The 55,846-nt window shown below is 34.4% G+C and overlaps 2 protein-coding genes across 2 annotated transcripts; both read left to right on the forward strand.

The window, feature by feature from the left end:
• Positions 1-44,503: 44,503 nt before the first annotated feature.
• Positions 44,504-50,619, forward strand: LOC116114897 (RNA-binding KH domain-containing protein RCF3). The gene is made up of 8 exons (XM_031401029.1): positions 44,504-45,543; positions 46,796-47,260; positions 47,641-47,889; positions 48,623-48,883; positions 49,289-49,362; positions 49,516-49,624; positions 49,718-49,844; positions 49,933-50,619. Exons 1-8 carry the CDS (start codon positions 44,845-44,847, stop codon positions 49,950-49,952), a joined length of 2,004 nt encoding a protein of 667 aa, XP_031256889.1. The 5' UTR covers positions 44,504-44,844; the 3' UTR covers positions 49,953-50,619.
• A 1,747-nt stretch (positions 50,620-52,366) lies between these two features.
• Positions 52,367-55,504, forward strand: LOC116114898 (putative F-box/LRR-repeat protein At3g18150). The gene is made up of 4 exons (XM_031401030.1): positions 52,367-52,606; positions 52,734-53,899; positions 54,033-54,233; positions 55,110-55,504. The coding sequence occupies exons 2-4, from the start codon at positions 52,742-52,744 to the stop codon at positions 55,320-55,322; spliced, it is 1,572 nt and encodes a 523-aa protein (XP_031256890.1). The 5' UTR covers positions 52,367-52,606; positions 52,734-52,741; the 3' UTR covers positions 55,323-55,504.
• The last annotated feature ends 342 nt before the right edge of the window (positions 55,505-55,846 follow it).

Raw genomic sequence — 55,846 nt, forward strand, 5'->3', positions numbered from 1 at the left:
TGTCCTTTGTTTCGTAGCATTAGAATATAAAAAAGTATTAAAAAAAAAAAAAAAAAGCACAACAGGACGTGCGGTCAAGTAATAGAGATTACAAATAGAGAAAATTGTTCGAGATTTTATCCTTGTTTTGCTAAAATAAGGGTTAACTTATGTTGACGTCAACAAATGCTAATCAAAATTTAGGAAAAAATTCTACTATTCAGAGCATGACATGTCACCACAAGTAAAAGGAGTATAATTATCAACAACCTAGCTGACTTAAGAATTTGTGCTTGAATGAATTTGGTTTATACATCTATGCAAACCCTATTTAATTTAAGGATATTCTTTGAGTTTTTAACGAATGGGAAGACAAGAGGAATCCACACGGCATAAAACCACTTACAAAAGCGCAAGCATTACCTTGAGCTAAAAGGGTATAAATAGACAACTTCCCCTCACAAAATCAGGATCAAACATTCAGATATCCAACAAAAAAAAAAAATAGCAAAAACACACTATTAGAAAGAAACTAGCTTGACATTCTCTAAGAACACCTAGAAAACCAAACACTTGTAATACCAAATCGCAATTCGCAACCTCTTCTATGTCTGTCTAATGATCAGAAAACAATTTATATAAATGAACACAGTGGATGTATGATTCGCTTTGAGCATCTGAACCATTATAAAATTATCTTGTTAACTTTACTTTTACGTCTTTGCAAGATACTGTGCTCGCAGTATATCTCACCCACTCACTATAATTAATTAACTTACGTGTGATTTCTTAGCATTTTACACATGCGAAATCGTTGGTGTCAAAATAAAAAATCAACAAACCTAAAAACAAAGTTCTTTTAGAAAAGCCCTAATGATCCATGCATAATCTAAACAATTTAGACAGCTAACTTCACGAAATTGATTTCAAAACAAATAAATTGTTCTATGTTGGGCTCGAATTATTCACGCAACAACCCTTATTACATAAAATAATGCTACATGCACATTACAAATGTTACCCAAAATTTTAAAGTTTTCTCATTCTATTAAGAAATTTCCCAAAGTTAATAATTTAGATAATTTTTAGAGATCATGTTAAATACTCGTTATATGTACGTATGAAACTTTTAGCTTTTCTAATTTTGTTGTTAATTTTAACTACATCTTTAAACATGCTCCCTCTGATTTATTGTCTTGGTTTTGTCCCTGGACGGTACCACATTGCTTTTCAGTCGTTCGAAAAAGAGAATATTTTGTTAATATTTAAAAAAGAAAAAAGAAACGGAGATCAAGATTGTCATTTCCCACATATTCTTACCAAGTATGTCACCTCTAAAATGATTGATAAAATCAAATGGTAAAAAGAGACATCTTTTATTTTCATTTTAATCCCTTTCTGCGAAGAAATATTGCATTTGAAACTAAAGCCAAAGACGACGATTAATGGAGAGTAAATTCATAACTCAAGAGGGATTAACAGAGAACTTTAATATTAGGGATGGCTACCACAAGCATAGAGATAGAGAACTTTACTAGCAAAAGAGACTTTTTTCTTTGGAAGAAAAATATGAAGATGATTCTATAACAACTAAAGATTTCGAAGGTCTTAGATGATGAGTTCCTAGCTAATATATATGTTAAAAAGCCAAAAAGCTTACCTGGATAAGGTAACGTACAACTCAATAATTCTTCATCTACCTAACAACGTGCAAAGGGAGATAAACAATGCGAAGGCTACCTCAAATATTTGGAAAAGGTTGGGAGCCCTTGTATTCTATTAAATAATTGTTTGATAAAATATTCTTGTTCGAGAAGTTTCTAAGTTTCAAGATGGATACCTAAAAGGATCTTGATTTTAACTTATATGAGTTCAATAGGCTAACGCTGGAACTTGCAAATGCTATTAAGAAGTTCACCTATAAGCATCTTGTTATTTGACAAAAAAAAAAAAAAAAAATCTTGTTATTTTTGTTGAATTCCTATAAAGAAGTGAAGAATGTCATTAAATATAAATATTGTTGAGAGACACTAACTTCCGATGTTGTGATTAATGTGTTAAGGTCTAAGGAATTGGAGATTAAGACTAAGCAATAAAAAAAAAATGGTCTCATGGTTAAGGGAGGCCTATCAGCAAGAATGGGAACAACAAAAGTAAGAGCAAGTTTAAAGGTAAAATTAAGGTCAAAGTCAAAAGACAGATTTTATTTAACATAAAAAGGCATTTAATTCAAGATTGCTACACGAAAAAGGTTGACAAAAAGCTCACATTGTGGTGATGTCTTAGAGGCAATAAGAGTAATTTAAAGGTGTTAGCAGTAGCGATGAACAACAATATCCAAGAAAGGACCTTAGACTCAAGATGCTCCCACCATATGAGTTATGAAAGGGATTGTTTATCAACTTTAGGGAGATAGACCGTGGCAATGTTTTAATAAGGACTAAAAAGAGCTTTTAATTAGTTAGCGATATTGGGAGCATAGTCATAAAAATATTCGATGGCATGACAAGAATCTATAGGATATGAGGCACGTGTCTGGCTTGAATAGAAACTTGATTTCTCTTGATGTTTTAGATGACACTAAGGGTGTGTTTGGTTGGGGATAATAGTAGATTACTAAGATAATGTTATCTTATATTACTTTATTATCATGTTTGGTTGTCAAGTAATATAAAATTCTGATAATTTTTAAAACCAATAGTAATTACTGTTGATAATATAGGAGGTAATCTAATTATTTTCATTTTCTTATGTATTTTAAGATTACTTGATATTTTATTTTTGTTACAATTTTACCCTTTATTAACAAAATTTTGGGACAATAGTGCCCTTGTTTTTAAAAAAGTTGCAAAAATACTAATTGACTATTTTATCCTTGTATACAAAGTTTTCAGGACATAAATACCCCTTAAATTTAAAAAAATTACCCAAGGGTCGTGCTTGCATCTAGCCACCATCGGCAGTCGATGACGATGACCGAATGGCGCATGATTGGCCGGATTTGGCCCACCGTGCCCCTCTAAGGCCGTTTTTGGCCATGGATATGTGGCTGTAAACAACTAGATCTGTGTTAGAGTCATGAAAGTGACTCTATTTTGGTGATAAAAAGACCCTATGTGTGATTAAAATAAAATCATATTGAGATAATTAAAGAATTTATGAATTTATTCACGAAAATCGCATCCTAATATTTTTCTTATGAATTTAACATGTTTGGAATGATTTTGGAAAGGGTATGAGTTGATATTAGGTTGTGGTTTTTGGATTAGGGGTGATTTTGTCTCATTTATGTTGTTTAGGGGGTAAACTATCATCTTTGTAGGGGTTGATTTTGTCACTTTTCAATCATGTAGGGACCAAAACAATATTTTTCACTTTGTGTATTTAAAGAAAGCGAAGGGTCGCAAATCCGGAGCGCCATTCACCCATCCACAATATTTTCTGGCAACTCTTCATATCCCTTTTCGGCGATCGTCGACGACACTCTAACTTCCCCTTGCGCCGATCATCATCATCTCGCACTCCATCGCGATCACGCATTTTGCTGTCGCACCTCTTTGCATTCTAGCCGTCGTTGGGCCATTTTCTAGTGACCTCCGATGATCCTTCACTTCCCTAGTGACAGATCTACCTTCCCCACACTCAGATCTATCCATTCCAAGCTTCAGTTGCCACCAAAAACATTGGAATCTGCCATCGCCATCGCCATCGCCATCGCCGCCGCCACGCCTCTTCACCTTCCAGCCGCGATCTCTCCCATTTTTGGTGGCCTTTCATCTCCTCAGGACCTGATTTGAACTCCCCATCACCTGAACTTTCCATTGGTACCTTCGGATCCCATTTCCGCCACCATTTACTGGAAGACCTGCCAGAAAACTAACGTATTCTGGCGAGTGTGACTATTCGTATTCCTGGCTGTCCGTTGGTCGTTTTTGCTCCTTCACATCATCTCGCTGTCGGTTACTTCCTTTTTGCCATGACCAGCTTCGTTTCCACCACTCCAACCTCCGTCGACACCACCATGAGCGGCTGAGTTTCCGGTTGTCTGTTATGGCGTAGGCGAGATCGAGATTGACTCCACTGCTCTCCTCATCAGTTCTCGACTAGTTGGATGAGCCCGATTGTAGGACATTTGGTAGTATTGTGTTTCGAATTATATTTGTTTTCGTTTCATATTTGATTTTGATACTTTAATATGGTTTGAGCATAATTTGTGATGAATATAGTTGTCTATTGTGATTAAATGTTTTCATAGAACTTACTAAATGATAGACGTTGGTTTGAGATAATTAAATGATGAATATTGCTTTTCATTACTTCGCATCGATTGTAATTGAGTTGTGTTCGGATTTAATGTCATTTCTACTGGTGTTGCGTTTATTGTGAAGTGGGTTGATTTGATGATACGTGTTGACAAATTGTATTTTTTAATCACGTACCAACTAGTGGTATTGTCTTGTAGTGTTTGTGACCGTCAATGATAGTCTTTAACCAATCGAATTTGAGTGATCAGGTGAGACAGGATAGATTTTACCTAGAGTGTCGGAAAGCCATTTCATTGATTTACTTTGCCTTGTAGGCTTAGGGGATTGTAAAGGGAGGAGGAGAATTGTGTGAGTTGGTCTCGTGTCAAACCAAAACTGTAGCGGCAACGTTTTTATTATAAAGTCTTCATTAGTTTTAATTTCAAGCTTTTATTATTTGCATTTAGTTTGTTTAGTTTAATTAATCAAAATTGCCAATTTCATTTCTGCTACTCAAATATACATTAGGTTGTTAGTCTTGCTCTTTGTGGATTCGACTCTGCTTACCGCTAACTACGGTATTTAGGTTTAATTTAGTAGCTGTGATAACCGGTTCGACAAAATTTTGGCGCCGTTGTTGGGGAGCAACATGCTTTCAACTTTATGTGGTTGGGTAGTCATTAGTTTTTTATTCAAGGTTTATTTTAGTTTTAGTTTTTGTTTGTGTTATTTTCTTTGTAGTGATTATTTGTTTGGGTGAATTGTTTAATTTTTGTGTTTCTTTTAGTTTGTCTCTTTCCATTTTTGGTTAATTATTTTTTTTTTAGGTTGTTTGCGTACTTTCATTTTTACTTCGTTTTATTTAATTTTCATTGGAATAGTTTCATTTGTGTTTATTTTTGTTTTGCAGGAAAATTGCAATTGGGAAAACGCTGCAGCGTGTCGTGAGCATTAAATATCTAGCATGACCCGATTGTGAAATTCTCTTAACCTTTTATTTTTTTTGGTCCTTTTGATTAATTAGTAATAGCTTTTGCCTTATTTTGCATAATTTGTTTTTATTCCTAGGAGTTAATTTTTGTTCTTAGTATTAATTTCTTTTAGGTTGCGTTGATAGCTTTAGTTTTGATTAAGCGTATTTGTTGTGTGAAATTTTGTTAGGTAAAGTTTTATTAAATTTTAGATTTGTTTTAGTTTTGTTTCGTGTGCTTATTAAAATTTGTTTCTTAGGATTTGCATTTAGCTAATTTTCTTTGAGATTGTTGTTGCGATTGCTTGTTGAGCCTCTTGTGTGTTTGATTGATGAATGCAAACTAGGAGGTCTTGTAACGAAGAGTTATTACCTTTGAATCTTGAAATTGAATGCACTTATAAGAGGAATAAAAAACAAGCATGTAGGATGGCTGACCAGGATGCACCCGCACATGTGCCCCTTAGCCAACATTTCGCACCCACTACCTACACTTCAGCCTCATGTATCCGTATCCCCAATGTCCAGACACAACACTATGAGATCAAAACTAGTGTCATCCAATTGCTACCAATTTATTATGAGAATTTAAATGAAGAGCCATACAAACACTTAGATGAATTTTTAAAGCTTTGCTCCACAGTTAGACTTCAAAATGTGAAGGAAGATGTCATGCGCTTGATTTTATTCCCATTCTCACTTAAGGATCGAGCCAAACAGTGGCTCAATTCTTTGGCAGCAGGGTCCATTATCTCTTGGGTCCAAATGCAACAAGGATTCCTCAAAAAGTATTATCTCATTGGTAAAACCAACACCATAAGACGAGCCATCACTAGTTTCACTCAACTAGATGGCGAGGAATTTTATGAGAGTTGGGAACGTTTGAAGGAAATGCTTAGGAAGTGTCCCCATCACGCAGTCCCTAGGTGGTAATTAGTTCGTAGTTTTTATGACAGACTGACCGAGAGGCATAGGAATATGGTAGACGTCTCTTGTGGAGGAACATTTATGCACAAGGACGAGAATGAGTTATGACAACTCTTCAAGACCTTAAGTGAAAATTCAATGCACTACATTTTTGTGTCTAGAATGCCTATCTCAGGGTAGCCATCCAAGAAGGGTGGCATGTACGAGGTGTCACGGTTAGATGACATTAGTTCCAAGCTAGAGGTGTTGGCCCACCGATTTGACAAGTTTGTATCTATACAAGGGCAACCCTCTACACAATAATCTCAGAATAGGGCGAACCATGATGTTTTTGCCATGCACTCCACTCTTGACCATCCAATTGAGGAATCCGCCCCTGACCCTTTTGAGGAGCAAGTGCAGGTTGCACAAGGCTTCTAGAGACGGAACGATCCGTACTCGAACACGTACAATCTTGGGTGGCAAACCACCTTAAATTTTCATGGAAGCCACAAGCACCTCAGAATGTCCCCAATAATATGCCATACAGGAATAATCCTTCTAATCAGCAAGGCAATTATAAAGAGCAACCTTCAATCCAACCACCCATCCAACCTAGGATCCCAGCTCCCGTTCAGCAGCCCACTCTAGTGCCTAGTTCACTAGAATCAATGATGGCTCAAATGCTCCAAACCATATGTAATACCCAAGATGTCAAAGGTATGTTCTTAACTCAAAATAGTCATTTAGATGTTAATTAACGCATAAGCATGCCTCCCGATGATATGAGCTCTAGATGAATTTGAGGCTAGATGAGAGATAAGATAAATATATGCCTTAGATGTTAATTAACGCATAAGCATGCCTCCCGATGATATGAGCTCTAGATGAATTTGAGGCTAGATGATATGAAGTGCTTAAGATGCTAAGAAAAGTCCGATCGGCTGCACGTTAAATGCTTCATATGCATTTAGTTTCACTACATGAGTTATGATGTTATTTACATCATGAGATGATTTATACTCATGTTAGATGATATTTAGATGTTATATCATGACATGTAATGTGTGTGTACTATGTTTACATACTTATTTGTATGTGTATGCATTGATATTTATATAGTCATGGGATAAAATGATGAAAGACATATGAAATAGAAAAAAAAAAAAGGGAAGTATCCCTAGATGTAAAAGATAAGTGGTGTGTTAACAAATATGTTTAAATGAGGGTTAAATAGCACATTTAGAATGCAATGGATCATTCCTTACTGAGCGATTAGCTCTCACCCTTTCATTGTTGATTGCTTTACAGGTAGACCAAAAGCGAAGGATGCTAGAGACAGCGGGGCTACACGTGCTGGGAGATGATTTATTGTCATCTTGATGTAAATAATGTAAATGATAAATGTTTGTGAAATACCTTTGGAAGCTTCCACCCTATAAATATGTCTTGATTGTGTAATTTTCGGATAAATTCTTAAAGTTTCTGAATTATAAGTTTGGATCCTGCATGACATTTTATATGCATGTTTTGGATATTATTATTATTATCCTTACATAGGTTTTTTCTAAATACACACTCATTCTCCGGACATGTATCCTCGGGATTCTCATTGAGGGATATTCAGAGGATACCTGACTGGAGGGGGTGTTTTACATTTGGTATCAAAGCAAGTATTTTGTTACTTTAAAAAGGGGTGTTTTAAGCTGTTTTCTATTGCGGAGTCAAGCATTTATGAGAGTTGATGACAGTATCCCTCATGTAAAGTTCCACTGCTCTAGTTGTCCAATCGCTGTAAGTATGTCTCCCTGATTTTATGTAAGGATTGATTAGATGATTAATGTTATATGTGTGACTGTGATAGGGAATAAATATGAGGAAAACCAAGAGAACCGATCCAGGTCGCAGTGATGCTTCGAATGCACAAGATGTTCCTACTGCACCTGAAGCTCCTAACCTAGCAGCTGCGACTTCAAGCGCTCCGGGTTTAGATGTTGCAACATTGGAGTGTATGATCCATGAGGCTGTTAATAAAGCTTTAAGGAGAACCTCGTTGGAAAGTACAAGTACTTCGGTGATAATAGTGACAACCAATGTGGTACCAAGTCAAGCAATAGGGACGAGTACCCCAGAAGCAATGGTTCTTCCAAAGCAGATTGAACCGATTTACGGCCTCTAAAGTAAACATCAACCCCCAGAATTTAGCGGCACTAATGATTCAGTAGTAGCAGAACAATGGATCAAGTTGGTGGAGAAAGCTACTGCTCTATTTCCTATGACAGATCAAGAGAAGATCCGGTATGCTGCGTACCTATTGAGAGGAGATGCTATGACATGGTGGGAGCTTATGGAGCAGACTCAAGATACCACCACTCTCACTTCGTCAGGGTTCAAGGAATTGTTTGAGGAACAGTACTGGATGGTGGACATGATATCCTTTAAACTGCAAGAGTTTATTAGTCTGCAACAAGGAAATATGACGATCAAAGAGAATTCAATCAAGTTCAACTCCTTGGCTAAGTTTGCAGCCACACTGGTCAGTACACCACATACTCGATTGGAGAGATTTGTGGGTGGACTTCATCCCAGGCTAGAGAATAGAGATGTTATGTCGGGTCATCAGCCTTCCCAAATTTATAGTGAAGCACTCATTTGAGCTATTAGAGTAGAGGTGTACTTAAGGAAAGAGACCAGACTAGCTCTTCCCCCAACAGTGGCAAGTAGTCTTCTTTAGATTGGCCAGTCTAGTATTGCATAACAAGTTGTTAGCTAGGACGATAAGGGTAAAGGCAAGAAAGGAGTCCCACCTAAAGCCAATAGGAAGGATGTGAAGAAAAAAGGCTAGTAGAGGAAATGTGAGATCAGTAACTACAAGAAATGTCGGAAGAGACACAAGGGTGAATGTCTAGTGGGGACCAATGTTTGTTTCAGATGTCGCCAGCCAGGTCATATTGCTAGAGATTGTCCCATTGGTTTTGCAACTTCAGTACCCGTAGTTGGAGGCACGATAGCCAGGGTATATAATGTGGCTCAGATGCAGGCAGATGCCTATCCTTCAGCAGTCACTGGTCACTTATTATTCCATGATACTCACTTGTATGCCTTGATTGATTATGGTGCTACTCATTCCTTCATCTCCTATGGTATGATTAAGAGATTATGATTAATGCCTATTAGAGTAGAACAAGCCATTAGGATTGAATTGCCTGATGGTGAGGGTGTAGTGACCAATGAAGTCTTAATGGGGGAGTTAGTGACTATTAGAGGTTAAGATATGATGGTAGATTTGATTGTCTTCAATATGTCAGACTTTGACATCATTCTCAGGATGAACTTTCTTGGTAGATATGGAGCAGAGATAGGCTGTCGCAAGAAAAAAATCAAGTTTAATCTAGGCCATGGGGATAACTTCATTTTTGGAGAAGGGCACCCAACTAGCATGATGATTAGTGCAGCAAAAGCTAGGAAGATTTTGAAAAAGGGATGTTCGGGGTACATTGCACATGTAGTAAATAAGGGAGAGAGTTCGAGCCCAAGTGTACATGAGGTACCTGTGGTAAATGAATTCATTGATGTGTTTCCAAATGAATTGTCAGGTTTACCTCGAGAGAGAGACGTGGAGTTTAGTATAGAACTAGCCCTTGGTATAGACCCTATTTCAAAGGCTCCTTATCGCATGGCTCCAACTGAGCTCCAAGAATTGAAGAAGCAATTACAAGAGTTATTAGACAAGGGCTTTATCAGGCCCAGCCATTCCCGATGGGGTGCTCCAATTCTATTTGTGAAAAAGAAGAATGGGTCTATGAGGATGTGTATAGATTACCGTGAACTAAATAAAGTAACAGTAAAGAATAAGTACCCATTGCCTAGGATAGATGATTTGTTTGACCAATTAAAAAGTGCCTCAGTGTTTTTAAAAATTAATCTAAGGTCAGGATACCATCAGGTTAGAGTGGCTAAGGAAGATAAACCGAAAACAACTTTTCGAACAAGGTATGGGCATTATAAATTTGTTGTGATGCCATTCAGATTGACCAATGCACCTGCAATTTTTATGGACTTGATGAACATAGTTTTTCATGATGTCCTTGATAAGTTCATAGTGGTGTTTATTGATGATATCCTAGTTTATTCCAAGACTTTAGAAGAACATGCCGAGCACTTGAGATTTGTGTTACAAAGATTAAAAGAGAAACAACTGTATGCCAAATTTTCAAAGTGTGAGTTTTGGTTGGATCGGGTTACCTTTTTGGGTCATGTGATCTCTAAAGACGGTGTATCAGTAGATCCTATAAAGTAGAGGCGGTGCTCGAGTGGCAGAGGCCAAAGACAGTGAAAGAGGTTATAAGTTTTCTGGGCTTAACAGTGTACTATAAGAAGTTCGTGGAAGGCTTTGCAAAGATAGCCAGACCACTTACAGCTCTCACTAAAAAAGAAGTACCATTTGAATGGACAGAGGCATGCAAGCAAAGCTTTCAGGAGTTGAAGAAAAGATTAACTACAGCTTCAATTCTTACATTTCCAGAAGTAGGCATTGATTATGATATTTATGTTGATGCCTCCCATAATGGTTTAGGAGCAGTGTTGATGCAGCAAGGGAAAGTCATTGTTTATGCCTCCAAACAATTGAAAGATTATGAGAGCAGATATCCTACCCATGACTTGGAATTAGCAGCAGTGGTTTTTGCTTTGAAGATATGGCAACACTACTTGTATGGAGTGAAATGCAACATATACACTAACCATAAGAGTTTGAAGTATTTCTTCACTCAGAAAGAGTTGAATATGAGACAGAGAAGATGGTTAGAATTGGTGACAGACTATGACTGTGACATCAGATACCATCCAGGGAAAGCTAATGCAGTAGCAGATGCCCTTATTAGAAAAGTCTTTTTATCTTAGATTACTGTACAGGGACAATTACAGCAGGAGATCCTCTAAGAAGGAATTGAAATTGTGATCAAAGGAGGATTGGCCCAAATGGAGATCAAACCCACTTTGATGGAGGAGATCAAGATGAAACAGGGTAAAGATGATACCTGCAAGGTGATCTGCCACGGATAATAGAGGGTAAAGAGACAGACTTTAAAATAGTCAATAGGGCACTGATGTTTAGAGATATAATATATGTACCTCAAGATGAAGAACTAAGGAATAAAATCCTCAGTGAGGCACATAATACACTTTATACAGCCCATCTTATGAGTGTAAAGATGTATCAAGATGTAAAGAAAAGCTATTGGTGGTTAGGTATGAAAAAAGACATTGCCGATTCTGTTGCCAGATGTTTAATATGTCAACAAGTAAAGGCAGAGCATCAGAGACTATTAGGATTACTCTAACCCTTAGAGATTCCTAAATGGAAATAGGAGGATATCTCAATGGACTTCATTGTGGGACTTCCTAAAGTTCAGCAAGGATATAATGCAATCTGGGTGGTGGTTGATAGATTGACTAAGACAGCTCATTTTCTACCTATGACGGATAAGATAGATGCATTTCGATTGGGGCAATTATATGTCAGAGAGATTGTGAAATTACATGGAGTACCCAAGACGATAGTGTCAGACAGAGATACCACGTTCATATCAGCTTTTTGGGTTGGAATGCAGAGAGCATTGGGTACAAGGTTAGTCTTTAGTACGACTTATCCTCCTCAAACTAATGGCCAAACTGAAAGGACTAACCAAGTGATTGAAGACATGCTTAGAGCTTGTTGTATGGATCACAAGGCAAAATAGAGTGATATACTTTCACTAGTAGAATTTGCCTATAACAATAGCTACCAATCCACTATCCAGATGGCCCCATATGAAGCATTATATGGAAGAAGGTACAGATCCCCTTTGTATTGGGATGATATTGGAGAAAAAGACTCCTTGATTCAAGCAGTTGGACCAGAGATGACCCAGAAAATGATTGAAGATGTTAAGCTTATTAGAGAAAGAATGAAGCAAGCCCAAGATCGACAGAAGAGCTATGCCGACCTAAAAAGAAAAGAAGTGGAATTCCAAGTGGGCGACAAAGTTTTTGTAAAAGTCGCGCATTATAAACATATTATGAGATTTGGAAAGAAGGGTAAGCTCTCTCCACATTACATTGGACCATTTGAAGTATTGGAAAGGATAGGCAAAGTAGCTTATAGACTTGCGCTGCCAATGAGCATGGAAAGAGTCCATAATGTTTTCCATATCTCTTTGTTGCGTAAGTATGTTAATGATCCTTCACATGTGCTTCAGATGGAGGAAGTGGAATTATAGGATAATTTGGCTTATGAGGAACGCCCAGTTCAAATCCTTGACAGAAAGGTAAAAGAGCTCAGAAACAAGCAAATTCCACTAGTTAAAGTACTTTGGAGGAATCACAAGATAGAAGAAGCTACTTGGGAAATGGAGCAAGATATGAGAAGTCGATACCCGGAGCTGTTTCTATAATTTCGAGGACGAAATTATTGTAAGGGGGGAGGAAATGTAATACCCAAGATATCAAAGGTATGTTCCTAACTCAAAATAGTCCTTTAGATGTTAATTTTATGTTAAAAAGCATAAAATCTAACTAAGGGCAAAATAGTCAATTCATTTGGAACGGTATGAATCAATTATCCATAGAGAGGCTTAGGGGCAAAATGGTTATTTTGCCTATGGATAAGCATTGAAAAAGTCAAGGATGAGTAGGCTTCATTGCATTTAATGGCATTAATTAAGTAATAATTATGTCTAGTGTGAAATGACCAAAATGCCCTTATATGAAGAATTAAGGACTTATGAGTTATACAATTAAAATAATTGGGCCAATTGCATAATTTTGGAAAATAAATGAAATATTTTCCTATAAATGAGATGAAATTCGTTCAAGCCAAAGGAGAGAGCCTTTCTTCAACATTTCTTCCATTTTCTCTCAAATCTTCCATGAAACAAGCTTTCTTTCTCTAGGTTTTCAAGGAGTTTTGCATAATTTTTCAAGGAGAACAAGATAGGAGCCTTGGATCTTCAATTTGAAGGGTTTAAGGTAAGGATTAAAAACTTTAGTTTTGATGTGATTTGAAGATTTGAGGTAGATGTTGAGGTATAATGTTATATATGTAGGATTAAGGTGTAAAAGAAGTCAAAGGCAAAGGATTTGTTGGAGGAAGTCTTTAAAAAGGTAAGGAAGAACCTCCCATGACTTTAGGGTTTATGCTAGGGTTTGTAGATTTTTATGAAACCTTAAATTAAGGCTTTAAGGCATAGAATTAGTTGATGGCAAGTGTAGTTGAACTCATTTATTCTACTTATTGCCTTGAATTCATTATACATGAAGTTATTGCTCTTTATGTTTTATGAGTTGTTATGTTTGATTGAAGAAAATGAAGTGTGGATACTGATTGTGGCAAAAATTGTAGTATTGGAGGCCACATGGTGTTGAATGGTTGCTATTAGAAGTGTTGATGTGTTGTTTGCATTAGCTTACAATGTTATAGCAATAATGGATGATTATGGGAATGAGATTTTACACTTCCTTTAAGATGTTAAAGACTATTAAGGGGAGGTTTATTTGATCCACAAGTTAACCTATTGGTTAATGTCAATAGGAATTGATGTGGCATAGTTAATATGAAAATTCGGATTTAATGGGCTTAGGGGTTTTGTTAACCCTGCTTCTGTATTTCGACCATAACTTGAGTTATAAAAATCGAAATGAGATGATTCTTGAAGCATTAGAAAGCTAAGACACAGACCTATAACTTTTATGTTTATGCCAAGAGCCAATTCGTTTGAGAAAAGGATGGAAAATGGCCTGAAGCATAAACTGGTTATTAAAGTTTAAGATTTAACATAATCAATTCTTATGATTATGAATTGATTATTAATGTATTATTGTAATTATGCCATGTACTAATGTTTACCCATTAGTTAGATGATCTTTAAAAGATATACATGGTTATGATGTCAATGCATGATTAATGTTATGAAATGGCATGAAGATGCAATGTAATACATGTTTTAAGATGATGTATGTGAGCAAGAGGTAATGTAAATGGATTGATAATCCATAGATGAATTAAAAGTATTAAGCTCACCAAAATATGTATTTACATGCCATAAAATGTTAGAGATGCATATAGACATGATAGAGATGCATATAGACATGATGGGAAATGCGTAAGCATATCCTCGTATACTGGTTGAAGAAAGATGAATATATGCTTTAGATGTTAAATAACACGTAAGCACGCCTCCCGATGATAGGAGCTCTAGATGAATTTGAGGCTAGATGATATGAAGTGCTTAAGATGCTAAGAAAAGTCCGATCAGCTACACGTTAAATGCTTCATATGCATTTAGTTGCACTACATGAGTTATGATGTTATTTACATCATGAGATGATTTATACTCATGTTAGATGATATTTAGATGTTATATTATGACATGTAATATGTGTGTACTATGTTTACATTCTTATTTGTATGTGTATGCATTGATGTTTATATAGCCATGGGATAAAATGATGAAAGACATATGAAATAGAAAGAAAAAAAAAAGACAAAAAAAGGGAAGTATCCCTAGATGTAAAAGATAAGTGGTGTGTTAACAAATATGTTTAAATGGGGGTCAAATAGCACATTTAGAATGCAATGGATCATTCCTTACTGAGCGATTAGCTCTCACCCTTTCATTGTTGATTGCTTTACAGGTAGACCAGAAGCGAAGGATGCTAGAGACAGCGGGGCCACACGTGCTAAGAGATGATTTATTGTCATCTTGATGTAAATAATGTAAATGATAAATGTTTGTGAAACACATTTGGAAGCTTCCACCCTATAAATATGTTTTGATTGTGTAATTTCTGGATAAATTCTTAAAGTTTTTGAATTATAAGTTTGGATCCTACGTGACATTTTATATGCATGTTTTGGATATTATTATTATTATTATTATTATCCTTACACAGGTTTTTTCTAAATACAACTCGTTCTCCAGACATGTATCTCCGGGATTCTCATTGAGGGATATTCAGAGGATACTTGACTGGCGGGGGGTTTTACATCATGCAAGAACAAAAAGCCGACATGAATGCAAGGTTCCAAGATTTAGAGTAGAATACCCAACTTCTACATTCTCATTCCCAATCCATTAGTAAGCTAGAGACCCAGATTGATCAAATAGTCGAAGCAATCAATAGGAGGGAACAAGGCCAATTGCCTAGTTAAGTCATAACTAACCCTAGTGGTTCTTCTCAGCAGAGAGGGTTTTCCAAACAAGTTAAGACTGTGATGACTCTTCGGAGCGACCGAGAGCTAATTAGGCCTGAGAGGGAAGTAAAGTCCAAGGTAGAGAAGAGGAAAGTCTAGGTAGGGACTAAGCCAAAAAGAGTGAGAGTGAGCCACTTGTAGAGTCAAGTGTTTAGAGACCGGGTAAGGAGAAAGTTGGGGAGAATGAACCATCTCCTGCATCGTACATACCGAGAGCACAATTTCCTCAGTGCTTAGAGCCCCTAAATGTTCCCACTACTAGGAAAAACGCTAAGATGGAGGAAATGATTGAGTTGTTTAAACAGGTGTAGATTAACATTCCACTCTTAGATACCATTAAGCAAGTACCTACTTATGCTAGATTCCTCAAAGACTTGTGCACACAAAAGAGGCGAATGAAATCTCACACATCCAAGACTGTACATTTACCAGAAAATATAAGTGCGGTTGTCTCAAATTGCCTTCCCTCAAAGTTAAAGGATCCTGGAGCTCCTATTATTTCTTGTGTGATAGGTAATGTCATGATTGATAGAGCACTCTTAGACTAAGGGGCGAGCGTGAACTTATTACTTACTTCAGTGTATGAACAGTTTAACTTAGGTGAGCTCAAGTCTACTGAAGTCATCCTGCAGTTAGCTGACCGATCGGTCAAAATGCCTAGGGGCCTAATTGATGATGTGTTAGTTAAGGTTGAGGAACTATATTTTCCAGTGGATTTTCTTGTCTTAGACATGGAGTATACGAGCAGTGGAAGTATGCCACCGATTATTTTAGGAAGACATTTTCTAGCAATGGCAAATGCTTGCATTAACTGTAGATCATGAGAGATGGAAGTGTCTTTTGAGAATAGGAAACTGAGACTTAATGTGTTTAATGCTGGTTTAGGGCTGATGCTTGAGGACGATAACGAGTGTTTCATGGTTAATGCTATTGACAGTCTAGTGGAGGCTAACGCCCCACAGATGTTATGTGATGACGCGATTTACACTCTTATGAATCTGTTTGTTGAGGAGATATGTAGCTTGAGTGTTGTGTCTGAGATTCAGGAGGTTAGTGCGTATATGGATAGGTCACCCACTTTAGAGCGTTGACCTTGGAACATCAAGTATGAACCCTTACCACCTTTGTCTAAGATGACACAACAGAGGTCAATTGAGTCTCCACCAGTCTTAGAGTTGAAGGCCTTGCCTGATACTCTCAAGTATGTTTTCCTAGGACCCAACAAGACCTTACCCGTGATCATTGCTGCCAACTTAGATAGTGAGCAAGAGGAGAGATTAGTGCGGTCTTGACAGCACATAAGGAAGCAGTCGGTTGGTCGGTAGCCGATTTGTGAGGGATTAGCCCTTCTTTGTGCATGCATCGTATATTTTGTAAAGAGAATGCTAAACCGTTGCATGAAGCTCAAGGAAGGTTAAACCCAAACATGAAAGAGGTGGTGAAGAAAGAGGTGATCAAATGGCTTGATGCGAGTATCATCTACCCTATATCTAACAGCCAATGGGTGAGTCCGACCCATGTTGTACCTAAGAAGAGTGGCCTCACCGTTGTTGAAAATGAAAAAGGTGAGCGAATTCCTACTCGTACTCCCACAGGATGGGGAGTTTGCATTGACTATAGGAAGCTCAACCTAGCCACTAGGAATGATCATTTCCCGCTCCCATTTATTAACCAAATCCTAGAAAAACTTGCAGGGCAGGCTTTCTATTATTTTATGGATGGCTATTCCGGATATAACCAAGTACCAGTTGCCCCCGAAGACTAGGAAAAGTCCACGTTCACATGTCCTTTTGGTACGTTTGCCTATCTTTGCATGCCCTTCGGGTTATGCAATACATCGGCAACGTTTCAAAGGTGCATGTTATCGATGTTTTCTGACATGGTGGGTCAATTCCTTGAAGTCTTCATAGATGATTTTTCTATGTTTGGTACATCTTTTGATGATTGTCTCGAAAAACTTGAGTTAGTGTTGAAACAATGTAAAGAGACAAATCTTTTTCTTAGTTGGGAAAAGAGCCAATTCATGATTGAAGAGGGAATTGTCTTAGGTTATGTAGTTTCCAAGAAGGGGATAACAGTTGACAAGGCAAAAGTGGAGTTAATTTCTCAAATGCCACCGCCTTCATCAATCAAACAAATTAGATCTTTCCTAAGCCATGCAGGATTTTATAGGCGTTTCATCAAGAATTTTAGCAAGATCTCCAAGCCTTTGTGTGATTTGCTTGCTAAAGATGTGCCATTTGTTTTTGATGACTCTTGTATGATTGTCTTTACCATTTTGAAGGAAGCATTGACCACAGCACCCATCATGCAACGTCTTGATTGGAACCTACCTTTGGAATTGATGTGTGACGCATCAGACTATGCCATTGGTGCAGTCTTTGGCCAACGGGTGAATAAAAAGCCCATTGTGATTTACTACGCAAGCAAGACCCTCTTTGATGCTTAATGCAATTACACCACTACCGAGAAGGAGTTGCTTGCAGTAGTGTTCTCCCTTGATAAGGTCCGGTCTTATCTTCTTAGATCTAGGATAGTTGTCTTTACAGATTACGTTGCAGTTAGGTATTTGTTAGCCAAGAAAGACACTAAGCCTAGACTAATTCGATGGATTTTGTTGTTGCAAGAGTTTGATCTAGAAATCAAAGATAAAAAGGGTAGTGATAATGTGGTTGCTGACCACTTGTCTAGACTCTTTACAGAGTATGTCTGATGCGTTAAAATTACAACATGCAATGTGTAGCAAGTGCACTAGTCGCAAAAAGTAATAAAGTGATAAGTAGAGTATCGTTCCCATGAGGATTGCTTGTTAAACACTGATTTTCCTAGTTGTTTATCAAGTTGGAGAAACCGAAAGATGTTTGGATTTGCGGGAGAAAATCAAGCTAAAGTTAAAACAAAATTTACTACTCACTTTAAAATCTAAATAATGCAAACAATATTAATTCAAGAAAAATATCAATTAAGACAAAGCGGTTAGGGTTTTGACTTTACTAGGACTTTATGAATTAATCTACGAATTATGTTACTTCTACACTCACATGCACAGATTATAAATCGGACACCCTAATGTGTAAAACACACATTCTCAGGCTATGTTTCCTTACTTATCTCTGTTAAGTTTCCGCACCCAACAAATTAAAGGTTAATAGTTCCAAGTCCGTTAATCTAAATGGAATCCTAATTTGATTTCATTGATTCTCAAACCTATCTCTAGCGTTCAATAAAACAATGGCAATTACCTTTAGAAGCTAATACAGGATTCACTTCTCAGTCTCATCATGCTCAACAAATAATGTCAATAAAAACAAGAGTAATTACACAATCCATGCAATAGAATGTAAAAGAAACATCAATCTATTGATTAAACATTAAAATCCCAATTACATCAAAACCCTAACCCAAAAGTGAGTTAGTTCATACTAAAATTAAAACAAATCAAAATAAAAGTTGTAAGCAAGGGATTCAACATGTTGGAAAAATGAAAAAAGAGTGAATCTTCCTTATTTGATGAACCCAAAGAGTTTCAATCTTCAATCTTCTCTTCGTCTCCCAAAAATAACTAAGTCCCACTTATATAGTCGGTCCCAAAAACCTAAGACTCTCGCATAAAAATTAAAACGCACAATTTTAAAAACTTAAAATTGCAGACTTCGCCGCGACAAAGAATAAACTTCGTCGTGGCATCGAGTTGGCTTCTAATTCACTATCTGACCCAAGAATTTATTGCCGCGGCAAAGAAAGAACTTCGCTGCGGCGAACTTGACTGAACTACTCTGGAATTACGAAACTGCCCTTCTCTTGCTTCCTTGCTTGAATCTTCAATCTTTAGTGATCTCCAATAGGAACAAGCTTCATAGTGCTTCAAATCCGCTTCAAAACTTCCCTGAATCCTGAGATTTGCTTGCTTCTGGGTCCAGAAACTTAGTTCCGCTAAGTATTTGCTCTAACTGCATGTTTTGGCCTGAAACATAAAATATATGAAATTAAGTTGCAATTCAGGCACAAACGTAAGAAGAAGTATCCAAAATCCAGCCAAAAAGCCTAGATAAAACAGTATAATCCTAGGATTATCAATGTCCCTGGTCAATGTTTGAATGACTCTTTTTCGGATGAGCAACTATTTGCAATATCCCAATCCAAAGCACCTTAGTATGCCCATATAGTCAATTACCTGGCCGTAGGACAATTACCATTAGGGTGGACCAAAACTCAGAAAGATCATTTCTTTGCAACCATCAAGCATTATTTTTAGGAAGACCCGAACCTTTTCAGGGTGTTTGCAGACCAGATTATTAGGAGATGTGTTCCTGACCACAAGTTTAGCAGTGTACTTGCATTTTGTCATTCTTATGCTTGTGGTGGTCATTATAGTGGCAAGAGGATCGCTTTAAAGGTCTTCCAGTGTGGTTTTTATTGGCCCACTCTTTTTCGTGATGCATTCTTTTATTGTCGTACTTGTACTTCACGTCAAAAAGTAGGGAATATTAGTAGACGAGATATGATGCCCCTGAATCCTATTTTGATTGTGGAAGTATTTGATGTGTGGGGTATTGATTTCATGGGTCCATTTCCCTCATCTTTTGGCTTTAAATATATCTTACTGGCAGTGGATTATGTGTCTAAATGGGTAGAAGCCATTACCGCTAGGACCAATGATCATAGGGTGGTCGTCAACTTTGTTCAATCGCACATCTTTAGCCGTTTTAGATGGTGGCTCGCATTTCACCAATACGCACTTTGGCTCCCTATTGAAAAAGTACTCAATCACCCATCGAGTTGCCACACCTTATCACCCTCAAACTAGTGGACAAGCGGAACGTGCTAATAGGGAAATTAAGACTATCTTAGAGAAAATGGTACTGCCCGATCGTAAGGATTGGTCGGTGTGTCTGAATGATGCACTTTGGGCCTATCAAACCGCATATCGTACCCCTATTGGCATGTCCCCTTATTGGTTAGTTTTTGAGAAAGCATATCATTTACTTGTAGAACTTGAACATAGAGTATATTGGGCCATAAGGAAATTCAATTTTTATATGACCATGGCTGGTGACCATAGGAAACTCCAACTTTCAGAGTTAGATGAGCTAAGACACGAAGCTTATGAGAACTCTCGCATCTCTAAATAGAAGACTAAAGCTTTTCACGATAAACATTGTTAGGAAGTCATTCTCTCCTAATAAAAAAATGTGGCTCTTTAACTCTAAGCTTCACCTCTTTCCGAGGAAGCTTTAGTCACGATGGGATGACCCTTTTGTTGTTCTTAATGTTTTCCCTCACAGAGCTGTTGAAATCCAAAACCCAAAAAACGGGACAAGTTTTTAAGGTGAATGGCCAAAGACTTAAACCTTATGTCGATGGCATTAATGATGGAGAGGTGATTGAGGCGTGTTCTTTATTAGAACCACATTAGCCATTTCAGTGCACTGAGTCTAGCTGAAGACTTTAAACTTAGCGCTTGTGGGAGGCAACCCACATTTGTAAATATGTTTTTACTGCTTTTATGTTTTTGTTGTTTTTGTCTTTGTAGGAATTGCCATATTTGGAAACTCATTAACTAGTCCAAGGCTTCGCTTACGCATGCTCCACGAACTCTGTTAGTGACAACCCCATCATTGTTCCTCAGGTTGTATCTCTCCACCTTATATGCTGTTATTGTTAGATTTCTTTTTTCTCAAATATGTTGGATGATTTTAATGTTATTGATCATATTGCTATTTGAGATCATTTGATGCTAAGTTGGGGAGGATGCTTGTAGTTGTGGACAATGGCATTTTAAGTGAGAGAGTGTTGATTGATTTTTATTTTTGTGGAGTATGTTGTTGATCATACTTTTGGGAAGTGTTGTTGATGATGCTTTTGTGGAGATTGTGTGTTAAATGGATTGTGCTTAAATTTTTGTGGCATGATGATGTTTTTTGTTTAAAATATGTTGAATCTTACTCTTGTAAGTCTAAAAATGGTAAAAGTGAACTAAAGTGAGTTCTTTTTAAAAATTTTCATGAATTCATGCATAATCACCATTTTAAAAGCAATTGAGGTGCTAGTTGAAAGGTTTTGTGAGGTTTTTGAAAATGGTTTGTTGCAACATGGTTTTAAACATTGAACTATTGGTTCTGTTTTGTGCTAGGTTTGTCCATAATTGTGGTTAGACACTGTTTTGTGTAAATTTCATGTGTTTTAGTGTTTATGCAAGTCTCCCACATACTTTACATGCCCATGGAGCAAATTTTCATTTATTATCTTGCGTGTGTTAAAAGTGCTTAAATGTTGCTTGATGATTTGATTTTGATTTGTGGCCTAGTTGACTCAAGTGAGTATGCCCGAGGGGTGTTCTACACCTAATCCCCTAAAACTATCTAGCTTGGGAGCGGTTGGCCCAAAGCTCATTACACGGGTCCTCTAGAAAGCTTAATAAGTCATTATATAGATCATGAGCTTTATAAAAAAATAAATATAAGTCTTGACTTGTAGCCTAGTTGGTTCGGGTGAGTAAGTCCGATGAGTGTTTTACATTTAGTGCCTATAGCCATCTGGTTTTGGAGTCATTGACCTAAAGCCCGTTACGCGAACCTTCTAGAAAGCTTAAGAAGTTAAGACAAGAAAAAAAAATAAAACAAGTGATGAATGAAAAGAAATTATATGTCAAAATCTTGTGTGGAAAATGAGCATTATGTTGCATGTACATAAGTTGGGGAGTTTTGCATGACATTTTAACATTGTGATATGAATATGAAATATGTGTTTGAGAAGCTTGAATGGAGATAGGCAAATCTTGATAGAAACTTTAGTTTTTTATTTAGGATTGTGTTGTTTGCTTGTTATGTTCAAATTCTTCACTTTACGTTTTGATGAATGTCTTGGTTGTTGATGAATATGGTTGTGTATGGTTTTGTGAGAATGTTGAAAGAGTTCTTTTGACTTTACTTGAGGACGAGCAAAAAGTAAGTTGGAGAGTGTGTTAGAGCCATGAAAGTGACTCTATTTTGGTGATAAAAGGACCCTATGTGTGATTAAAATGAAATCATATTGAGATCATTAAAGAATTTATGAATTTATTCACGAAAATCGCATCCTAATATTTTTCTTATGAATTTAACATGCTTGGAATTATTTTGGAAAGGGTATGAGTTGATATTAGGTTGTAGTTTATGGATTAAGGGTGATTTTGTCTCATTTATGCTGTTTATGGGGTAAACTGTCATATTTTTGGGGGTTGATTTTGTCACTTTTCAATCGTGTAGGGACCAACTTAATATTTTCCACTTTGTGTATAAAAAGAAAGCAAAGGGTCCAAATCCGAAGCACCGTTCACCCATCTATGGTATTTTTTGGCGATTCTTCATCTGCCTTTTCGGCGATCGTCGGCGACTCTCTAACTTCCCTTTGCGCCGATCATCATCATCTCGCATTAACCACCGCGATCACGTGTCTTGCCGTCGCGCCTCTTTGCATTCCAACTGTCGTTGGGCCATTTTCCGATGACCTCCGACGACTCTTCACTTCCCTGGTGGCCGATCTACCTTCCCCACACTCAAATCTATCCATTCCAAGCTTTAGTTGCCGCAAAAAACGCCGGAATCCGCCATCGCCGCCGTCGTGCCTCTTCACCTTCCAACCACGATCTCTCCCATTTCCGGCAACCTTTCATCTCCCGAGGACCTGATTTGAATTCCCCATCACCTGAGCTTTCCATTGGTACCTTCGGATCCCATTTTCGCCACCATTTGTCGGAAGACCCGCCGGAAAACTAACGTATTTCGGCAAGTGCGACTGTTCGTATTCCAAGCTATCCGTTGGTCGTTTTTGCTCCTTCGCATCATCTCGCTGTCGATTACTTCCTCTTCTTCATGACCAGCTTCGTTTCCACCGCTCCAGCCTCCGTCGACACCACCATGAGCAGCTAAGTTCCCGATTTTCTATTACGGCATAGGTGAGATCGAGATTGACTCCACTGCTCTCCTCATCAGCTCTCGACTAGTTGGATGAGCCCGATTGTAGGACATTTGGTAGTATTGTGTTTCGAATTATATTTGTTTTCGTTTCATGTTTGATTTCGATACTTTAATATGGTTTGAGCATAATTTGTGATGAATATAGTTGTCCATTGTGATTAAATATTTTCATAGAACTTATTGAATGATAGACGTTGGTTTGAGATAATTAAATGATGAATATTGCTTTTCATTACTTCGCATCGATCGTAATTGAGTTGTGTTCGGATTTAATGTCATTTCTACTGTTGTTTCTTTTATTGTGAAGTGGGTTGATTGGATGATACGTGTTGACAAATTGTATTTGTTAATCACGTACCAACTAGTAGTATTGTCTTGTAGTGTTTGTGGCCGTCAATGATAATCTTTAACCAATCGAACTTGAGTGATCGGGTGAGACAAGATAGATTATACCTAGAGTGCCGAAAAGCCATTTCATTGATTTACCTTGCCTTGTAGGCTTAGGGGATCATAGAGGGAGGTGGAGAATTGTGTGAGTTGGTCTCATGTCGAACCAAAACTGTAGTGGCAACGTTTTTATTATAAAGTCTTTATTAGTTTTAATTTCAAGCTTTTATTATTTGCCTCTAGTTTGTTTAGGTTAATTAATCAAAATTGTCAATTTCATTTCCACTACTCAAATATACATTAGATTGTTAGTCTTGCTTTTTGTAGATTCGACCTTGCTTACCGCTAACTACGGTATTTAGGTTTAATTTTGTGGCTGTGATGACCGGTTTGACAATCTGGCCGTTTCACGGCCACATATCTGGCTGTTTAATGACGATCGTTTCATGACCAAATCTCCACTATCGTCGCTGTCGACAGTGGTGGTGGTAGGCCGCCGGTAGTGGCTTGGGGTGGGTGGGGCTGTTTTTGTTAAGTTTTAAACTTATTTTGTTGCTGGGGTGTTTTAGTTAAATCTAAAATGTGGGGGGTTAAAAGAAATTATTCAAAAAATAATAATATATTAATATTTAAAAAGGAGGACAATTTAGTAATTAATATAACATACCCACCAATTTATTTCTCTCAACCAAACAAAACAATATAACATACTCATTAATTTATTCCAACCAACCAAATACATTTCTCTAAACATTCACAGTAATCTTCATGATAATTTATCTTTTCAGTAGTACAACATTCCCTGAACCAAACACACCCTAAATGAGACCTTGAGTATTAAAAGTATTTTTATTCTTAAAAGTATTTGCTCTCCAATTTTTTGGTATTTAAGTTGTGCATGCATGGTTAAATATTTATTTTTTCAATTTGCATGTTTAACATCATTCTTTATTTATGAATGGAGCATACATGAATGGTTAGGTAATGGATGTTGAACCAAATATTCCTCAAGAGTCACAACCGAGGTACAACAAGGCAATATGGATCCTCCAATCACATTATTTGTTAACATCCATAAAGTGAAAACAATTCCTTTATTGTGTTCTAGATTTTCTCTTATAAAAGAGGTCTAATTATTTTATCATGCTATCTAGTTAACGTAATATTTGCATTGATCAATTTTTTTATTTTATTAAATTGATTAGAGAATTTATTGCAGTTGTAACTAGTTTTCTAAATATACTTTTTATGAGGTATACTATATATAAAGCGACTGTGTTGATTAAATCTTATTTCATTTGCACTAATTGCCAAATTGCAGGAGGATGCATTTCTTCTATTACTGGGCAGCCAATGATGGGCCATTAAATTTTACCCAAAACTAATAACATTAAAAGGTTTCTTGAATTAAGTGATCCTCGACTGAAAGAGCAGTTTTTGAATCTTAAGACCAATGAGGTTATAAAGCAGGTATTATTATTTATTATTCCCTTTAAAAACTGATCACAAGTGTCACCATGTAATTGAAAAACTTGTTGAATTAATGTTTTCAAGCATTGTCAATAGTACAAATACAATAATCTGCATGATTTAGACCCTTAGAAGGATTTTATAAGATTTCAAAACATATACTTGTTTGATGGTTTTATTTATCTGTTTTTTGCCAATTGGATATTAATCAAACTTTATATATTTTGGCCATGCTTTCATTTATTATGGTAGTTGCACTTTTCTTGGTTTTCTGGTTGAATTTTATACTTGGCAATTAATAAACAAACCTAATTGAAAAAATATTATACCATGTGGTTACAATTTAGGGTTGCAACTAGCAAATGTTAGATGCTTTACTGTAAATAGCAAGTTTGAGTTCTTATGTCTATTGCAAAAACAATGAGGAGAGTCAAAATCATGCCCCAGCTTGAGGCTTTGCGTGTTGCTTTTTATTTATTTTACAGTATATATTAGGTGAAAGTATAATTTAATTTCCACATTGAGAAAAGTGAATTTTCACCTAATTTTATAGCCCTTGAGTCACCTATAAATGGTTACACATATTAAAGACATGCAAGATGACTAGGTTGGTTGTTTTGGTATTAGCATTAAGTGTTTTGAGAGACATAATTGCTTGGAATGAAAAATGCTATCCTTACAAAGACTCATACAAAGAAGGCAATTGCATGAATGAGGGTTAGGGATAGGTCTACATCAAAGTAGTTTTGGAAAAGGGTAACTAGACCTAGTTAAGGGTGGAAACTTAGCTAATTGGCTACATTTTGTCAATGATCGTTAACACCATACATTTTTGTGATGCTTATTCCTTTGCGTATCTTTTGGTCTACTGCTTCTCATTTTATTTTATTGATCTATTTTCGAATTCCTAAATAAAGTTTCTAATATAAATTGGTCAATGTTTAGTATTGAGATTTTTTTCCCCAATAGGTACGTAATTTTATCAAGTCTTTTAAATTCATTTTCAAACTGATCGATTGGACAGATTATTTACCCCCAAACTATCAATTTTGACATTTTGACCCCAATAAAAACCAGAAACCCCCCAAACTTTCAATTATGACATTTTAGCCTAAAATTAAAACCAAAAATCTGGATGCACGATTCGGTCGACCTGATAGTGAGCGTTTAATTCGAGGTCATAAAAGATAATATTGGTAATCTATCTCTTAATCCGGCAACTACCACATTTGGGTGTCAAGGAATGAAAAATTTTGGTAATCGACCTATACTAATAGTGATTACTGTAGGTAATATAAGAGGTATTTCAGTTATCGTCTGAAAGGGTGTTATTTTTTTATTACCGAGGTAATCCATTGTTCATACTGATTTTACCCTTAATTAATAAACATTTTGTACACAAATGCCCTCATATGTCTACTAAATAACAATTAGCCCAAATGTGTGAAATGACTTTTGTAACCTTATATATTAATTTTTTGGATAGAAATACCCTTACTATTTACATGAACAATACCCAAAATATCCCCAGCAACCCACTGCCGCATGACCGACCGTGTTCGGCCAAATCGAAGGCCGAAAATGGCCAGATGGCCATGGATTTGGCTGGAAACGGCCAACAATTCTAGCCGTTTCCAGCCATATCCATGGCTATAAACGACCACAGATCCACAACCATTAACGGCCAGAATATTTGGCCATTTTTGGTCTAATCCACAACCGTTAATAACCATAGAGCTGGCTGTTAATGGCCAGAATGGACTGGTCGGACAATTAAATCCATGGCCATCTAGCTGTTTTCAGCCTTCGATCTGGCCACGTCAGCACATGACCAGCCAAATCCAGTTGTTCATGCGCTATACCGGCAATTGTTGATGGCAACTGACGATGGTGGCCGACGGCCGGTAGTCATCTTGGGTGGCTGTGTGTATTTTGTTAAATTTTAAACTTTTATTGTAGGGGTGTTTTAGCTAAATTCTCAAATGTAGAGTGTTAAAAGTAATGCTCTAAATAATAATAATATTATTATTAAAAAGGAAGGGTAATTCAGTAAAAACCCCTCAGATAATATTTTATTCCTCCCAATCAAACATATAAATTATTTGTATTTATCAGTCTAACCAAACCTATTGACATAACATTCTCCCATTAATCTATCTCAATGGTAATCTTATTTTTTCAGTAATAAAAAATTCTCCGAACCAAACGCTAAACTAAGAATATGAAAACTTTGGAAAAAATTTTAACCCCCTAGGTTTGAAAAGTGACAGTTTAGCCCAATTCGAATAACCCAAAACAAGTTTTTGAGAGCTTTCCCATGCAAATGACTTTTCTAACCAAGACTCATGCCTTTACAATTATAAATTGATTACAAGGAAATTATACCTAGACTAAGCTTTCTTGAAATATTTTAATATATATATATTCCGTCAAAGCTTTGTCTTCCCCTTTTTGATAACCCTTTGAATGCCTTAGGGAATTTCCTTGCCATCTAAGTCCACACTTGAGCAAGAGTTATTAGCAAACATGTTTAGGGGCAAATTAGTCCGTTATCATCAAAATGAGAGCACAATGACTCCTTAAGTCAACATAAAGTATCCAAAACACTATATTGAAAACCATCAAGTGTGGTTGTCTTCCGCTATTAATGGCTAATTGATCTTTAAAGTGAATATAGAGAGAGTCTTACCTAATTTCACACTTAACAAAATGGTGATGTAGAATTAATTTTGATATTACATCTAACGTGTATCATTTTCAGTAGAAAGTAACTTTTAAGAAGTACATATCTCAACTACTTACAGCTTCATGACCTTGTCATTTTAAAATTATGTATTAATTTGTTTTTAAAAAAGTCCTTTTGAACAATGAACCTGATCAGAATACGATTTTTTAATTTTATTAAGGGATGGTCCTCCCCAAGGGTTGATGCAGTACTAGTTGAGGGTGGGCCAAAAAAAAAAAAAAATATTAATATGTACAATTTCTAGATTTTGACCCACTTAATAGAAATATTAATAGACAATAATATTAATGTGTAATTAGTTTTTATTTTGATCCACCATAACAAAAAATTTTGGATTTGCCCCTAGTTCTCCCTAATACAACCTTGTGTTAAAAAACGACATCATTTTACTATACAACCATTGAATTTTTCCCTATAGGTGCTGTTAGAATTGAGAGAGGAGCTCTGATGTCATGTCAGAGTTTGAGTAGGCAAGAGCAGCGAAGAAAAAAGAGACTATCGGAGTATTCTCAAAAGATATCTTTAAGATGGTAAGAGAGATAACTGAAAGGGTCGGAGTATACTCGAGAGATATCTTTAGATGAATTCAATTTATTAAATTATTTTGAATTGAGAATACATCACCTATTTATACAAAAAGTTTAACTATACAATAAAGAAACATAATATTTGCTGGAATATTTAAATAAATTGAATGAAAGTGGTGGTGTAAGTTGGGATTTTTGAAAGCTGAAAGGTTAGTGGATTAATGGAGGAGGTTTTAAGAATTAGAAAGTGAAAAGGTGGAAAATAATGGTGGAATTCAATGTTTAGTCCCACCTTGAGTAGTATAAAAATGTGTTATTCCTCTCATTTCAAACACACCAAAAATACCAATATCTCATTTTCTCTCTAGTTTTTAAGGTTTTCCTTTGTTGGAGTTAATGCTTAATTCAGTTTGTTAGAATAGAAAAGTGGTGCTTCTTTTGTTATTTATTCGTCGTTGTATCCTGGGAAACAGATGCTGCTCAAACCCTTGTGCACCCGAGTGAAGGAAGCGAATCTGTTTTAAGAAAACTATGTGTTACACAGGCCTCGACATTCATCCTAAGGTTGTATTCTCTAGATCTCTTTTTGTCATTCTGAAGGATTTCCTTCACGTGATCACATTGTTGGTGTTGTTAATTTTATTGTATTGTCATTTTATTTTATTGACATTTAATTCTATTGTTTTTATATTCAATAGATTTATTATTTACGGTTACTAATATAATAGTTGATTATTTTATAACAATCTTAAAACAAATTTGATTTTATTAGTAACCGTATTTTATCTTTAAAGACATTGGATTTTGATATTCCCAAAGGCTGCAGTCCTTGTGCAGTAAAAGTGTGGTGGTGAAATTTGAATAGTACAATTTAAAGAAATTCTGTCTAAGAAGACTGGATTTTAAGAGGAACTATTATGACCCCTTTAGTGTTTCCTGGGAATTATTTATTGACTACTATTCAAAAATTCACATAATAATTTTTTGGTTTGGATTTTTCAAAAAATGACATCTGAATCAAACCTTGGTGATGTGCCGAACCAAGTTGTGGCTCTCACACCAACTCATGTGGCATCAGTCTCTATTTTTATGAACCATGCGGGGAAAACCAGAAAAATTCGGTGGAATGCATTTCAAGAGGTGGCAGCAAAAGATCTTTTTCTATTTGACCAACTTAAATCTTGCAAGATTCTTGACTAAGGATGCTCTTATGCTCAAAGAAGATGAGCACGATGTTCAAATTATCAGTGCTGTTGATGCTTGGAAGCATTCTGAATTTTTGTGTTGAAATTATGTCATGAATTGTCTGATAGATTCACTGGACAGTGTGTTCACTTCGAACAAAATGGCTAAAGAATTATGGGAATCTTTAGACCATAAATATAAAACTGAGGATGCTGGGTCCAAAAAGTTTGTGGTGGGACGATTACTCGATTATAAAATGGTGGACTCAAAAGTTGTTATCAGTCAAGTGCAAGAGATCCAATTGATTTTATATGAAATTCATTATGAAGGGATGGTGCTAAGTGAAACTTTCCAAGTAATTGCTATTATTGAGAAACTACCTCCCACATGGAAAGATTTCAAGAACTATCTTAAACACAAGCAAAAGGAGATGAACCTTGAAGAACTCATTGTTAGACTTCGGATTGAAGAAGACAACAAAAGTTCTGAAAAAAGAGGGTTTATTACTGCAATAGCAAAAGCAATTGTTGTCGAGCATGTTCAGAGTTCTAATTTTAAGAACATGGGGAAAAAGACCAAGCTGGGGCCAAAAGGAGGCATCTCCAAGAAGCCAAAAAAAGTTCCAAGGCAAGTGTTTTAATTGTGACAAGATGGGTCACAAAGCTTCTAATTATAGATTGCCAAGAAGAAACCGAATCAAAAAGGCAAATGTTATGGAGAATATTGCTCAGGATGTCTCTAACATAAGTCTCTCTATAGTGGTTTCAGAATTGAATATGGTTGGGTCTAACCCAAGAGAATGGTGGCTTGACACTGGAGACACTCGGCATGTCTGCTCAGACAAAGGACTATTTAATTCCTTTGAACCAAATGAGAATGGAGAAAAGTTGTACATAGGAAATTCAGCTACTTCTGAGATTGATGGCCAAGAAAGGGTGGTCTTAAAGATGACATTTGGGAAAGAGCTAACTCTGAACAATGTTCTGTATGTGCCAGAAATTCGTAAGAACCTGGTGTCTGGTTCTTTGCTGAACAAGCATAGTTTCCGTATAGTTCTTAAGTCAGACAAAGTAGTTTTGTCAAAGAATGTAATGTATGTTGGAAAGGGTTATGTGAGTGATGGGCTGTTTAAGCTCAATGTTTGTGTTGTAAAACCTAATAGCATTAGTAAAAGAATTTCTTCTGCTTATTTGCTTGAGTCTTCCTATGTGTGGCATGGTAGTCTAAGACACATTAATTATAGTACTTTGTGTAAATTAATTAACTTAAATCACATACCTATTTTCCAAATCGATTCCAAACATAAGTGTGAAACTTGTGTTGAGGTAAAATTGACAAGGTCATCATTTAATAGTATTGAAAAAATCACAAATCCTCTTGATTTAGTTCACAGTGATATTTGTGACCTAAAGTTTGTACAAACAAGGGATGGCAATTAGTATTTTATTACTTTTGTTGATGATATCACAAGATATTGTTATGTGTATTTGCTAAAAAGCGAGGACGAAGCTATTGCTAAGTTTATTCTTTATAAGAATGAAGTTGAGAATTAACTCAATAAAAAGATAAAGGTGTTACGAAGTGATCGAGGTGGTGAGTATGAATCACCATTCCATCATTATTGTGCGCAACACGAAATTATACACGAAATCGCAACACCTTATTCGCCTCAATCAAATGGAATTGCTGAGTGAAAGAATCATAATTTGAAAGAAATGATGAATGCTGGGTTGTCTCAGAACATATGGAAGGAAGCTGTGTTATTGGCCAATTATCTTTTAAATAAGATACCCCGAAAAAAGGAAGACAAAACCGATTATGAATTATGGAAATGAAGGAAATCTTCTTATAAATACTTGCAAGTGAGGGTGTCTTGCCAAAGTAGTAGTACCGACACCAAAGAAGGTGAAAATAGGTCCAAAAACAATTGATTGCATCTTCATTGACTATTCACATAATAGTAGTGCTTAATTTAGGGGTGAGCGGTTCCGGGTACCCTGCACTTTTCCGGGGAACCGGAACCGGAACCGCACAGTACAGGTTCCTAAAAAAAGGAACCGGAATCGGAACCGCACAGTACAGGTTCTTCAATTCAAGGAACCGGAACCTAAAATGCAGGTTCCGGTTCCTTTCCAGGGTACCCTGTAAAAAATCAATTACCCCCCTATTAGTTTAAAAAATAACAAAAACACCTTATAAGTTTACACATACACCCCTACCAAATTTTCGTTATTCATTCATTGTGTCCAATGTAACTCATACCTGTAATCTCTAAGCAACACTTGAATTCAATCAATCATCACAATTCACATAAATTCGTCAATCAAAACCAAACACAAACATTATTCATCACAATTCACATAAAATAACTTCACCAAAATCATTTAAACAACAATTCTTAATACTAATTACTAACCATTGCCATTGCCAGAGGTCTATTTGATATAATAAATTATATGTTTATAAATTTATTAATTTAATGTTATAATTGGTTAATGGGTATTTATAATATACCAAATATAATTTAGTAAATTTAATATTAGAAACAAGTAATGTTATAATTAAATAGTGATCATACTACAATGTAAATTGTAATGTTATAATTAATTAAGTGATCAACTACAATGTAAATTGTAATGTTATAATTAATTAAGTAATTATTATTTAATTATAATGTAATATTATAATTAATTAAATTGTTAATCATTTAATTAAGTATTATAATATTGTTTATAATAGAATGTTATAATATTAAATAATCATACACAAATTTATAATATAATGTTATAATTAATAAAATTATAATATTCGATTAAATATTGTGCAAATTGTAAATTAACATGTTTATAATATTATGTCATAATCAATTAAGTATCATTTAATTTAGTAATGTTATATTAATTATATGATCTACTATAATAGTATAATGAATGTTATAATGAATTAAGTAATCATACTACAAATCTATAATTAATATTATAATTAATTAAATTTCAAATCATTTAATTAATAACTAATGTTTATAATGGAATGTTATATTGATTAAGTAATCATATTACAAATATATAAAGTAATGTTTATATTAATTAAATTTTTAATCGTTTAATTAAGTAATGTAATAGTATAGATTACTAATCTTTATAATGTATGTTATAAATTCATAACTAATTAAGTAATTATGCAATCATTTAACTAATAATGTTTATATTAAGTAAGTGTTATAATATAATGTAATATAATAATATTATAATTTAATTGAGTAATTATTTAACTATAATGTAAGCGTTAATTAATGTTTATAAGGTAATGTTAATAATTAAATTTCTATCATTTAATTAAGTATTGTCTAAGGTTTATGTAGTAATTAGTATACTAATGTTTAAATATAATATCATAACTTATAATCAATTAAGTAATTATTTAATTATGTATGTTATATTAATTATATGATCAACTATAATAGTATAAGTAATGTTATGAATTAAGTAATCATACTACAAATCTATAATTTAATATTATAATTAATTAAATTTCAAATCATTTATTAATATACTATGTTTTTAATGGAATGTTATAATTGATTAAGTATCATATACAAATTAAAAGTGATGTATAATTAATTAAATTTTTAATCGTTTAATTAAGTAATGTAATGTATAGTAGATTACTAATGTTTAATGTAATGTTATAAATTCATAACTAATTAAGTAATTATGTAATCATTTAACTATAATGTTAAATTAAGTAAGTGATCATAATATGTAATATAATAATTTTATAATTTAATTGAGTAATTATTTAACTATAATGTAATGCTTAATTAATGTTTATAAGGTAATGTTATAATTATTAAATTTCTATCATTTAATTAAGTATTGTGCTAATGTTTATGTAGTAAATTAGTAATTACTAATGTTTAAAATTAATATCATAACTCTAATCAATTAAGTAATTATTTAGTTATGTAATGTTATATTAATTATATATCATATTAAAATAGTATAATGTAATGTTATAATGAATTAAGTAATCATACTACAAATCTATAATTTAATATTATAATTATTAAATTTCAAATCATTTAATTATATACTAATGTTTAAATGGAATGTTATAATTGATTAAGTAATCATATTACAATATATAAAATAATGTTATAATTAATAAATTTTTAATCGTTTAATTAAGTAATGCAATAATATAGTAAATACTAATGTTTATAATGTAATGTTATAATTATAACTAATTAAGTAATTATGTAATCATTTACTATATATGCTATAATTAAGTAGTAATCATAATATAATGTAATATTATAATATTATAATTTAATTGAGTAATTATTTAACTATAATGTAATGCTTAATTAATGTTTATAATGAAATGTTTATAAGAAATATGTTATAATTAATTAAATTTCTTATCATTCAATTAAGTATTGTGCTAATGTTTATATAGTAAATTAGTAATTACTAATGTTTAAAATATAATATCATAACTCATAATCAATTAAGTAATTATTTAATTATGTAATGTTTTATACTTATATGATCATACTATAATAGTATAATGTAATGTTTAATGAATTAAGTAATCATACTATAAACTATAATTTAATATTATAATTAATTAAATTTCAAATCATTTGATTATATACTAATGTTTATAATAGAATGTTATAATTGATTAAGTAATTATATTATAAATATAAGTAATGTTATAATTAATTAAATTTTTAATCGTTTAATTAAGTAATGTAATATATAGTAAATTAGTAAATTACTAATGTTTATAATGTAATGTTATAAATTCATAACTAATTATGTAATTATGTATCATTTAACTATGTAAGCTATATAAGTAAGTGATCAAATATATAATGTAATATAATAATATTATAATTTAATTGAGTAATTATTTAATTATAATGTAATGTTTAATTAATGTTTATAATGAAATATATAAGGTAATGTTATAATTAATTAAATTTCTATCATTCAATTAAGTATTGTGCTAATGTTTATGTAGCAAATTAGTAATTACTAATGTTAAAACATAATATCATAACTCATAATCAATTAAGTAATTATTTAATTATGTAATGTTATAATTAATTATATAATCATACTATAATGTAATGTTATAATGAATTAACTATTAAATAATCATACTATAAATTTTTAATGTAATATTATAATTAATTAAATTTTTAATCATTTAATTAAGTTTGTACTAATGTTTATAATAAAGTCAATTAATTAAGTAGTAATCAATTAATGAATGCTATAATTATTATACTATAAATCAATTAAGTAATGTTATAAAATTAAATTAATTAAGTAATCATTTAACTATAATGTAATGTTATAATTGTTATATGATTTAACTAGTAATTAAATTTATTAATATTTATCAATTTATCATATATAATAATTAATTACTAATTTATTATGATATACTTAGAACTTGATAATTGAAGTAAATAACTAATATATTATTACTCAATCAAATATACTATTTTATTCAAAAATAATTATTTAATAACATTAAAATGTAAAACACTTTTAATGGATCATAATTCCAATTATTCACTTAATTGATCAAAACTTTAATATTAATGTGATTATAATATATTAAAGCTTTTAATATGGTGTAATTTATATGTAATAAGTATAATTGTATTCGTATATTTATTTAATTAGGTTATTCTAAAAATTTAACTTTTTCTATTTTAAATTTTTTTATGTAAAATAATAGAAACTCCCCCATTATTTACATTTCACAAATATTTCATTATAATCCAGGTTCCAAAATAGGTTCTAAACAGGTTCCAAAACAGGTTCCAATATAGGTTCCAAATAGGTTCCAAACAGGTTCCAAACAGGTTCCAAAACAGGTTCCAAAACAGTTTTCCAAACGTTCCAACAGGGTACCCCCCTACAGGTTCCAAACAGGGTACCCTTTTTACAGGTTCCGGTTCCGGTTCCGGTTCCTCCGGGGGTAAGAACCGGAACCGGAACCGCACAGTAGCGGTTCCAAAAAATTGGAACCGGAACCTACCCGCACAGTGCAGGTTCTGGGTAGGTTCCGGTTCCGGTTCCGGTTCTTACCCCCGGTTCCGGTTCTACCCGCTACCCGTGCTCACCCCTAGTGCTTATCGATTTCTTGTGCACGAGTCTAAAATCCCAGACATACATGAGAACACAATAATGGAATCTAGAAATACATCTTTCTTAGAACATGTATTTCCATGTAGATTCAAAGAAGGATCAAGTTTGTCAAAACGAACAAATGAGACTATGATTGAAAATAGTCAAGAGGTTGAAAATGGACCTAGACGTAGCAAAAGAGCAAGGACAATAAAATCTTTTGGTCCAGATTTTCTAACTTATCTGTTAGAAGATGAACCTCAAACATTTGAAGAAGCCGTGAGATCTTCAGAATGACCTTTTTGGAAAGAAGCTATTAAGAATGAAGTTGAATCCATCCTGTAAAATCATACATGGGAACTAGTGTATCTTCCTCTAGGATGTAAACCTCTAAGGTCCAAATGGATTTTCAAGAGGAAAAAGAAAGTAGATGATTCAATTGACAAATACAAGGCTAGACTTGTAATTAAGGGATACAAGCAAAAAGAAGGCCTAGATTACTTTGATACGTATTCTCCTGTGATGAGAATAAATTCCATTAGGATGATAGTGCGATTGCATCTCTACGAAATCTAGAAATACATCAAATGGATGTAAAAACATCTTTTCTTAATGGAGATTTGGAAGAGGAAATCCACATGGAACAACCCAAGGGTTTTTCGGCCCCAAGGCAAGAAAAGAAAGTTTGTAAACTAGTTAAGTCTTTATATGGATTAAAGCAAGCACCAAAACAATGGCATGTAAAATTTGATAGTACTATAATGACTAGTGGCTTCAAAATCAATGAATATGACAGATGCATCTACGTCAAAGAAACAAATGATAGTTATGTCATTTTATGTCTTTACATGACATGCTCATTGTTGGTATTAATGATAAGATGATCAAATCCACCAAAGATACGATGAATTCAAGATTTGACATGAAAGATATGGGTTTGGTTGATGTAATATTGGGAATTAAATTTCAAGAACTTCGGAAGGGCTTATTTTAAGTCAATCGCATTATGTGGATAAAATTCTTGAAAAATTTAATAAAGATGATACTGGCTTGGCTAGAACACTTTTATATCCTAGCCAACATTTGTTGGGGATTGGTTAAACCACTTTGGTTTTGGATTACCCATTTTAAAGTGCAGCGAAATATTTACCAAGAAGATTAAGACATTTCCAGGTTTTAGCCACATCAAACACAAGTGCAAAAAGTAAAGAATACAGCCATATATATGGTTCGACTAAACCACTTTTAGCCTACATCCATGGGACCTTGTCCAGATCGAAGCAATCCACTAAGTTAAAAACACAGTACAAGATATAGTTCAAAGCTGATCTAAGTTACAGTAAAAATAACTCCTTGTTCAACTTTACACTTAGCACCACACTTTGAATCCTTAACGTGTAGTAACTCCTTGGAGCTTCCTCTCACCGGAAACACATCTGAAAACAGCTTGTAAACCACCAAGCTTTAAGCACCGACGCCATGCACCAGCATCAACAAAGGAACCACGTTCCAAGAGCCATCAAGTCTTTGTTTGATATGGTGAGGTTTTGGCACAAAATGGAAAATGAACCTTGAACCTTAAGAGAAAGAATACTCTAAGAAAATCAGAGTAAGATGAAATAAAAGATCAAAATGTTAGATTCATTTACGCAAGAAAGAGTATTATATAATGAAAGTTTTCTTGCTCAACAAAACAGTGCTACGTCAGCCAACAAGGAGTTAACCCATGTTTGTCCAAATGAGGAAAGTATTTCTTCTTTTGGTTTGGACCACAAAACAAATTGGGAAAGATAACTTTATTCCTTAGGACCACTTAAGGAAAATATGACACATGTAAAAAGGTCCTAAATATCAAGAGACAAAGATAAACATAATCTTTTTCTCTTTATCAGACATGCAACTCGTGTTAGGCTGCAAAAAGTCTGAAGTGAGAGTGTAAGCACAGATTGTTATGCACATACACTCGAGATGAAACAAGCCAAGATACATGTCTGGCAAACTATGTGCACTAAGAATTGATGTGCACACACACAACAGATGAGACAAGCCAAATAAAAGGATTGGCAGCAAGTGTGCACACATAACTGTTGTGCACACACACAATTCATAAGTTTGACAAAAATAAATATTCTACAACATCTATCGAAGGAGAGGGTATTTTTCAAGTAGAGTACTTAAGAATTATAAGAAGTCTGATGTACTTAATGAGTTGTACTAGACCAGACATAGCTTACACAGTTAGTAAACTGAGTAGATACACGAGTAATCCTGGAGCTGATCATTGGAAAGCAATAATAAGAATACTTAGGTATTTACGGTATGCTCGTAGTTATAGGTTGCACTATACTAGATATCTAGATGTGTTAGAAGGATACAGTGATGCAAACTAGGTATTTGTTATAGAAGACTCAAAATCCACTAGTGGATATGTGTTCACACTAGGAGGTGCAACTGTATCATGGAAATCCTCTAAACAAACTATTATAACCAGATCCACTATGGAATCTGAATTTATTGCTCTACATAAGTGTGGTGAAGAGGTTTAATGGTTACGCCAATTCTTAAAGGATAATCCAAAGTGGCTAAAGCTTGTGCCAGCAATCTGCATTCATTGTGATAATCAATATGCAATTGGATGGGAATAGAGCAATGTGTATAATGGTAAGTCTAGACATATACGTCGTTGACATAATATCATTAGACAACTACTTTCAACGGGAATTATCTCTATTAATTATGTGAAATCAAAAGATAATTTAGCAGATTCGCTAACCAAAGGGTTGAATAGAGAGATTGTTGAAAAATCATCGAAAGGAATAAGACTAAAGCCCATGAAATAAGTCGATATAATAGAAACTCAACCTAATTGACTGGAGATCCCAAGATTTAGGTTCAAAGAAACAATTTAATTATAAAGACTTGCATAGATCACTGTAAGAGTTACTCTCAATTCGTTCCTATGATTAAATGAAACAGTGATGTGCTTAAGGAATAAGGTTAAGTAAAACCTTTTAATGATTCTTATGCGTCGGGTTTCCAAGCAGAGTAATGCGGTTTACTCTTAAAGAGATCACTTATGTGAGAAAGAATTAGGGCCGCTTCTAAAGGGGATTGTATAGGGCTCAATTCTTAAGAACTTTTCGCAGAACCAGAGGTATGTTTATGGCCAAAACGAACATAATAATAAGAATTGAATAATGTCAGGGAGGATTCTTGTGTGAACTATGTCATCATTTACATAAATGACAAATTAGTTAAAGGATATCATGTCTACTAATCAGTCAGTAAAGTAAACATACTTTCACAAGGGAAGGTTCAAAGGGTAACACCTACCTATCCTATGCAAGTCCAACCATTTAAACTTCATCATTGCATCTTGTGTCTAGATTTGTCAATTTCATTCATGTGGGGGATTGTTGGAATATTTTAATAAATTGAATGAAATAAATGGAATGAAAGTGGTGGTGTAAGTTGAGAATTTTGAAAGACGGAAGATTAGTGGATTAATGGAGGAGGTTATAAGAATTGGAAAGTGAAAAGGTGGGAAGTAATGGTGGAATTCACTGTTTTGTCCTACCTTAAGTAGTATAAAAATGTGTTCTTCCTCTCATTTCAAACACCAAAAATATCTGTCTATCATTTTCTCTCTAGTTTTTAAGGTTTTCTTTTGTTGGAGTTTAGACTTAATTCAGTTTGTTAGAATAGAAGAGTGGTGCTTCTCTTGCTATTCATTTGTCGTTGTATCCTGGGAAACAGATGTTGCTCAAATCCTTGTGTACCCGAGTGATGGAGGCAAATCTGTTTTAAGGAAACTATGTGTTACACAGGTCTCGACATTCATCCTAAGGTTGTATTCTCCGGATCTCTTCCTGTCATTCTGAAAGATTTCCTACACGTGATCACGTTGTTGGTATTGTTAATTTTATTGTGTTGTCATTTTATTTTATTGACATTTAATTCTATTGTTTTTATATTCAATAGATTTATTATTTGCGGTTACTAATATAATAGTTGATTATTTTATAACAATATTACAATAATATCTATAATCTTCTAGCATGAGGAAACACAATATTGTTTCACAATTAAGGAAACATATAATTTGCATTCCCTTTTATACTTCAACAAGTACCTCAACATTTCGATAATTCTCACAATGTAAAAGATCTTTTCTGGGCTCCGTAACTCCATAAAAATTGTAGTCTAGGATGTGTAGATGAATCTGGGCTTTTGAATCACCCGCTTTCGATATCTGACGCTCTAGTTAGGCCCATTCGAATATTCAATGCTCAGTTAAGGAATCCTGCTGCGACTAGGATTCCAGGTCCGGTTTTGCAACAACAACTGAGAACCCAAACGAACTCGGATTCTCACTAATAATACCTTCCTGAAAAACTTGATTTGTATACTTTAATTTCTCTGAAGACCACTTTTGCAATTGAGGAATCTAGCTCCATGAAAAACCTGGAAAACGTAGTACTTGTCAGTATAACGAAAAATTTGGAAAATCTGGAATTTCCTAATCTTTTATCACTTACTTCCTAAAGTCTATCCAACTATGCCAAACTCACAAAATAAACTCTAATCAATTCAAATATGCATAAAACATAACAAAAAACATAATATGGAAGGAATAAAAATATATCAATTACACTCTTATCAGAACTCCTTGTTCAACTTTACACTTAGCACCACACTTTGAATCCTTAACGTGTAGCAACTCCTTGGAGCTTCCTTTCGCCGCGAACACACCCGAAAACAGCTTGTAAACCACCAAGCTTCAAGCACTGACGCCACGCACCAACATCAGCTAAGGAACCACGTTCCAAGAGCCATCAAGTCTTTGTTTGATATGGTGAGGTTTTGGCACAAAATGAAAAACGAACCTTGAACCTTAAGAGAAAGAGTACTCTAAGAAAATCAGAGTGAGATGAAATAAAAGATCAAAATGTTAGATTCATTTATGCAAGAAAGAGTATTATATAATGAAAGTTTTCTTGCTCAACAAAACAGTGCTACGTCAGCCAACAAGGAGCTTACCCATGTTTATCCAAATGAGGAAAGTATTCCTTCTTTTGGTTTGGACCACAAAACAAATTGGGAAAGATAACTTTATTCCCTAGGACCACTTAAGGAAAATATGACACATGTAAAATGGTCCTAAATATCAAGAGACAAAGATAAACATAATTTTTTTTTCTTTATCAAACATGCAGCTCGTGTCAGGTTGCAAAAAGTCTGAAGTGAGACTATAAGCACAGACTGTTGTGCACATACACTCAAGACGAAACAAGCCAAGATACATGTCTGGCAAATTGTGTGCATTAAGAATTGATGTGCACACACACAACAGATGAGACAAGCCAAATAAAAAGATTGGCAACAAGTGTGCACACATAACTGTTGTGCACACACACAATTCATAAGTTTGACAAAAATAAATATTCTACAACATCTATCGAAGGAGAGGGTATTTCTCAAGTAGAGTACTTAAGAATTATAGGAAGTCTGATGTACTTAATGAATTGTACTAGATCAGACGTAGCTTACACAATTAGTAAACTGAGTAGATACACGAGTAATCCTGGAGCTAATCATTGGAAAGCAATAATAAGAATACTTAGGTATTTACGGTATACTCGTAGTTATAGGTTGCACTATACTAGATATCCATATGTGCTAGAAGGATACAGTGATGCAAACTAGGTATCTGTTATAGAAGACCTAAAATCCACTAGTGGATATGTGTTCACACTAGGAAGTGCAGCTGTATCATGGAAATCCTCTAAACAAACTATTATAGCCAGATCCACTGTGGAATCTGAATTTATTGCTTTAGATAAGTGTGGTGAAGAGGCTTAATGGTTACACCAATTCTTAAAGGATAATCCAAAGTGGCTAAAGCCTGTGCCAACAACCTACATTCATTGTGATAATCAATCTGCAATTGGATGGACATAGAGCAATGTGTATAATGGTAAGTCTAGACATATACGTTTTCGACATAATACCATTAGACAACTACTCTCAACGGGAATTATCTCTATTGATTATGTGAAATCGAAAGATAATTAAGCAGATTCGCTAATCAAAGGATTAAATAGAGAGATTGTTGAAAAATCATCGAGTGGAATGAGACTAAGTCAATATAATAGAAACTCAACCTAATTGACTAGAGATCCCAAGATTTAGGTTCAAAGAAACAATTTAATTATAAAGACTTGCATATATCACTGTGAGAGTTACTCTCAGTCCGTTCCTATGATTAAATGAAACAGTGATATGCATAAGGAATAAGGTTAAGTAAAAGCTTTAATGATTCTTATGCGTCGGGTTTCCAAGCAGAGTAATGCGGGTTACTCTTAAAGAGATCAACTATGTGAGAAAGAAGTAGGGCCGCTTCTAAAGGGAATTGTATAGGGCTCAATTCTTAAGAACTTTTCGCAAAACCAAAGGTATGTTCATGGCCAAAATGAACATAATAATAAGAATTGAATAATGTTAGGGAGGATTCTTGTGTGAACTATGTCATTATTTACATAAATGACAAATTAGTTCAAGGATATCATGTCTACTAATCAGTCAGTAAAGTAAACATACTTTCATAAGGGAAGGTTCAAAGGGTAACACCTACCTATCCTATACAAGTCCAACCGTTTAAACTCCATCGTTGCATCTTGTGTCTAGATATGTCAATTTCATTCATGTGGGGGATTGTTGGAATATTTTAATAAATTGAATGAAATAAATAGAATGAAAGTGGTGGTGTAAGTTGAGAATTTTGAAAGACGAAAGGTTAGTGGATTAATGAAGGAGGTTATAAGAATTGGAAAGTGAAAAGGTGGAAAGTAATGGTGGAATTCAATGTTTTGTCCTACCTTGAGTAGTATAAAAAGGTGTTCTTCCTCTCATTTCAAACACACCAAAAATATCAATCTCTCATTTTCTCTCTAGTTTTTAAGGTTTTCCTTTGTTGGAGTTTATGCTTAATTCAGTTTGTTAGAATAGAAGAGTAGTGCTTCTCTTGCTATTCATTCGTCGTTGTATCCTGGGAAACAGACGTTGCTCAAATCCTTGTGTACCCGAGTGATGGAGACGAATCTGTTTTAAAGAAACCGTGTGTTACATAGGCCTCGGTATTCATCCTAAGGTTGTATTCTCCGGATCTCTTCCTGTCATTCTGAATGATTTCCTACACGTGATCACGTTGTTGGTATTGTTAATTTTATTGTGTTAACATTTTATTTTATTGACATTTAATTCTATTGTTTTTATATTCAATAGATTTATTATTTGCGGTTACTAATATAATAATTGATTATTTTATAACAATATTACAATAATGTCTATATTCTTCTAGAATGAGGAAACACAATATTGTTTCACAATTAAGGAAACATATAATTTGCATTCCCTTTTATACTTCAACAAGTACCTCAACATTTTATTGCAAGAAAGCAAGGGTGGGGATAGCTCTCCATGGCTATAACCTAGGTTAATATTTAAAAAAAAAAAAACAATGAATTTAAAATATTTTTAAATTTTGTAGTCAAAATTTGAAAATAGAATTCTAGATATTTTAAAATTTGTAAATATATCTAAATTCAAAATTTATTATACAATTTTAAGATCATAAAGTTTTTTTTTTTTTAAAAAAAAAAAACTCTTAATTTTAATTCCCTAATCTATGTCCCTTTTTCTCTTATTCCAACACTCATTCTTTGTTTTTATAAATTCGTAAACTAAAACAATTTTTTTTTCTCTTCCAAAAAAAAAAAAAATAGTTATTCAATTTATCAATTGGGTTTTGTACTCATTTATCTTCCCTTTAAGAATAAAATATATATTTTGAATGATAGAACACTTTATTACAAATATATAATTTGTTTATCAATACAAATTTCTCATATTGATAAGATTTATGATGTTTTTAATGTATGTTTATAAATTTTGTTGGGCTCCCAACAATTAATTTCTATTTCTACCTCTTCAAGAAAGAAAGTTTATATCCCAATTTTTAATTGAATTGAATTTTGAACCAATAATACTAGATGTACAAACAAATCTTACAAAGATTTGTGTACATACTTATTTGACATAAAATTAATTGAAGAGTGAATATAAAAAGTCAAAGTTATCATATTCACTCTTCCATTTATTTTGTGTCACATCAGTTTATACATAAATCTTTGTAAGACTTTTTTGTACATATAATATTACTTATTTTGAACTATTTAAGACCATTACTTCTAGATTACCTAATAGTCTTATTTCTTCACCAGAGAATTATGACAACTTTATGTTCACATAATAGAGTCTTTAGGTTCTTCACGATTAATAGATTGAACAAATTTTGTTACAATATAAAATTGTATTAATAAATTAAGATTAACCTTATAAAATTATAAGTTAAAACATAAAACTTGTTGTATACATTTTTTAATTGCTTATTGTAGCTATAGCCTTGACTAAGTTTTATCTAATTTTATCATGTTTAAATATCATGGAGGATAATTTATAAAAACGCGCCGTATCATTGAGATATTTTTAACTTGTCCCCGCTGAATACCCCTGTGGAATCTCGAAATTCATCTTGGAAAGATATTTTTGAAATCATTAAGAGTGTGAGAAGGGGTGTAAAATTCCTCTAAGTCTTAAAACGACACCGTCGTGGAGAAAGATTTCGGATATTTCCAAATAGGTGCCCCTGACACTGCATTACCAAGAAATAAAGTAAAGCATCATATCATCACAACACCACACAACACTGAACACCACCCAGTGTGGTTTGGCTTTGGTCTTTCTTTTCTCTCACACTGACACTCTCTGAGATTCTCATTTCTAGGGTTTCAACTCCCTCTCATTTTCTCGAGAAATAAAGAGAAAAGCACAACTGCACAAGAACTTATTTCCGGAACTAGACTTTAACATTTTCCATTTCAATTTTCACCAACAAACCCTAGACCTGGTGCATGACAAACAACAACTTCTACTACTTCTACTACAGTACTACTTACTTAGACTCAATCAGAACTACGAACGCAAACAAGAACTCGAATTCGAACTCGAACAAGAATAATTATCTTCTTCCATGGATAGATCTAGATCTAAGCGGAACTACTACTACGATCACCAAGACTACGATGGAGAACCGACCATGGGTAGGACCAAACCTCGGTACAACCACCATTATGCTCCCAATAACTATCGCCACCGTGGCGGGGCCAATTCGGTGAACAATAACAGCAACAATAACAGGGGAGCATCGGCAAACCCTAAGGACTCGTTGATGGTGACCACCACGTACCGCATTTTGTGCCACGATATGAAAGCCGGGGGTGTAATCGGGAAGTCTGGTAGCATTATCAAGTCTATTAGGCAACACACGGGCGCGTGGATCAACGTGCATGAGTTGATCCCTGGGGATGAAGAGAGGATTATTGAGATATCGGACACGAGACGGCGGGACCCCGAGGGGAGAATGCCGGCGTTTAGTCCGGCTCAGGAGGCGTTGTTTTTGATTCATGATAGGATACTGGAGAGTGATGGTGGTGGTGGTGGGGGTTATGGTGGTGGGGAGGAGGAGGATGAGTACGGTGGAGGGTTTAGAGGAGGAGGGAATAGAGTGGCGACGAGAATGGTGGTATCGAGAATGCATGTGGGGTGTTTGTTGGGGAAAGGAGGGAAGATTATTGAGCAAATGAGGATGGAGACTAAGACTCAGATTAGGATTTTACCTAGGGATCATACTTTGCCTCGTTGCGTTTCGATGTCGGAGGAGATTGTTCAGGTGATTCTCTTGTGAATGAATGTGAAGTATGAAATTACTGGACTTACAGCTTCTGCTGCATTGAACTTTATATTGGAAACATCATGCCCATTTGGACTCTCAAGTAACTTGGTGACTGGTGACTGATCAATAGAATTTTGTTTCAAGTTTTAGTTGTAGCTGAATGGTTAGTTACTTGGGAGAACTTGGTGGGAAGTGTATACTTTGCTTTAGAAAAACATGGACTGTTTTGGTTGTTCTGTGGGTGTGTTTTGTTCACCTGTAGGGGGGTTAATATGCTTGGTTTACTTGTTAATGAACTGAGAATCAGATGTGTGAAATTGACTTGGGACAGTTTGCAAGATTGTGGTCACTTGGCATTACTACTGGTTAAACTTATGATTACCATTTGGAGGTCTGATTTTGGAGTTTCATACATGAAGTTTATCCAAGATTTTGTTGTCAAAAAATTTCATCATTAGTTTCTTTATGACATTACACCCATAATGCACTTTTTGTTTGCATCTGGAATTTGGTTGAAATCGTTTATGATATGTTGAAATTTTATTGTTTTAGCATCAGTCATACCGTAATGGAGGAATTGGAATTGATTTACAATACGTAGACATCAATGTTCAAGTATTGGTGCAGGTGATCAAATTCTTGATTGCCTACCTTGGGTTTTCTGTCACTTTGTTGGGTCCTTGATTTGGTTGAATACTTTGTACACTGATGTCAATATGGTTTGTATTGTGTAGTCATTTGCCATTTGTAGATAAAGGAAATGGTTTTGCGATGTAATTTTTATGCTGTAGAGTTGCTCAGCATAATCTCTATGTTGAGATGTGCAAGGTCTCTTTGATATCAACCATATTATTTTAACATTATTCAGATTTAATGACTACAATGGATGCTGGATGTCTCCCTGCATCACCAGTAATCATTGCTGATATGACTACTCCATTACTAGCTTTAAAAATATTAATTTTTCACTATCTGTTTTATGCCATACCGTTGTCAAATCATGAACTCAAAAATAATTGCAGATGCTGCAAGGTCTATACAATTTTAGGTTTCTATGCTACTGTATTGCCTGGTACATTCTCCCTCTATCGGTACCTGGAAAGAGCCATCTGCTTATCTGAAATCTGAAAATTTTACATGTTATAATAAGGTTTTTGTGGAAAATTCATTATGATTTTTTCTACTCCTTCCTTTTAGTGATAATACATTAGAAATGTCTTCACTATATGACCTTTCTTTTCTCTTGCAGGTAGTAGGTGATATTAATAATGTGAAGAATGCTGTAGCCATTATTTCTTCACGCTTGAGAGAGAGTCAACATCGTGACCGCAGTCATTTCCATGGACGATTGCATTCACCAGAACGGTTTTTTGCTGATGAGGATTATATTCCTCATATGAACAACACGGCTCGACGGTCAGCCATGGATGGGGCACGATTTTCCGGCTCCAACTATAGAAGTCATAACTATAATTCACGCAACTCTGGCTATTCAATGGAATCTGGGGCTGCTTCTGTTTCAGACAGTGGGCAGCCCTTTTATGGTGAGGACCTTGTGTTTCGTATGCTTTGTCCAATTGACAAGGTTGATAGGGTTATCGGAGAGTCTGAGGGCATAGTAGAATTACTTCAAAATGAAATTGGTGTTGATGTTAAGGTTGCCGATCCTGTTGCTGGTTCAGATGAACAAATAATCATAATCTCTTCTGAGGAGGTATATGCCTTGTTTCCTTTCTTCTTTATTTTTATTTTTTTGTTTTTTTATTTTTTGCGATGACATGGACAAATGGGTCTCTGTTTCTTGTATTTATCTGGTGTTTTAGAATGATTGTATCTCTTAAAATATCCTTTTCCAGCTGAGTAATTACGTCTAACCTTTGTCTTTCAAGCTCCTTTTTGAATGCTTTGTAAGTAAAAATGAATTTTATTTGCTGTGTTGCACCATCCTCATGAACTAAAGAATTGATTTAAAAAATTATTTGCTGTGTTGCACCATCCTCATGAACTAAAGAATTGATTTAAAAAAGAAAAAAAAAAGAAATAGAGAAAAAAACTCATTAAAGGCTCTAACAGATCTTTTGATTTCTGTTTTAGGGTCCTGATGATGAGTTGTTTCCAGCTCAAGAAGCGTTGCTGCATATCCAGACTCGCATTGTTGATCTCATTACTGATAAGGACAACTTCATAACTACTAGGTTAATTGTCCCATCCAGTGAAATTGGGTGTTTAGAGGGAAAAGATGGATGTTTAAATGAAATGAGGAATGTAACTGGTGCTAACATACAGATTCTGCCAAGGGAAGAAGTTCCGCCATGTGTATCTGGGACAGATGAGCTTGTACAGGTTTTTCGTTTAACATAACTAATAATTTTCTTTGGAGCTCTGACTTGTTAGATGATTGGTGTTCCATGTTATACATGAATACCTGAGGAATGGAATTAGTAATGATGATACATTCTGATTTTAAAAAAATGAATGTAGTACATATAATAGTTTTTGTTCTTTCCCTGATTGGTTCTCTATTTGATTGTTGTCATATGATTATGGGATTTTATATGTGAACATTTCTAAGAAGCTGTATCCAACTTTTCCATCAACCCCAAGGGGTGAGTTGAGCTTGAATGGTTAGACCTTTGTTTCTAACTAAGAGTTCAGAAGTTCAAATCCTTTTAGGTCACCTAGCTGGCATATAAAATCCAATGAGTTTCGTGGCTACTAATGGTTATAGCATCTAACTTTAGTCTCCTGTTTCAAACACGGAAGTGAAATTTTTTTGGTGAAAAGATTAAAAAAATAAAAAAATAAATAAAGTTCTACTGATGATTTAGAATGTCACTTATATCTGGATATGCTTCTTTCCCTGATTCTTGTGATGCTTATTTACACCTGCTTGTTTTTCAATGAGGACCTTATTATCCTTTATCAATTGAAATTGTTTTGATAAAAGAAAAACGCTCTGAGACCTGCTGTCTTGGTGGACCAAATTGATGACTCCACTTCTGTTTTTTGTTTTTCTATTTTCTATTCTCTGTTTATAGTATATTTCTTTTCTGAACGGCATTTTCTTATGATACAGATTATAGGGGATATCAAAGCTGCTCGAGATGCTCTTGTTGAGGTGACAACAAGACTGCGGAGTTACTTATATAGGGATTTCTTTCAAAAGGATACACCACCTTCTTCTATTTCTGCAGCAGGTCCTGTTGGTAGTGCTTCTGGAATGGAGGCTGTTTCTCCTAATAACATTACTCCTGTTCGTGAAGGTCAGACTGGTAGTGAGACTCCTGCTGCAACTAATCTGAATGTGCAAACTGTGGCAACAACCCAACCATCAAAGGTTCTTACTGGTGGATCTGGAGCTATTTTTGTGCTAATATTAGCTTTTCTTCACTAATTCATTTTTCTCCTTTTTTTTTTCTATTGTTTTCTCTTCAATGGATACAGTACATGCAATTGCTTCACTGTTGAATTATGATTAATTATCTGGTTTTTGGAAATTTGGACATTCAATTAGTCTAGTTTATCGTTGGTCCAAATCACCAATATTGTTTTTAGATGCAAAATGTTAAGTTAGGTTTAAACTAGGAGCACACATTTGAATATGTTTCTCTTCTATTTTAAAGCCAAATTTATTTCAATCCCCCTTGGTGACTTTCCCTGGCATGACTTGTGACTCATGGTTCTATTTTGCGGGGACATGTTCCTTGTTCTGTATTCTTAGATCTTTGCCCTTGTATTGTAGGAAGCTGGAGGGTCTATCAGTGAGAAACAAAATGAAACTGAACGCCGCGAAGATGTGCCAAGTGCAATCAATAGGTAGCAAATGCAGCTTTATTTTTATTTGGGTGTTCTACAAATTAACTAGCGGTTCATATTGTCTGCAATTTATGTCTGAGATGTATTTTCTAATTAGATATCATTGATGGAAGTACTTTCAACTTGTAACATATATCTTCAATGTCTTGCTAGAATCCCAATACCGCTTGTCACTAGGAGTACGCTTGAAGTTGTCATACCGGAGCATGCAGTGCCCAAGCTTATAACTAAGTCCAAAAATAAGCTTGCACTTTTCAGTGAGGTGAGCCTGCTGTAGTAGTCTGTTAATTTACTTATTAATTCAGTCTAGTACGATTGACTTATATGCATTTTGATCTCTGGTTTATGAGAATAGTTGTCCGGTGCCACTGTTACACTTGTAGAAGATAGACCGGAGGTGACACAAAAGATCATTCAAATATCAGGTACTCCGGAGCAAGCTGAGAGAGCCCAGAGCTTACTTCAAGGCTTTATTTTGAGCAGTGAGTCTCAGTCTTATCTCTAACAATGGATAATTTTTTTTTTTGTTTAATGCAATGAATGATCATTGGCCCATTTTCTTTGATTCAGCGCAAGAAGATGGACCATAAGTTAGTCCACTGAGTATCCACGCTGGTAATGCAAGGACAATTAACGTTCAAATTTATCTATGATCTGACCCAAAAGTGTATGATATTGGAGCTAGAATGATTGTGGCCTTTATTACGAGAACGGGGATTAGGTCTTGTCCTTTGGCTGGTGTTCTGGATAATGAAATTTCAAGGGAAAAGAGCTCCTCTGTAAATGTAATTAAAAGAGCGTCTATGTAAGTTGTCTTTAAATGCTTGAAGTTTTCTTGTATCAATACAACAATTGCAGTTGATTTCGTTTGTGCTTTTACATGTCTCTCATCTCAAAAGTCCAATGTTAAATTTGAATTTGGATGGACTTGGTTGATGACATAGTTATATTCTGATTTAAAGCAATGGATGGAGTGTTCCCAGAGGCCCAGCATGGAGAGATTTCCCGGAAGTTTCTTGGGAAACTTTTATAAAAAGGTGTTGTCTTGAAGCATATCAAAGAAGAAAAAGCCAAGCATCTTTCTCTTTTGGTCCTCTTGTCTTGTCATTACTAATTACCCTTTACATAAATTATTTGTTCAGCTTATATTTTACTTGTGGGCGAATCTCAAAAATGTTTGATTTGTTGTTCACCAAAAAGAAACCTATATTGCAGGACTCTGGTTGTTAATGTCTTATGAATACACAAGTTTTTCATCTAATTGCAGTCAGTATGACCTTTTAGTTTTTCTAAAATGCAATTTTATTATGAATTGAAAACATAATTGTCCATGTGAGCATCTGAGCAAGAATCTTACTTTACTTTCTCTTAGATTCATCACGGGTCTGAGTCACTGAATTTCTTTTATTCCAAAAATATCAACAAGACTTCAATTACCTCTTTTCTTTTGACCATTTGACTATTCGCCCAAAGATAATTTAATTTTGACTTTAATAATTTAAACTCATAAAAAATAAGGAAATATTTTCCAAAATTTAGTAGAATATTTGAAAAACCTAAAAAGAATATAGTGAGTGTATGCGGCCTACCATCCCACTATTTCTTAGGCTTTATGTTAACTGTGAAACTCCCATCATCCTGTTCCACCGAATTTGTACAAACTCATTTTTAACTTGTTTTTCTTTTTCTAAGAATTTTTCAAACTCATTGAGACGACAGCAGGACGCTTCATATTCATATGATGCATTTAATAAGAAGTTCATGAAGCATTTAATCCTTTTCCGTTTATAACTGCTTTCGTTTATCTCATTTATGATCCCACATTTCTCTTTTAAATTCGAAATTTTCAAATTTTCCCTGCCTCTTCAATCTTCCCCAGTTTCCCTCACTGTCAATCTGGTTTTCTTCATTTTCATGAATTATAAGATAAATATATTAATTTCATCAACTATTTGATTATCATCCATCCCAATCTTAATATTTTGATTACAGTTGGTATCAATACCCATGATTGAATATCAAACTGAGAATCCTTCAATCAATTTTTTTTTTTTTTTATCCAAAATTTTCTCTTCATCCATAATATTATCTTCCCCTGAATAATTATTGATAGGGATACATTCCAACATATCAAATAATTTGCCGTTGTAAAAAAAAAAAAAACTTTCTTCTTTATTCTTTACTTGGGCGGTTGGATTTTTGTCAAGAGAATCCCCAACTGCAACAATCTATCAAACACTTGGTGGGTGGACATCAAACAGTTAATCGTTCGGAAGTAACAATGAATTTTCTTGATAATATTAATACTGCAATAATTTCAGGAAAATTATAACCAATCTTTCTAGTTAAGTTAAGAGATTAATGGCTGTGACAATCTATCAAACGTTTGGTGTGTGGAAGCTAAACAGTTAATGGGTCGGAAATTAAATTAAAATTGTGTTAATTGTTAAGAAAAGAAAATGATATAGACTTTCAGAATATGAACATAAGAAAAACTCTCTTTTACTGGTAGAAGCAGATATGTAGAGGCTAAAAACACTGGAGCATGCTTAAAGGTAAAGCTAAAACCAAAAGAGGAAAAAGGAAGGGAGGGAGGTGGCAGTGGGTAATGGTATGCTTTGCCCTAATGTTTTTAGCTTTAGTAGGCAACATCTACTCTATAGGCTTTACTTCAGAATGGCCATTGTAAATAGTGCTACTCTATTCTTTGAAATTCTTAAGAAAACAACACATTCCGACTTTTCACACTATATTATTCAATTTCATATTTCTTTTATGTCTGCAAATGTATAAAAACATTTTCACATGCACTCTTATATATATATATTTAAATTAAAATGTTTTTTTCGATGCTTCATTTAACCAAATCCAATCAATTTCCAGCATCTATACACTTATAATATACTCCAATTATTTAATAAATATGATTTATTATTTATAATATTACTATTTATTTAAAATATGTAATCAGCCATGTAAAACAAACAACTAAGGCTAACAAAAACAAAGCACACTTTACCACTTTCCACAGTGTAAAAAGGATGCCGTCCTGGTTAATCTCTTTACGCTATCCGATATCGTCTCTTTATATCTCTCTCTCATCCAATTTGGTCCTCATCCCCAATTTTCCCTCCCACAAACCCTAACCCTAATTCTCTCAATTGCATAATTTCTCCCACCCATTTTGAAAATGCTTGCTTAACGAAGTTTCCCAGTTGCCGAAAGATCGTCCAAGCGCTCAAAGGTATTTTCTTTCTCTCTTATTATTATTTTTTTTATTTTCAAAAACTCTGCTTTTGTTCAAGTAGCTTTTAGAGATTAAAATTAAATATTTTTGGTTGAAATTTTTTATTTTATGGCTGTTTGATTAGTTCGTACTATGTCGAAGAGGATAGCTGAGGGAGTGGACAGGCTGTCCACTTTGCCTGAGCCATTGCTGCATCACATTATGTCACATTTCTCATTTGAACAAGTAGTATATTATTCTGTGTTGTGCAAAAAATGGATGCAAGCTGCGCATTCATTGCCGTCAATAAAATACAATGAAATGCATTATGAAATGGGGAAAAGAGAGAAGATTTTGGAGTTCCTTGAACGGCTTCTATTGAAGCGGCATGTGGAGTTGACAAATATAACTGAGTTTGGAATGAGATTGCAAATATGGCAAGATCGAGTGGCATTGGTGGACCGATGTCTTAGCTATGTGATTGCGAGTAATGTCAAAGAGCTGAGACTTGAAGGGTTGTGTTATTGGGATGATCGAAGCTGGCGCTACAATGTGCCACAATTTGTTTTGAGTGCCAAAACAATTGAGGTGTTGGAGTTAACTGGGTTTAAGCTGGAGTTAAGGAGGATTGATCTAAAGTTACCTTCTTTGAAGAGATTATGCCTGATGCGAGTTTTTGCTGATGAGCGTGTGCTTGAGAATCTAATTGCTGGTTCTCCTTTGATTGAGTATTTAAAGGTTGATATCTGTGATGGTTTTAGACGTCTGGAGTTATCTAATCTTAATAAACTCAGGAAAATCAAGGTTTTTAGCCATGTGTATAATTGTGATCTTAAACAAGTGGATATTAATGCTCTGCATGTTGATTCAGTTACAATTAGTTTGCCATTTGCACAATTTGAGATCAATGCAGCAAATTGTAAGAGTTTAAGACGACTAAAGTTATGTATGGTTTCCATAGTTGATGAGTGGCTTTGCCGTGAAATTTCTAAACTTCCAGTCCTTGAGTACTTAAGCATAATGGATTGTCACAGGTTGGAGAGAGTTAAGATTTCAAGTCCATCTCTTAAGCATTTGATCATCGGAGGTTTGAATTTGGTTGAGGTCAAGATAGATACTCCTAATTTAAGTAGGTTTGAATATATGGGTGATATAATACCCTTCTCCTTGAATGATTTGGCTTTGGCAGAATCGGATCTTCACTTTTATTCTGAGAATTGTGATCTGCAGTGGTTTGTTAAATACACTGAACTTCTTGCAAAGTTCCATCAGATTTCCAAAGCATTGTTTTTGCATAGTAATGGGGGTGAGGTATGTCTGTGCTTACCCTTTTTTTTTTTTTTTTTTTTTTGTACTCTTAAACATTTTCTCCTTTTCTGATTAATATTTATCTTCTGAGCTGTTAGCTACTTTTTTTTTTTTTTTTTGAATTCCTTTTCTGTAGAATGTGATTATTCCAGCGGAGCTAAGGCGAATCCAACGTCCCCCATGTCCTGTTATCAAGCATATAGACTTCACAATAACTGATGAAGATAAGGGTTTTCCAATTTCACAACTTGTGGATGGCTTGCTCTGGATTTGCCCGCATGCAATGAGTATAACGATACAATATGAATTTGGTCTCTTCGACAAGTTCTGTTTTCTGGTATTGTTTCCATCTATAGAAACTCAATTCTTGATCCATGCTGTGAGGACTGAATGATATAGTTCAATTTATCAACCTTTTTTACATGCTATGTCATTCTCGTTAAAGAGGTTCTCAAAAATATATTGTGATAAACAGTAAAATGCTGTTTTCAGACATCAACTTACTTTTTGATTTTGCATAATGTCATTCAATGGTGAAGTCAGGTCTTGCTTGAGGGGGAGCTAGAGTAGATTGAGTTAATAATTAGGTGCCTCTGGAAGTTGAAATAAATTGCATTATAATATATTAATAATATCCACTTAGCAAAGGAAAAAAATTGTTGCATCTATGTAACACTAAATATTATAGGCTTGTTAATTGATTTTTGTCAGGCATGGAATAAACACTGACATCCTGGTTAGAAATATGTAAAATGAACTTAAAAAGGTTCAGTGCTGAACATTAAGATTTTTTCTGTACTTTCAGATGAATAACTGGAAGAGTTTAGAGAAAATTGTGCCATTATTGAAGATAAAACAGGAAGCAGAAACATGCATAATTAAGGTTAATTTATGAAGAAAAGGAGGAATAGTGAACTGTCCTAATGCACATTTTAGCCTTTTAACCTTCCGGTGAAGGGAGTTATGCCCAATGTTCTTAGCTTTAGTCAACATTGTAAGGCAAAATATTCACAAGCTCGTCATATTCGGCATTCTCCCTTTGAATTGTCATACATTTTTAAATTATGTCAATGATTTCGGTCTTTCTTATAGAAGGAAAAGATTGTCGCTCCAATACTATATTCAGTATGATTTTTAAGACTTCATCTTTTTCCCTTTGATATTTTGATAATAAGAGCTATGAATCTTATATGGCCTGTTACTTTTGTTTCAGTTCTCATATAAGAAGCGGTTTATTTATGATGAAGAGACTCGTTGTTGCAGCCATTCTCTTCCTGTCTCTTGTTGGAAGCATTGCATAAAGGAAGTTGATATTGATCATATTATACAGAGCTTGGGAAAAGTTCAAATTGTCGAAACCTATAATTTTGAGGATGAGATCTTGGAGAAGATTGCTGGCATTAGCAGATATGAGCCCGAGTTATGATAAAATCTCCTTGAATTGGATATTATGTTGTGATACTTAGGTTGTTGAATATAATTTAGGGGTTTGAATGTATTTTGTAATATGCTCTCCTGTTTAGGTTCAATTTATACTTTTGAAGACATATTTGATGTAAACTACTAACAAACTGTTTGGAAGTGTGATGTTATTACTAAATTCACCTACAATATTTGTGTCTCTGAATTTGCATGGCTATGGAAAAAGCCATTGATGAAGGTGACCATTAAAACAGGTAAAAGTTGATGTGAGCTGGACTAGAAATGGTGTTTGAGATAGGTGCATTGTTTTAAAACCCGGACTGAAGGGCAACCTGTTTTGCTGCCCGGGTCACGGGTCAACCGGTTGGACTGTAATTTTATTTTAAAAAAATTACATATTAATCCTTCAAATTTTTAATATATTACCAAAATTTCCCTAAAAAAGTTCAAGTAGTCCCTAAAATTTTTATTTATTTCAAAAATGCCCCCAAAAAATTATCAATTAATTTCTAAACTTCTAACATATCT

The sequence above is a fragment of the Pistacia vera genome, unplaced genomic scaffold, assembly GCF_008641045.1.
Source record: "Pistacia vera cultivar Batoury unplaced genomic scaffold, PisVer_v2 Contig727, whole genome shotgun sequence".
Lineage (NCBI taxonomy): Eukaryota > Viridiplantae > Streptophyta > Magnoliopsida > Sapindales > Anacardiaceae > Pistacia > Pistacia vera.

What these genes read in the sequence shown, in the direction of transcription:
- LOC116114897 (XM_031401029.1), top strand. Translation starts at nt 44,845, where the DNA reads ATGGATAGATCTAGATCTAAGCGGAACTACTACTACGATCACCAAGAC. An exon ending in TCATAATCTCTTCTGAGGAG is followed by an intron (nt 47,261 to 47,640) that starts GTATATGCCTTG and finishes TTTCTGTTTTAG; the next exon opens with GGTCCTGATGATGAGTTGTT. An exon ending in TCAAGGCTTTATTTTGAGCA is followed by an intron (nt 49,845 to 49,932) that starts GTGAGTCTCAGT and finishes TCTTTGATTCAG; the next exon opens with CGCAAGAAGATGGACCATAA.
- LOC116114898 (XM_031401030.1), top strand. Translation starts at nt 52,742, where the DNA reads ATGTCGAAGAGGATAGCTGAGGGAGTGGACAGGCTGTCCACTTTGCCT. An exon ending in TGCATAGTAATGGGGGTGAG is followed by an intron (nt 53,900 to 54,032) that starts GTATGTCTGTGC and finishes CCTTTTCTGTAG; the next exon opens with AATGTGATTATTCCAGCGGA. An exon ending in TCGACAAGTTCTGTTTTCTG is followed by an intron (nt 54,234 to 55,109) that starts GTATTGTTTCCA and finishes CTTTTGTTTCAG; the next exon opens with TTCTCATATAAGAAGCGGTT.